Source organism: Corvus moneduloides, chromosome 1, assembly GCF_009650955.1.
Source record: "Corvus moneduloides isolate bCorMon1 chromosome 1, bCorMon1.pri, whole genome shotgun sequence".
Lineage (NCBI taxonomy): Eukaryota > Metazoa > Chordata > Aves > Passeriformes > Corvidae > Corvus > Corvus moneduloides.
Genome location: NC_045476.1, coordinates 164,846,904 through 164,904,121, shown reverse-complemented (window position 1 = coordinate 164,904,121; position 57,218 = coordinate 164,846,904). Strand labels below are relative to the sequence as shown.

General features: G+C 48.6%; 4 protein-coding genes across 5 annotated transcripts; all 4 read left to right on the top strand.

Moving 5' to 3' along the window:
- The first annotated feature begins 1,581 nt into the window (after nucleotides 1–1,581).
- Nucleotides 1,582–6,652, top strand: LOC116435363 (lymphocyte antigen 6E-like). The gene is made up of 3 exons (XM_032091671.1): nucleotides 1,582–1,875; nucleotides 5,254–5,373; nucleotides 6,044–6,652. Exons 1-3 carry the CDS (start codon nucleotides 1,824–1,826, stop codon nucleotides 6,250–6,252), a joined length of 381 nt encoding a protein of 126 aa, XP_031947562.1. The 5' UTR covers nucleotides 1,582–1,823; the 3' UTR covers nucleotides 6,253–6,652.
- Nucleotides 6,653–11,246: 4,594 nt separating this feature from the next.
- LOC116435352 (lymphocyte antigen 6E-like) lies at nucleotides 11,247–16,302 on the top strand. Of its 2 annotated transcripts, none has more exons than XM_032091649.1 (3): nucleotides 11,247–11,444; nucleotides 15,043–15,162; nucleotides 16,036–16,302. In XM_032091649.1, the coding sequence occupies exons 1-3, from the start codon at nucleotides 11,393–11,395 to the stop codon at nucleotides 16,245–16,247; spliced, it is 384 nt and encodes a 127-aa protein (XP_031947540.1). In that variant the 5' UTR covers nucleotides 11,247–11,392; the 3' UTR covers nucleotides 16,248–16,302. The 2 variants fall into 2 exon arrangements, with proteins under 2 accessions (XP_031947540.1, XP_031947549.1); XM_032091658.1 differs by lacking the exon at nucleotides 11,247–11,444 and adding an exon at nucleotides 12,159–12,333.
- Nucleotides 16,303–27,759: 11,457 nt separating this feature from the next.
- Nucleotides 27,760–36,958, top strand: LOC116435347 (lymphocyte antigen 6E). Its single transcript, XM_032091636.1, has 3 exons — nucleotides 27,760–27,887; nucleotides 32,359–32,478; nucleotides 33,519–36,958. The coding sequence occupies exons 1-3, from the start codon at nucleotides 27,836–27,838 to the stop codon at nucleotides 33,725–33,727; spliced, it is 381 nt and encodes a 126-aa protein (XP_031947527.1). The 5' UTR covers nucleotides 27,760–27,835; the 3' UTR covers nucleotides 33,728–36,958.
- Nucleotides 36,959–48,438: 11,480 nt separating this feature from the next.
- On the top strand, nucleotides 48,439–53,556 carry LOC116450775 (ly6/PLAUR domain-containing protein 2-like). The gene is made up of 3 exons (XM_032123555.1): nucleotides 48,439–48,646; nucleotides 52,124–52,243; nucleotides 52,835–53,556. Exons 1-3 carry the CDS (start codon nucleotides 48,595–48,597, stop codon nucleotides 53,044–53,046), a joined length of 384 nt encoding a protein of 127 aa, XP_031979446.1. The 5' UTR covers nucleotides 48,439–48,594; the 3' UTR covers nucleotides 53,047–53,556.
- Nucleotides 53,557–57,218: the final 3,662 nt, after the last annotated feature.

Below are 57,218 nucleotides of genomic sequence, written 5' to 3'. Positions count from 1 at the left end.
TCACGGAAAATCTGTCAGGAATCCTACAATAAAGCCTTTAAGAAATCCAGTCTTGCCTTCTCCAAATCTCAGCAGCTTGCAGGAGACAGGGGATATTTTAGGGTTTGGCATGGATGAGAGTTTGAGGGAAGGGGAAAAAAAAGCAGCGCCTGAGCTGCTATTTCTGAACCTGACAGAGGATGCTGTTGGAGATAAATCCCAACGTAGGCTGGCTCTGGAACAGAACAGCACCTCCTTGGGATTGGAGCCCTCCAGATAGGCCCCGACAAACATGGATTTACCACTAAAAACTCATTAAATCTATTCTGGCTTGGGGAAAATAAAACATTTCGCAATATTTTGCGCTGGCATGGAGGGAGCTTTGTTTTCCTCCTGGCGGGTGCCTTGAGGAGGCTGAGGGAGCCAAACCTCGCCCCTCCTCGGAGCTTTTTTGGGTAATTGCCACCTCTGTTCCAACTGAGTTTCGTGCTCTGCCTATTGGGAAAGCCAGAATTTCCTCACCTTACTCATGCAGGGCTCCAGAGGGACAATGTTTATAAGTCCAGTTTGGAGGTGTTGGAAAAACTGACTTCACGTCAGGAACCCGGCGTGCTTTCCTGGTGAGGTGATGGCTGGAGGTGGGTCATGTTGGAAGCCCAAAATATTCCATCGAGATGGGAATCTGAGCAAGTTGGAGATAAGGAAAAAGGGAATAAAGCAGATGGAGAGCAGCAAGGGGCAGAGGCGCTGGCAGAAGCTTTGGGGCATCCCCCACAGCTCCAAGGGTCACGCGAGAGGATCCAGCTGGACCTTTCCCGGGATTGTTGCCTCTGTTCCCGTGACTTGATGGCAGAAAGGCAACGGTGGGAGGGAAAAACAACAACGATCCCAAGAAGATGGGAAAGGTTCTGATTTTATACAGGGAGATTGGATGAAAGACGATCTAAAGGAAAAAAGAAGGAGGAATAAAGAGCACAATCTGGGAATCCGATGGAATACTCCTGTTTGGCATTTCACAAATTCTCTTTTTCTGAAGACTTAATGAGTTGAGATCGTTGCTCAGCCAACCCCTCCTTCTCCGTGCTTTAGTTGGTTTGTGTTTTCCTCCCTGACATTTATTTTTTCTGGTGAACTAGTAAAAAATTCCCAGCTTGTTCCATGCCATGGGAGTGGGTGTTATTTCTATTTTTTAACATAAATTGTCATTTTTATTCACTCTGTGGATTTTATTTTCTAATAAGATAACATTTTCTCCTCATAAAAAATATCCCAGAACCATTTCTGATTTTGAACTGCTGCCTTAAACAGGAGGCAGAAAATGATGCCTGGTCCCCTATGAAAAGCAGAGGAAGGATTCTGCTCTTCTGATCTCACTGTCTTGACAATCCTGGGAGACATTTGGGAGAAGTTTCCATCCCAAATTCAATTTTAAATTTAAATTCCATCATTTCCATATGTGAAAGGACACGATCTTGGGGGATGCAGCCTGCTCTGAGACCTGGAAAGGAAAATCTTATTTTCCAGGGAAATTGCTTTGTTTTTGTGTTTTGCTTTTCCCCTCACTTCTCCAGAATTAGAAACAGTTGCAGAGTTCACGTCAGCTGGAGCAGCTGCATTGTGAAACAACCATGAAAAGGAGAAGTTCTAGGGGAAAACACACTCCCCTCCAGCTCTCCAAAAAAACGCCCTTCTCCGTACAAGCCCGGACACGCTGCTCCCAATTATCCATCATCTGACACAGCAGCCTCTGGTTATTATCTCCGGATCAAAGCAAACACTGCAGAGGTATAAAACCTGCCCTGCCTGAGTCCTGCTTATTTTGGAGGCTGCCAGACCTCTAAAGGATGAAGCTTTTCCTCCTGGTCGTGCTCGGCGTCGCCCTGTGCATGGAAAGTGGTGAGTTCCGAAAGGATTGCTTTGCACTGAACCCTCCCAGAGCTGGGGCATGGCTTTGATATTCCAGGATTTTGCAGCGTAGAGGGTGAAGCTGAAGGGTCATGAAGGAGTTATTCCAGGATAAGGAGACAGGGGATTTATCCCAACCAGAAGATGAAGGGATGATGAAGGGGGGGGGGGGGGTGGTGAGATTCCTGCCTCAGATGATTCCTGCAGAGCCAGCCCAGCCCCTGGAATAGCTCAGCGGCAGCTGAGAGCCCTCAGGGCAGCTCCATGGGAATAGGGATATCCATGAGGGATATCCAGGGCAGGGATGGGGCAATATGTGCAGTAAAACTCCAGATTTGACACCACAGCCTGATTTATTTACTTTTTAACTCACTTTTTATTGGCTGCACCTCAAACCATCATTACCTGAATTAACAGAGATGGTTGAGCCACAAGAAGGTGCAGTTCTGGCTCCCAGCTTTTCCTTGTTGCTTCCAGGTGCAACTTTGCTGATCACAGATTCCCTAAGGTTGGAAAAGACCTCTAAGATCCTGGAGTCTGATCTATTAGGAAAAATTTCATCCCTGAAAGGGTGCTCAAGCATCCAGGCTGCTCAGGGAAGCGGTGGAATCACATCCATGGAAGTGTTCAGAAAACACGTGGATGTGGTGCTCAGAGCCAGGGTTTAGTGGTGAACCTGGACTCGATGATCTTGGAGGTCTTTTCCAGCCTTAATGATTCCATGATTCCCAGTTGATCCCAGGTTTGGGATGGACATGCAGAGTCCCATTCTCATTCTGATAATTACCTGGGGGATTTTTTGGGAGAGCACTGGGAACCTGCACCTCAATTTTTCTGGCTGGACTCTGCCAAGGACCACAGCTTGTGCTTTGTGTCAGGCAGGGAACAGAGGGTGCAGCCTGGACCATCCCTCTGTTTTAGGGGAATGGTTGATTCCCTCAGCCTGGGGGGCTTTTGCCTGTTTGCAAACAGAATTTTTCCCAGGATTTGACCTGCAAATTCCTGGCCATTCTGGCCCTGGTCTAACAGATCTCTTTGGCTCCCACTTAATTTGAGGATGGAAGTATTCCTATTGTTGGATTTCACAGGCTTGAAACTTGAAATTGTGCTCAAGTTGAGGATGTTAAGGCCAATAAAAGGATCTTTTCCTGCAGCTTTACTCCCATTTTTTAAAAAGATCATGGAGTGAGACAGCAAATTCCTTGAGGAATGTTTCTCTTCAGTTAGAGCAAAAATCTTGGTGACTGTGGCGACATTTGAAGGCAGCCTGGATTAACTCCGGGTTTGCATCTGGAAGAAATAAAATTCCCTACCCCTCTCAGCTCTCGTTGCAACAGATGCGCCAAGAAATTAAATAAAATTAAAGTGTTTTTCAATGGTTTGACCAAAATTGTCCTCCCTGACTTCAGGGTGTGCCAGTTTAAGAGCCAACCCCAGAGTCCTGCATTAAATGGTGAGTCAGAAACCTCTGGAGCATGGAGAGAGGTTGGAAAATTCCCCCTTGGATGGTGCTTCCCCCTTCTCCTGCCAAGAAGGCTCCCAGGGCAACTGGACTCTGAAATTAGGAGCTTTGGGTGGTTGGGATGAAACAGGAATTGGGCACATAACCAGCTCCACTGCTTCCTGCACTGATTCAGGAAGTTTTTCTGGGAATGGGCTTGGATTAAAGATGCTGCGTTTATTAAGGATTAAAGTGAGTTCTGTGTCTGGAAGATCCAGTTTGGAGGCTCAGTGTTTCTGTGAGGAAAGGGTGGTTCCTGCTGGGGTGGAGCTGAAATAATCCTGTGTAGAATTTGCACATGAAAAGAGAATGAATCCAAGCACTTTGGACAGGGGCAATCTAAAGGAATTAGACTTCAAAAATTAAATATGGGCCTGAAAGGTCAGGACAATATTGAAGGCAAGAGCCAGATAGGACAAATGAAGGTTCTGGAGATGGGAATGACCGTGACAGGAAGCAAATTGCAATAGTCTGGATATGAAGTCAAAGAGAGCTGGGTGCCAAGTCTGAGGCTTTTGGAATGACCACGGGAGATGGGATCCGTGCTGTCTGATGGCCTCTGCTCAATGCCAGTCAGTGAGGGACAGTAGAGGAAGAGAAGGGAATGTGAGGGCTGTGAACCACAAGAGGAAAGGCCATGGAAAAAGAAGGGCCTGGAGTGGGAAAAGAAGGCAGAGCTTCCACATAGGCAGAGGAAGAATAGAGAATTAAAAGCAAAACTGATCGTGCCATCATGGACTGAGCTGGAGCCTGATCTGGGCTGGCAGGAGACTTAAGGAGCCTGTTTGGGCCAGAAGGGCTTGTCCAAGGTCAAACAAGGGCAGTGGAGAGGTTGGGACATTGCTGACAAAGGAGCCTGGGCAAGGGAGAGGAGTGAGGAAGATGAAGAGCAAGGAAGGCAAAGCTAAAAGACAAAGCTGCTGCAAGAATTAGCTGAGCATTAACTGCCTGTAGCCAGGGATAGTCTGGAAATGAGGATGAGTTTAATCCCTGGAGGGTGACATTGCAGCCAGATAAACGGATGAGGAGGAAATTCCCCTTATCATGCAAAGAACCCTTCCCCAAGGATCTCTTTGCTCTCAATGATGCTTCAGCCTCGTCAAGTGCCAGCTGTTCTCATTCACTGATTTTAGCAAAGCACTTTGCAGATGCAGAGTGTTCCAGCTGTGCACGTTTTGTGGAGTGAGGAAGTTGTTACCCATGGATGGCTGGAAAAAGGAATCCGCTGCAGCCAAGGCAGGGATTTGCTGAGCCCGGCCTTCTACAGATCCAAGATTTTCCTCCTGACACAGGAGAGCTCTGAAAATCATCCCAAATCATAGAAAGGTTTGGGTTGGAAGGGATCTTAAAAACCAATTAGTTCCAATACCCCCACAGGCAGGGACACCTTCCACTGTCCCAGGTTACTCCAAGACTCAGCCAACCTGGCCTTGAACACTTCCAGGGATGGGCCAGCCACAGATTCCCTGGTCCAGTGTCTCCATACAACAACCAGTGGCCAGAAACTGAGGCTTGGAGGAGCCAGGTTGGAAAGAAAACCCAAGAGCTTCACACTACAAGTGGTGGGAGACTGGGCTGCTCTTCCCAAAAACACAGTAGAGATGCCAGATGTTTTAATGGATTCGCTGGACAGTCAACCAAATACCCATAAGGGAGATCCCTGAATGTTCCTTAATGAGCAAATCACAGCTCTGCCAGTGATTTGAGCTTAATCTGGCTCCTGGAGAGTCCTTGGGGCCAAGTTTAACCCATGCAGGAATTTTTGGCCTGTGGACACTGGGCTTGACAGATCCTCCATCCACCCCGTTTTGTGCTCCTAGGGATATTCCCAGAGGTGACTGATGGATGTTTTTGGGCTTCTTTTTCAGCGTTCTCCCTGACCTGCTTCTCGTGCAAAGATGCAACTTCCAACATCCATTGTCTCAGCACCACCAAATGCTCGGAGAATGAGAAGTATTGTCTGACAACCTATTCCACCACAGGAACCGGTGAGTGTGGAGCTTTCCCAAGGCTCTGAGGACAAGGTGGGGCTCAAGTGGGGCTGACAGCTGAGCCTCCTCCCACCAGGAGCTGCGGTGGAGGAATTAGTGAGGATTTTAGCATGCAAAGAACAAATCTTGGGAAGGTGGGAACTCGGCATAGCCTGGGTCTGTTGCAACATATTGTAAAAATACTGCTTAAACTCAATTAAAATTAAACACTGATGATTAAACACGCTCAGGACAGGGAGATTTTGGAATAAAAATAATTATTTTTATTATCCCTGCACAAACTCCTTGTCTCAACTCCAAGCTCAAGTTCATGCCCATGAGGTGGTGGAAATGGAAAGGGCCAGACGCTGTGGAAGGAGCGATCCCACGGCACGGTGCTGATGTTTTGCAATCTCGCATTGTACAAATAAGTCCCAAATTCTTGCCCTCAGCTGGCCCTGAAACTAGCAGAAGATTTGTAAGACCTGGAGGTGGTGTCCATAGGTCACACAGACACATATAATAATGGAATGTGATGAAACCCAAGGGAAAACCCAACGGCACCAAGTGCAGAATAACAAATTCCCCGCGGGATTGCACAGCCAGGCTATGACTGAAACCTGCAAAAAAAAAAATCCAAGATGAAAAACTGGACTTTTCCTGTTGTTTTCTCTCCCTCCCACTCCAGGCAACGACCGGAGCCAGCGAATCACCAAGAAATGTTCTGCATTTTGCCCAACCATTGACCTGAACATCGGCATAGCCGGAGTCGCGACCAGCTGCTGCGAGACCTCCTTGTGCAACATCAGTGGGGCCAGCAGCGTGAAAACCAGTTCCACCATCCTCACCCTGGGGGTCCTGGTCAGTCTCGCCTGCATCCTCAGGATGGGTTTTTGAGGGGTTTTTGCAGGGAAGGAGCTGCTTGGCTTTGCATGGCATGGTTCAAGCTGCGGTCCATAAGGTGGGAATGCTGCCCTGTGCCTCCTACCTGGAAGGTCACATCCCATCAAGAGGTATTTTTGCTTTTTCCGCGCTCTGGTGACAACTCCAAATGATGTTTGGGAGAGAAAGGGATAGAATGGAGCCCTGCACATGCAGAATGGCCCCATGTGGTCACCATCTCTCCTACTCTTGGCATTTATAACTCTGTGCATTTTTTGCCTTTCATTTTATCCCCGCCATTCTCTTGTGCCATTTTTTACCCATTTTCCACCCTGTATCATTTTGCTCTGAGAAAGCCTTTAATATTCCAGTTGTTAAACAGAAACTGGGCACAATAAAGTGTTATTTTATTCTATTGTGTGGCTGCGTGGTGTGGCACATTGGGCGTAGCTGCTGGATGTATCCATGTTATGGGACAAAAGCGGAGGCGTTCGCCTGCAAGTTGAATGGGAATAATGCTGAAATATATTAAAATTACTTTGCATTCACTTCAGGAAGCCTCTCCCCAGATTTTATTTTTCTGCACTGGCAGAAATGGCATTTTTGCAACTCCATTTCGGAATAGAATAAATTCTATTTGACTTCCTTTCAATTCCTCTCCTGGGGCAGCTGCCTGGAAGGAAATGGCTCTTGAGCTCTCCAGGAAACAGAGAGGGCAAGGCAGGGCCTGATGGGAAAGGATTTTGAGAATTTTCTTTAAACTGGTTTAAGATCTTCCAGTGGAAATTCCCTTAGAAGCATTAGGATTATTTAGAAAAGGGAGAAAAGTATTTTGCGTGGTGCTTAAAGAAAAATCATAGGAAAAGACAGATGGTTTCTGGAAAGAAACCTGGAATTTTTCAGACTCATCTATGAAGAAACATTAACACTGCAAATAAATCTTTTATGTTAGCTCATCGAGTTAAAATTGAAGGGACTCATTACCCTGCTCTGACCCTCCTTGTGGATAATCTTAGGAATGAGAGGTTTGCTCACTCCGACCCTTCCAGGGAGGCTGAACTCCTTTCTCCTGGGATGAAAGAGCTCTCCACAGGGATCATCCTGAGGAAGATCTCCCAGGGTAATGAGTTGGGTGCAGCTTACCCAGCTGGTTTTCCCTCTGTAGCCTCCTTGCAAAGCTCCATGTTCTGCTCATTCCGACGGGTATTTTCCAGGAGCAGAAGAAACACAACGCTCGGGAACAGCCACACCTTTATTCTTTACAACAGCTTTGCAGAGGAAACGTGGGCTCATGGCTCCAGCTCCTCCCATCTGCTCTTACCCCTTCCTGCCCACCTTCCTCCCATCCACATCCAACCCCAGCTCTGCATTCCCTGGCTTTTTTCTCTCCCAGACTTCCTCGTTGGCTTCTTCCTCCAGTCTTACTTTGGAGGAAGTCTTTTTCCATCCAAACTCTATTTCCTTGCCTCAGCTCATTGTTTCCTCCTCGATGTAAATGCAAGGTTGGCCAAGGATACTTCGATTTTGGCCATGAGTCCATTCTTCCCATGGATTTTATTGCCTATCCCAACTGAACTGGCTCCATCCATCTGCCCAATTTATTCTCCTCACCCTGTGTTCCTTCCTGCCAAATTTAGGGATATTCAAGTGACACAGATTCAAAAATCCCGAACAAACCAATTCTGTGACCTTGGCTGGCCATATTCTGCCCCACACCCTGATTGTAACAGGATAACAACTGAACTATTTGGAATAATCTTCATCCTGTGCTATCCACAGGTTTAGGATTCCTTAGGGACAATGGTTGGCACAGGGAAAGGTCAAGATGGGGCTGGTACGGCCTCAGGTCTTGTTCTGCTGAGCTTGGGAGTCCAGACCTGCCCTTGGCAGCCAGGTTTAAAATAAGGTCATGTCTTGAGCTGCCTGAACCTGGCAGGTGCCTCTGTTTTGGGATGGGAAGGATCCTGGCATGGCAAAGGGGATGGAAGCACGTGGGACACCCCTGGTTATGGCTGTTGCATGGAAAAGTTATAAACAGCTCTGGGAATCCAGAAGTGCCATCCCTAAGGGAGCAGCTCCATCCTGGCTACCTCCTTCTTGCCTGATTTTCCCCTGATCCCATAGGCTTTTCCCTAGTGCCCAACAAAACGCATCCATGTGCTCCAAAGCTGACCCACATCCCAAAGTCCTTATCTGGAGGTGGGAGCAGCAACTTTCCTGAGGCACAGGAGGTCCTAAAAACACGAGAGCTCCCACAGTGAACCCTCCCCTCGAAATGTTGTGTAAGAGGAGACTCTGCCAGCCTTCCCGAGAAATCCCGATTGACACCTCCCACGCAGGTGCTGCTCCCTAATTCCAAATCCTTCCATCACCTCGGGTTTCTGGTGCCTCCCATGGCTCCACACTCCTCACGTGGGAGCACTGAGCTGCCCCAGGAGCAGAAACATCTGCGATGCCTGGAGGGCTTTTGGGAAGGAGACGGGAGTCTCATTCCAATAGCTGGGATTGCTCCTGGGAGGTAACTGCCTCTCTCTCCCTGTGGATTATATAAAACTCATTTTTCAGAGCTCTGACTCACTGCACCAGAACCTGGGTCAGCCAAGAAGGCCTTTCCCTGCCTACATGAGGCATCTGCAGGAGGTGCTTTAACTTTGGCCCTTCTTTTCCCTCTCTCAGGGCTTTCCCACCATTGGTTTTGAAGGGTCTGTGCTGCCTTTAGTTCTCCTTGAATAATTCCCCTCCCTTTTCCTTCATGACATGAAATTTCTCTCCCTTTTCCCTGTTTATTTGCCCAGATCCAATACAGTGCCTCAATGTCAAAGCAAGAGACAGGCTGGATGCAAGAGACCAAAGCAAGGCCCCCACTGGGTCTAAAAATCTTCTGGAAGCCATGGAAAGGGACAAAAGCAACCCTTTTCCCAAAGCTGACTGCTCCATTTGTCATGGAGCCAAATCATGGCTCCAGTTTGAGTCCATTGCCAACTCATGGCTCCAATTTGAGATCCACTTTAATTTTCCTGAAAGGATAATGATAAGATTACTCCAGAGAGGTGACTCAGCTTCCTTGGGTTTTTTTTTCTTCCTGTCTTCCTCAATATTACTCCTCACTTGGTATCCCTGCTCCAGGCCCTCCTCCAAGCATGAATCCCGGGCACCAGGAGACACCCTCTCCATGCTGGATCCTTGAGTGATGCCTCTGAGTGCTTTTGAGTTTTGTAATCTGTCCTGTTGGGAAATAAATCTCTTTTACAGCTCTCCACGCACTGGGAAGAGGGAATGCTCCAGCATTCCAAGGTACCTTAGAACCACAGTACTAAAGAAGACATTCATGTCCTGGAGACAGCTCCCAGAAAACACAGAAAATCCCATTTCCAACCCAAATTTCTCTCCTTTGTACATATTTGTTGGATGTGCTGGGAATGTTTTAGCCTCACTGCTCCTTCCAAGTCAAAGTCAAAGTCAAAATCGACTTGTGCTGATCCTATTCCCAGAAGGTTCATGCGGGAATAAAATGGATGTCGGAAAAGTCAACAAAGCCAGGCTGGATGGGGCTTGGAGCAACCTGGGATAGTGGAAGGTGCCCCTGCCCATGGCAGGGGGTTGGGCCAAGGTGATTTTTAAGGTCCCTTCCAACCAACGCAGTGTATGATTCCTCAGAAATCAACATGAGCAGGGATATGAAAGGGGAAAGGAATAAACACAACAAGTCTATGGGATAAATAAGACTAAAAATAAGGGAAAAAATGATTCCTTCCTTTCACCCTCATTGCAAAATGCCAGCAAGGAGCCACACCCACTAATTAGGAAGAAAAACCTGTTTATAAAACACTTCAGCAGAAGACCAAGTTGTCCTGTGTGAAGCACAAGGCTCGATTTGATCATCACCACGTCCCCGCTGACCTCACCAGCCTCCAAAGCCAGGGAATGTCTATTTGGACACAGGGCTTGAACAACTCTGGAATTCACCACCTGATGACGTTATCCCAGGACAGATCAGGAGGGCCTGAAAAAAGTGTCAGACAATCACATGGATCAGGAAATCATCCAGTGTTGGAATGATTCATATTAGACAAAAATACCCTGCTGATGGCTACATCCAGGGAATTGCCTGCAAAGTTATTCCATAATTGCCAGAAAAAGCAGGGCTTGACAATATTTTCTTTCTGCTCTCCAGGACTAATCTTGTTTTAGAAGAAGCTCTGTGGACTTGGCAGCTCAAGCTCTTATAAGATGCATCTTGAACGAGGGTCTCTATCTCAGACTGCCAGAAACAGATTTTAAGGAATTCAGAGGAGAGGAGCAACATAGAGGAATAAAAGCAAAAGGATTGATTTAAGAGGAGAGATTGAAAAAATGACACTCGGAGGGATGGCTCTTTCCAGAGCAGAGCTGCAATTCCAGGGTGCCAATTTGTGGGCTTGGAAACAGAGGCCTGATTTCGAGAAACTGTGGGGCGTGGAGAAAAGCAGCTCCTCTAAAGAATCCCTGGATAGAAGCAAAACTTCATTAAATCAAAATTGTACAAGGTATTTGAGGATTACAAGCAGGAAAAGAGCAAGTAGAGGGATTAACCAGGGGAAAATTGATAAAGAAATGAAGGCTGACATGAAAATTTGAGGAAAATCTTCTGTTTAACCAACCATTAGCTAATTCAACTTGGTGTAAAACACACTGATTTTATTTGAGCTAAACCAGCTTAGGCCAGCTCAGAGGCTGAGGCTGGTGCTGTTGGATAATTAAAGCCAATGAACGGTACAAACCCTGGAACATCACGTGCTGTCTATGCAAAGGGATTAGAAAAATTCATTCCTAGGACTATCTCCCCATGCCTCCAGGCTCTGCTTTCGTCAGAGCAGCAGCTCTGGAAGGAAGGAAAGGGAGAAATTCAGAGGAGGAGAGAGCAGATCCCAACTTCCCATCACTCACACAACCGGAAGAGCAAGAAATGCGTGGCTGAATGGGCTTTTCCCCAAGGTGCCAGCCCGTTCCAAGGGCTCCAGCATGGAAAACTCCCACATGAACATTCCACACCCTTGGGTTGATTTCATGTCCACATGCGAGCCATGGGGAACCTGTAAAACTGCTGCTGTTGGGCTGGGGTATAAAACCTGCCCTCCAAACAGCTTCCCAGTCCTGCTGGGAGGATCTGCTGGAGATGAGGACTCCTCTTGTCACCTTGCTGGTTGCTGTCCTGTGTGTGGAACAAGGTGAGCCTCTCATGCTGCTCCTACTTAAGACAAGGATTAGAGGGAAGATGGTGACAATTTTCCACTTTAGAGGGCTGTCACCAACTTGGCAGTGTTGTGATGGTGTCACCAATGTCCTTTTGCACCTCAATCAGTGATTTGATGCAGAAATAAGAATCTGATGAATTAATTCTTCTTTCCAGTGGTAGAGCTCTGGTGGTGCTGGATGCCAGGTTAAATCCACACAGCAGTCTTTGGATCTTCCAAAAGGAGGCAAGTTGGAAGTGACAGAAAGCATAACAAAGTGGTTTTTTCCTTAAAAATTTCATGTTTGGGGTATTTTAGAGACTTTTATGCTTTGCTGCTTCCTCCCTTGTAGTGGTTTGCCACATGTCTTCCTAGGAAATGCAACAGTGGGAATTTTTGTAGATTAAATCTGCAACAGAGGCGAAAGAACTTTTCATGTTAAAGACGTCCCGCTCCCAAAGGGAAGGCTGAGTGTTGTCCTCCTTCTGGGAGTGAGACACACGTGTTGCTCCATCACTCCTGGCACGTGGGAATGACGACTGGAGTGCCGAAATTTTCCCCACACCTGATGGTTTCCCAGAAACCATGATACGAATCTGGTTGAGAAAGAGACATCTAATTAATCAATTATTGCTGATGTATCAACCCCCTACTCCTAAATCCTTTGGAATGGTTCTCCAGCGTGCCTGGAAAAGCAGGAGCTTTGCCCAGTTTTGGGGTGAGAAAAGGACTATTCAATCTTGGAAAAAAAATGGATTTTGTGCCCACCATTCCTGGTTGAAGCAACATAATAGGGACAGACGAGAATTTTCAACGGCAACGTTCTCAGTGTGACCCAGGATGAAGTGGAAAGCTCACAGAGATCCAGGAGCACAGGTTCATGGTGGGATTCCTTACTAGTGACACTTTATATCGGCATCAGATTCCCAATGGATTTAAGGACAGGCTTTTACACAGCACCTTTCTGTGGCCCAGCCTAGATCAAAAATAAGAGATTGCAGCTTTCTGGCCTAAAACTGGGACAAAGGAAAATGTGGAAACTGTCATTTGATCCTTCTTATGTATCCTGGGTCTCATCCAAGACCCTAATGACCAAATTTTGGTCAAAACTCTTGATCTCTCAGCCAACCAAAGAGGGTCTTTCGCCTTTTCCATCCATGTTCAACTGTTACAGATATTTTGTGTCCAGCAGAAATCCTAAAAGGTCTTGATCCTTTTCATAGAATCACAGACTCACTAAGAGTGGAAAAGACCTCTAAGGTCATGAAGTCCTTGCTGCAATGTTGGACGAAATCAGGCAAATGTTTGTTTAAGGTGTCCCTGAAAGTTTCCAACAAGGAAGATTCCACAGCCTGGAACTGCTCAGAAACTCTCATCCCTTTAGGAATTTAGTTTTAAGCCAGCCTTTAAGATCTCTCAGCATGTCTTTTTGTACTGTTCTCCCATATTCCCACCATGGGACACATAAAACATTTTATTACTTTCTTCTTTGCTGCCTATTTTTTCTTGCATGAAGAAGATTCCTGTGACTTTCCTCAGCATATTCTCATTTTCAACAAACAAACTAAACTCTTCCAACCTTTTCTACAAGATCACATTTCCAAGATCTGTGACCTTTTCTCCTCCCTCTCCTCTGGTCCCTCTCCGAACGCTCTGCATAGTTTTGGAAGTGCCACAGAGAGATTTGGGCACCGGGGTTCCAGCTGAGGCCTTGCCTGGGTGGAAAGGCCACTTTGCATATCTTGCACATGACATTTCTGCCCGTGTCCCCTTGGGTGACGTCTGTTTCCATGGCTGGAATGTGACACTGTTGACTCCTGCTGTTGTCACTGTGGTTCTGATCCCGTTGTTTGTCACCCTACATTTACGTGTCTCAGTTTTATCTAAAAGTCATTTATTTCTCTTTTTTATTTTTATTTATTTCTCTTTACTGATTGCACTCACTCTGTTTTCACTCTTTTATTGCATCCATCTATCAAAATCCTTTAAATTCAGAGAATCATGGAGTGGTTTGGAAGGGGTCTTAAAGATCAGCTCATTCCAGCCCCTGCCATGGGCAGGGACACCTTCCACTATCCCATCCAACCTGGCCTGGAACACTTCCAGGGATCCAGGGGCAGCCACAGCTTCTCTGGGCAACCTGTGCCAGGGCCTCACCACCCTCACAGGGAAGAATTTCTTCCATTGCTCCAGTTGGTTTGACCAATAATCATTGGGAATCGCCCTCTGAGGGTGTTTTCGTGTCTGGCTTTGCAACCATTCCCTGGCATTTTCACCAGCTCGTGTTTCCTGGGCTCGCTCGTGAATAACATCATTCAAGGTTGTGTCAAAAATTCCTTAAAACCTCACTGAATCTCCTCTACTCTGTACATGAAAATTCAACTTCTTTCAGAGGTGAATGAAGCAAGAAAGCCACACAGGATCAACAGTTGATGACTTTTTCCTTTCCTTCTATCAGAAACTTCTCGTTTCATGGTGTGACCTTCACTGTCCTTCCGCTCCCTCACTGCCAACTTCTTATCAGGCAAAGCTGTGCTCACAGGGACGTGTCCTTTAGTTGTTTTTGCCCTTTCCAAAGTGACAGACTGTCCCCAGACTCAGCAGGAAATCAGCCAGCATTTGGGATTGTTTCCCTCCAAAAATTAGCCGTGTATTTAAAGAAACTCAACCACAAAACCTCATACTTTGCTCTGGATGATTTCACGAACTCAGAACCCAACCACCATAAAACCTTTCAATCTGCCTGGGTGGAGAGTGCTCTGCACATATTTTGGGATGTTTTATCACCCAGGCTGTGGTTTTGCTCTTCTTCCTCTTTTTACTACTTCCAAGAGGCTTTCCAGAGGTCTTTCCTACCATGTTCTGGTTTTGAGGGCAGGAACAGAGATTTTTGACAGGAAACACAACTCATCACTGCGTGACCTTCCTGCCAGTCAACTGCCACTGTTGCAGATGTATGAATTATCTTACCAAATCTGTCTTTAGCACTTCAACCAAGCTTTTGGTTACGATTTTCCATTCATTCCCTATTTTATGCTAAAAACAGAAGTTTCACAGAGCATCTGAGGGCTCTCATCAGACTTCCTAGAACTGAGGTTAGTCCAGTTCAGAGACGTTCAAGCACAAAAAAAGAGATGTGACAGCAGTCTCTGAGCCAGACTAAAGAGAAGTAGGACACTGGGCATTGTCCACCTCCTCAAAATGCTCCAGGCATCTTTAAATTCTCCCTGCCAAGCCCTGCCCAGGAGAAACCCTGAGCAGTAATTGGTAATTCCCGTGGCCGAGCCCTCAGGACAGAGCCACTATGGCTCAGCAATAATCTCCATCACAAAAGCCCCCAAATCCTTGAATTCCACTCACATCTCCTGCTCCCAGGGATTGCAAGCAGATCGATAACACTTTGCAGCCTGAGCCAGAGGAGACAGAGAGGGATTTAGCGCTGCTGCCACGGGTCAGGGGATAAAGAAAGTCACTGGTCATTCCCACAAAAACATTCCTCAGACTGTATTGAGGAAAATGGAGATCTCTGCACTGGAGCTTTTGTGGTTTTTAAACCTTGTAATGTGCTTTTCCCCTTTTTTTCCCCCCCCAGTTTATCCATTCATGTGCTACACCTGCCAAGAACAGGAGTCCAACAAGGACTGTTTGACCATTTCCATGTGTGCCAAGGAGGAGAAACACTGTGTGACCATCCGGAAGGACGTCGGGACAAGTAGGTTTGGGAACAACACCTTGTTTGTTTTGTAGGAGAGCAGTCCCAGGAATGGGATTTCATCCCACTATGGGAACAACAGGCCTTGACGGCCAACTTTTAGGAGACATTGACCTTGTGGTTCCTTACTGCAGTGTCCAGAGACACTTGATATTCCTGCTGGGAATTGGGGAAATGCTGAGGACACACAGAGCAGCACCAGGGAGTGGATTCACACCTGGATCTATGCATGTTCCACTCCCAGAGTTGTTTTGAGAAGGGTTTTGGCCAAACCTCACCATGGCTGACTCCCTATGCCAAGCACAATCCTTCAGGTCTGTCCTGGGGGCTCTGTGCCCTCAAAGACCTCCACATGCTCTTATGCCAAATCTCAGGTCATGCAGAACATTCCCCTTGGGTTTATGTCGTAGGAAAAACCATCCTGGTGGGAATGACCCAGCCTGAGCATCACTCCAGGCAGCTGGAACTGAAAGCCACCCACAGGTGCTAATTCCACTTTAGGATTGACAAAACATGGAGCCCAGAGAAGTCCTGGTTGGACTTGATGATCTTAAAGGCCTTTCCAAACCTTACCAGTTCTAGGATTGTATGAAACTGTGGATGCCCCATCCCTGGAAGTGTCCAAGGCCAGGCTGGACGGAGCTCTGAGTAATCTGGTCTGGTGGGAGGTGTCCCTGCCCATGGATGAACTTGAAGCTCCCTTCCAACCCAAACCACTCCATGATTCTATGATTAATTCCATGAAATTTGCCTTGAGCATTAATGCCTGCCCTTCCTTTACTCACCAAAACAGATCTAGCCATAAAAATATTTAAACAATGCTTTTTCATCCTCCTTTTTCTTCTCCCCCCCCCCTTTTTTTTCCTGCACTAGAGCCCAACAAGCCTAAATACCTCATCTCCAAGATGTGTTCTGCAACGTGTCCAGCAACAGGTCAGCAACAAACCCAGAGCTCCCAGAATGTTTCCTGCTGTGAGAAACCCTTGTGCAATGTGAATGGAGTCAACAGCCGGCACAGCAGCCACGGAGTGATGTCGCTGGGTGTCCTGGCCAGCGTCACTTACATCTTTGCATACGGATTGTGATGGGTCTGGAAGAGCTCCCCATGATGGCTGAAATAAAAGTATTGTTCTGGGATAATTTCTGCTCTCAAAGATTCATGTTTTGTGGTTGAGCTTCCCCTGGGATCTTCGAGAGAGCCTGGATAAGGCAGGTGCTGAACTCCCATTGATTTCCTGAGCCTACTTGAATCCGAAGTGTCCCCAGACATCCAACTCACCTAAGAAAACACATAAAAAATGGCCTTTTTGACATGTTCAAGCTTCAATTCATTATTGCTCTGAAGAGATCCTTGAAGGCACAGTTTTGTCTCTTAACTTTCAAAGCTCTGGGAGGAATAATATCCCACCCTGCCTGAAACACAGGGAATGGCTCCACAGCTGTGTCAGCACAGGGGATGATCGGTGAATTTGTTCACAGTGAGTCTGGTTATCAAACATCTGCTTATAAACAAACAGGTGGAAGTAAAACTGATTTCTGGCAGTGTTGTGGACACTTCTCCAGCCTCGGTGGGGAGCAATTTCTGTCTCCTCACGCTCTTTGCTCTCTTGGTTCACATTTTGAAATGAGCTTCCCTTATTGGAGAAAAGGAGGAAAGGCAGAGAGGGAAAAACGTGGCCGAGAGAGGAAAGGCAGAGGGAAGGTGGGAGGGAGAAGGGAAGGAATGGGGGCAGCCTGCTGAGCTGGGAGTTGCCCTCACGCTGCCTCCTCATGGACCTCATCCAGCTGGAAAAAACACCCTCGTATCTATTCCCCTCTTTTTCTCCAGGGCCAAAACAACCTCACACAGCTGTTGCCAACCCCTGTCATTCAGAGATTGTGAGAGGCTCTCTACAGACCCACGTTCCTGGCAGAGAAACCATTGATTGTGTTGAGCTTTGTTCGGTTTTGCCCTCTGAGCGCTCTGCTCTGCTCCCTGTGGGAGCTGCAGCTGAGGGGAGACAGAAAAGCTCTGTAGGAAGCCTGGGGGTGTCACAGAGAAGAAGAAGGGGCAGCCAGCCAGGGACTCACACAAACAGCTCAGAGCTTCTTGGGTCACAGTCCCGGCTGCAAGCTCCCATTCCTGGAAAACACACAGAAAAAAAAAAAAGAGAAAAGAAAAAGCTGGCAGCATCCCGAGCTCAGCTGTGTCCTGGGAGAAACCAGAGCTGGTTCAAACAATTGAAGAGTGTTGGGTTTTTTTGTTGTGTTTGATGGTTAAACAAGATCTTTGCTTTTTCTGAAGCATTGCCCTGGAACTCTGCTGGGTTTTGGTTGCACATGTGGAAGGATGTGGATTTTTGAGGCATTTCATGGAGCCTGGATTTCAGAGCCACTGGTTTTCCAAGAGGATAAAAGATTCCACATCAACTTCATGTTTTGTGCTGTGAGCTCTGGGTCTGGTAACTGGTTTTTAACATTTTGTTTAATGGATGGAGGGGAAATGAAGGAAATGAAGGAAATGAAGGAGGTGACACCACATTGCTGGGCAGGGACAAGAGGACACTGACATCCCACTGAGTGGACTGGTGAGCTGTGCTGGGAGATGACAGATGTCAAAAGACCAAGTTAACAGCAGAACCTGCTGTTAATTTCCTCTCACCAATGACAGCCTCAATTTGGAAGGAAAATTAGGATGCTGTTACGATCCGGTTTAAACCCAGAAAAGCACGGAAAGCTAAGTCTCTGTGCATAAACCGGACAGAACTTAGAAGGTTCAAAATATTCCCAGAAACGAGATTAAAACCAAACGAGGTTAGATGTTGATGCCAAAAAATGGATGTGTTTTATTTAATAGTAGAGAGGCAAAGAGAAGGAAAGAGAAAAGAAAGAAAGAAATAGAAAAGAGTGCGTGGGGGGTGGGGGGACAGGGAGAGGTGACAGGGGTTAGGTGGAAGCAATCACCCATCCGAGGGTCCCAACAACGTCTTGTTGTTCCCCTCCATCTGCTCTTGTGGTGGGGACACGCCAAAGAGTGCAGAATCCCGTGGATGAATACACGCTTTGGGCCAGGTGGGAATGCCCACGTGCCTCTCTTGCAGGGGCTGGCTTGACACTGTCCCTTGCAACACTGAGGGTCTGCTGCATCATCTCTGGGGCAGGGTCTGGGGACCCCTTGAGGGGCCCTGTGATGGGCCATGTCACCCCCTCTGCTGTGGATAAGCTTCCTCCCCCGTGGTGAGGATCCCTCAGCTGGGCTCCTCTGCACAGTGGAGGATGGGCGGTCACTGCGCCTCTGACCAGAGGCTTTTCCAAGGTACCCAAAACCTCTCCTCCCTCCACCCTTTGGTGCAGGGGGTCTGTTCGAGCCTGGCAGCTGATAGCCCTGGGGCTGTGGTCTCCACCTTGGAGGTGTTAAGCCGGTGCTCAGTGAATGTCGCCAGACCTGAGGTGTTACTTTATCTTATCTTCATCAGCGAGCGGTGTCAGGCCTCAGTCAGGGCCCCATTCAGGGTGCAGAAGTCTTCTCTGCAGCTTTTGTAATGCAGTTTTAAAAGTCCTTCAAGAAAATATCTAAGTCATAAAATATAATATTTCAGTCTCTGACAGATGGAGAAGGGGAAGAATGAGTTTTTAAACCAAAAAGAAGGAAGAGATGTCCAGCTGCTCCGGGCAGGCACCGGCAGCACTGGTAGGGCTGTGGTGGCTGTGCTGCATCCCAATTCCAGGAGCAAGTCCTCCAAGAGCAAGCCCTCCATACCCTGCACAGTTTTTCCCTGCAGGACCTTGGGTGCTTTCAAAAAACTCCAGCAAAGTTGGGCTCTGGGCCAAAGCCGTTACTGTTTTACCACCTGCGATGCTGGCAGGAGAAAGAAGAAGTAGAAAGAGCAATTTATATCTTAACCAGTTTCACTGGACATGAGAAAGCAAAAACTTTGTGGGAGAGACCATCTGGAGGGGAAGGAACAAGTGGAGGGTTGAGATAAGTCCGGCGAGGATTTGGGGAACCAGGATGGGCAGAGTTAAGGAGGGAGAACAAAACTTACCCAGATCTTTTGCAGACCCTTATTCCCAGCTCTTTCCCCTACTTTTCACCACAGCAGTTTGAGTGCTGCCAGAAGATCAAATGACAGAAGGGTTTCCTAGAATTGTCTACAAATTTAGAGAAACCCTTTCTTTTCCTGAAATTTCTGGATGCCGAAGCAGCTGAATTAGCCAGGATTATCGTGACTGACTCTTTGGAGATGAAGGGATTGTGTTTAACAGGATTTACAGGTTGTCTTGTCCACCCACCTGGTTCCTGGACTGAAAGCTCCCAGCTGTGGGAGCTGAAGGTCATGGAAAAGTAAATCTGGAGATGGGAATTCCAAATGGATGTTGTCACTGCTGATCCTCTGAGTGGAAAATCGCTGGAACTCTTTCAAATAAAGAAGGAAGAAGGACAATTAAAGCTCTCCTTCTAGATTGGAGGTGAGGAATGGGCTGATTATGAGGTCACAGCTCCTTTTCCACACCGGTTCCTCCCTTCCCTGGGCTGGAGGAAGGTGCAGGTAGAAGATCGAGGCTTCTGTGGCTCAGCTTTAGGCAAAGCCTAAATCTCCTTTTCCCACATGGATTGAATCAGTCCCATTTCCCTTTTCCAGTGTGAGGTTTGGTGCTCTCCAGGCTGAGCTGTCTGGGAGAAGAAATCCAGGTGATTCTTGGAGCTACCACTTCAGAGTAGGATTTGTTTTCCAATCCCACAACTTTGAGCCGCGCTTGCAGCGTCAGAAGATGAGTTTGTGCTTCCACATGTGGAGCGAGAGGGAAAACAGGTGTGGAGACACAACCACATCAAACACAAGAGCAAGAGCCATTTTGCTGCCACAGATATTAATGAGATGAACTAATTAACACATCAAAAGTGAATAAAATTAGTGTTTTCAACATGAATATGCAAATCAGTGAGAGCTGTCAGGCAAAGTGGTGTCCAGGAAAATCGGGAAAAGAAATGCATCACAGCTACTAAACCCAGCCTGTTTCTCCTGCTCCTGTTTCTTTGCAACAGGGAAATCTGGGTGTTTTGAAGACTGGATATCAACAAATCACAGACTCATTTAGGTTGGAAAAGACCTCCAAGATCATTGAGCCCAACCTGTGACCCATTCCCACCTTGTCAAACAACCCAGAGCACTGAGTGCCACGTCCAGAGCCTTTCCAATAAGAAATGTGGAAATAATACATCATTAAAGGGCATAGGAGACACTCTGGGGACACACACAGTGTTGGAAAAAACCAGTCCAGAGTTGGAAAAAAGCTCTGAAATAGATCATCAAACAATGGTGTAGGGGCTATCAAGGAGGCAGGGATGAGCAGCAAGAATGTTGTGACAGGTGGGTGATACCCCCACCTGTGACAGGACAACAAAATCTGTGAGGGTAAAAGTGGTACCTGTCACACAGCTCAGCCTTAATAAAGCTTCTGGCAGCGTGCCACGTGATGGGCTCAGAAGCAAAACCAAGAAAACCCAGTCGGGCTGAAATCACGAGCAAATCACAGCCAACAATTTGCTGTCAGGCTGCAACGATCCATTAAAAGGCTCCTCTTGGCTCTGGGATGACGCAAAGTTTTAATTGCTGGTTTGGATGACGGATTAGACAATAAATTCACTGAGCTCACGGGTGACAAGCAGAGAGAATCTGCAAACAGGAGGATTCTGGGTGATTCCAGTAAATTTAAGTGGTAGGCTGGGAAAAGAGGGTGTAATTTAGGAAGGCCAAGCACAAAGCTCCCCAGTTAATGTGGCACAAATATGGGGTGAGGGAATCTCCCTCGCAGCAATCTGGCAGGAAAAGAAGTTGTGCTGGATCACAAGTTTAACACGTGTCAAACTTTGGGAAAAAAAACGTGAAACGAAGCCTTGTCGGAACTCTGCACTCCATGGAAAAATCTTACACATTGCACTGGGAAGTGCAAACTGGTGTGTGATGGGATGAGCACCTTCCAGATCCTCCAAACGGAAGGCTCGGGCTGCTTCACTCTTCCCACACTTTATGTTGGGGTTCAAATAGCAGCAAACAGGATTTTAGATGGATCAGAAGGGATTGATGGCATTTAAAGTAGGGTGAAGAGCTGGGAAACGGCCTCCAGAAACGGCAGCTTTAGCACCATAATCAGGATGCATCAAACCATGGAAAAACTATGGCCTCAGCCTCTCCCTGGGGATGGGAGAATGAACTGATTCCTGGTCATTCCCATTCCTGCTTCTCTCTGTCCCCTTTCTGTCATTCCCACATGGAGCTGGTTCCCTTCACCAGAGCAGAATTGTGGTGTTCAGGGTTGTCTTTGCTTTATCACAGAATCATGGAATGTTTTGGGTTGGAAGGGACCTAAAAGATCTCGTTCCAAACACTCTGGCAATAAGCAGGGACACCTTCCACGAGATCAGGCTGCTCCAAGACAAAGACAGAACAGCAAAAGCGACCCAAAGCTCTTCCGGTGATGTGGAAATAACTCCCATGTAGGAACTTTCACTCCAAAGGATGTTCAGCTCCAGGGTTCCCAGGTTTCAGTCAACCTTAAAGAAGTGCTAAGGCAGAAAGTGGAGAGAGCTCTGCATAGGAATGATGGTTTTCCCATTTTCCAGCTGATTCCTTACTCAGGCAAGTCTTTAAGTTCCATGCAAAGCATTGGGGGTGCCAAGGGTACAATTTTCCTTGGTCCAGGAGAGGCAGGAGCAGGTCCTGGCTCTGTGCCCAGGGCTCGCAACAGCTCACCTCGGACCTGCCTGCAGCTCCAGGATGCAGAATTGGATGTTAATCAGCAATTAGATAATGAGCAGACCCCACTCCTGGGAATGAGAAACTCCCTTCTGCAGTCACAGGAAATTGGAGGAATAAAACTCCCTGAGAGATCTTTGGGGAGAAGAGAGCGATTTGATAGCACAAAAATTATGGGGAAAGTGGATTTTGCCTTTCACGCTCTTGTCAGAGACTGAAAATAGTTCATGCCTCAAACATTGATATAAAGTTTTGCTCATTATAAAGAAGCCACAACCGAAGAAGCTTCCCTGAAGAGTGGGACTTTGAACTGAAGGTCAAACTGTTGATTAGATAAAGGGAAACACATTGTTCAGTCATCCCAGGCTGAGGGAAAGGTGCGCATCCACAAAAGGCCAAAGCCACCAGCTGCAACTATCCCCGGCTGAGTTTGGGGTGCGGGAAGAGCACAGCTCACAGACGCCAGGTTTACACAGACTGCCCCCACCCGAGCGGGAAGGAGGAGATTTTGGGTGCGTGGTGCAACCTCTGGTGAGAGGCAATAAACACCCATCCTCCGATTACACAAACTGGCCCCGCTGTGGAACCCCCAACCCCACAGGCCACATCCACGGGACTTTCCCGTGAGAGGCTTGGCCCCACAGGACTGCACATGGTGCAACAGATCCAGAGTCTGCTGTGAGAGACTCACCCCCCCGCCAGGGGGACATGCCCAGATGTGGTCACCCGGCCTGAGCATATACACCCATGGGACTCTGTGCCTTCTGGGGGGACCTTCACCACCAAGAGACCAGCTGGAGAGGATCACTGAACATCGTTGGGATCCATGGAGTGGTGATATTTTCCTTATCCTGTCCCTGTCACTCTTTCTGTCCCCCTCACCTATCTTCTACTTCTTTCTTCCTTTCTTTCTCTCTCTCTCTCTCTCTCTCATATTTACCATCAAATAAAACCCTTACTATTGTCACTGGCATATGGTCTCGTTTGCACCTTAATTCCAGCAGAGGCATTTCTAAGAACCTTAAAATTGGATCATAACAACTCTTCCTTATGGATTTAATTGGATCACAAGCACCAACGTGGGCGTGCCCAGATCATCTGGCCCATGTCACTTCTGTGCCACCAGCAGCCAAAAGATGAAAGCCCCGCAGCTCTCCTCGGGCCTTTAAGGTTGAGCACAAGGTGAAGGTAAAAGGTGAAAGGCAGAGCACAAAACAAAACAATCTTGGACTTGTTTTTGACAGTTTTTAGAGAGAGGATGTTCTCTTTGCTTGATTTCTCTTTTGTTTTTCCCCTTTTAGATGAAATTCCTGAATATTCCAGCCCTTTTGTTTACCTTATCTGGGTGTTTTATGGCTCCCACCCTCCTCTTAGTCCTCTACAGTTTCTTATCCAAGGTCAGCTTGTTCTTCCTCTACTTCTGAAAGATCACAGGCACCGTGCTCCATGGCAATCAACAAATGCCTTTCCTTTTAACTCTTACTCTGCTGGTTCTTCTGGTTTTTCCACACCCTGGAAACATTCCCATTCCTATTTTTTTTACACCAAGTTTAACATTTCCACTATAAAGCTCCAGCACCTTGCCTACAGCTTCAGCACATTTTGTGCCCCCTCCATGGAGTCTGGTGAATTCGTTTTTCATAGAGGTGTATTTTTTGGTGGAAGGGGTGGGGAAAGGACTGAAAAGCCTCCTCCTACCCCCAAAAAACCCAGAGATGAAGCCCCTGTTGCAAGAGAGGAGATGCCCTCAGGCACAGCAACCTTTGCAGGTGGTCCAGAACCTCTGATGGCACAAAAAAGGCCAGGACTCAGAAAAAAGCTACAAAACAAGTCCAGAGTTCAGCCAGGAGACAGAATTAGGCCTGGAGACAGGGATAGACACTATATAGTTAAGGATCATCCAGCAGGCAGTGTTGGAGAAGAGAATAATGGAATATCCTGGGTTAGGGACAAAAAGGATCAGCAATTCCAACCCTAAAAGTCACAACCAGAAGTCATAAACAGATAGGAGATAAAATCACAGCACACGGCCAAGGTCCATCCAGGACATGGCTGGAGACAGGGCCACTTACATCAGGGCCTAAAGGGTTAGGCTTGAGCTTAAAGGGGGTTCCTGGAGCCATGGGCACAGTCTGAGCAGGGCCCTGCTGAGACTGTTCAGGGAAATTAAGGTTTTTGCCTGAGTAAGGAGCTCTTCTTAAATCACCACAGTTGTTTTCCTGTCAAAAGCCTAAAACAAGCACGGCTGAGGGTGAGTCATGCAGACTTTGGAAGGAGGAAGAGTGAGAATTCCAACACCAGCCAGCAATCCACTTTCACTTCAGGCTCAGGGAGAGAAGGGAAAAGGAAATGTGGATGGCAGCCAGAAGTGAAAGTTCATCCATGCAGCAGTCAGATCCTGTCAGATGACAGTCAGATCCTGACCCCAGGTTGTGGTTGGAGGGAGCAGATGAAGGTTTTATTCTTTTATCTATAAAAAATATAATAAATGGCACAGCCCAAAGATGCATCTGGTTGGGCACCTTTTTTTTCAGGAATTTTCAGGAATCTCAGCAGCTTCTTGAGAGCAATCCCAGGTCTTTCCCCATGGGATGCAGCAGAGGTGGTGGAGGACAGTGACCTGTTTGGCACCAAAGCAAAGAATAACTTGCAGCTTGGTTTGCCCATGGAAAATCTACATCTGGAGCATCCTTGGATGCTCCAAATATGATCCTGAGGGTCTTCTGGGCAACTCTGATCCAGAATAACCGAAGGGACTTTAGGAGAAGGAACATCCAGGGTGGGATGATGAGGAAGGGCTGGGATATGGAGTCAGGCCTCTCGTTCAGCCAGGTGGAGCAGGGTGGCGTGCGCAGGAATTCCGGGAATGGTGCATCCCAGCTCCAGCATTCCATGGAGTGTCGGGGCCTGTGCCAGCACCTGGGCAAGGAGGACCTTCATGCCAAGACTGTGTTGCAGCAAAGTGCTCCAGACAAAGAGAATTTTGGGGGTGAGAGGAAGCAGCAAGGATGGAGATCCTGGATTCCTGCTCTTTCATGGCCTCCCAGTCCTCTGCCAAACTGATTCTCCACATTTTGCCAGGTGGGGCAGAAACCTCCCACAGAGCAGTTCCAACCCTCTCCGGGAAAAATCTGAACAATTCCCAGCCCCACAGGAGTAATTGCATAATTACTGAAAAAAAAAGGATTTTGTCCCCTTCCTGTATCATTGGAGCAAAGCAGTTTGAGAAGTTCTGCTCCACTAACCCGGGGACACGTCTCATTTGCAAATTCCTCTGGCGTTTAGGTGCCTCACGTGCACAGCCAGACCCAGGAAGTCTCACACAAACCCTGAAACAGAAGCGTGATGGGGAAGGAACCTCTCTGTGTCCCACCTGGCTCCACAGAAGCTGAGCAAGCTTTTACTGACCCTGAATTTCAAGCTTGAACTCCCCAAGTGCCTGTTCAACACCAAAGCCTTGCAGGCCTAGTTAGTCTAGGTTTAATTTCTGCGCCATCTCTGCTGCCCTGAGCCATGAAAGGACCTGTCACACTCATCATTTCCTGATTTTAATCGTCCCCATTCCTCCCCAGTGTGCCACAGCCAAGAAATATTTACCCTAGCACCAGTTTGCCCTCTGATCCAGCCACTTCCTTATCTCCTTTTCCTCTGAGTGTGCTTTTGTAGCTGTCTCCACCTTTCTCCAGCACAAGCCACATTCCTGGTGCTGGACTCTACCCCTGTTGCCTCTCTTGCTTTACCCTTCTTTTCGTGAAGAAATGTGTTTTGGCCTTGCACTCACAATATGAAGCCAATGGTTCAACAAAGTCCTCCAGTGACCTCCAAACTTGCAAGAAGAGGTTGGAGCACTCAGGGCAGTGTTTTGTGGGCTGGTCTAGAACAGAGATCTCTGCCAGCAGAGCTGCTGTGTTGAGCTCTGCAGTCTGTCCCACACAGCAGCCTTGGGGAGGAGGTGGGAGATGAGCTTAGGCCGTAGAATATAAAATATCCTGAGTTGGAAGGGACCCAAAAGGATCACCGAGTCCTCAGAAGGAGGACTTTGCCTTTCTTTCCTTCCTTACCTGGTGTAATTTCCACCACAGAAAACTGGTCCCTGCTGGATCTGGCCACCTCTTCCTTTTGCAGCATCCTGTCATTAATGCTGTTCCCACCCAACCATTCCAGTAGGACCGGGATGACTCCAGATCCCACGCTGGGTTGTGACCTTTGTGACTCTTAGGTCCTATCTCTTCCTTCTTATCAGCAGACAGGCCCTCTCCAGGAAAAAAAAGGGGCTGATAATGTTAAATTTAAGTGTGGGAGAAAACCAGGAAGCTGTAGATCCTTGTACTCTTCACCTGGGAATGAGGAGAGTGTGTCACAGAATCCCAAGTTTGGATTGGAAAGATCATCTTGTTCCACCCCCTGCCATGGGCAGGGACACCTTCCACTATCCCACGTTGCTCCAAGCCCCATCCAACCTGGCCTTGGACACTTCCAGGGATGGGGCAGCCCCAGCTTCTCTGGGAAACCTGTGCCAGGGCCTCAGCACCCTCACAGGGAAGAATTTCTTCCCAATATCCAACCAAAATCTACTTCCTTGGTCTGTATGAGACAGGGGTTTTGCAAATGTGTCTGAATTACAATTCCTCGAGTTACCACAAAGCTGAAACTTCCCATTTTTTTAGTATTTGGTTTGTCCCAGCAGCCTGTTTCAGTGGAAGATACGAGCCCACAGAAACTGCTCGGAAGTCAGTTCCAGCTAGAATACCTGGCAGTGACAAATAAAAGTGAGTCATAGGTAAGAAACGGGAAGCAGGGATTTGCAGGCATGGGTTTGCTTCCCAAGCAGATTGCTCTGAATGCCTCCGACAAGACAGGAGCCGGAATTTCTTCTGACAGATGCGTTTGCCAAGAAATGCTGACTCTGCAGAATTAAACCCATCTGTGGCACAGAGTTTGTCAAGCCTGCTTGTTTCCTGCTGGCTCACCAGCCATCTCCTCCATTCCCAGGCTTTCCTGACAGCCAGCTTCGCAGGGGCCCTCCCCCACTGCCCCTCCTGCAGCCCGTTTCCTAGAGGATTTAGTTATTTCCGTGGGACCTACTGAATTTGGGACACTCCAACATCAGGGGACTTATTTACACTCTGAAGACTCATCTTGCCAAGCAGCCCAGGCTGTCCCATGCCATCCCAGCTGCTGGGCTCTTCAAGCTTTCCAATCCTGTATGCCTAATCCAATTTAGGCTCTGGTAAACAGATGGGGGAGTTGGTTCTTTATGTGCTTGGCTCTTCAGTGGGGGCTGTGCGTGCTGATGGGTCAGACACGAAGAGGGGGTGTTGCATGCAGGGACGGGTTCTGTATTCGAGGGAATCTCGCCTGCAGGAGATCCATGCAGGAATATGGGGAATGTGTGTATACAGGGTGGTTGCGAATGTGTGGAGGAGGATGTGCGTGTGCTCAGGGGATCCGTGAGAGGAGATGCATGGAGGAAGAGGGTGAGGCAGGGAATCAGCAGGTCATGTGGGTAGAGGAAGTCAGAGAATCCCAGAATCCCAGAATAAGCTGAGTTTGAAGGATTGCGCTTGGATGAGTGGGGTCCGGCATACAGGCAGGCCCCCTGCTCCGGTCTCTTCCTTCAGGGAAACAGAGGGGACCCGAAAGGGGGCTGGAAAAAGCCTTTTGCGGCACGGCTAGGGGAAAGCTGGCTCTGTTCCCCGTCGGCCAGCCGCTGCCATGCCGACACATTCGGCGCCCTATCCCGGCCCCGGTTCTCCCGAGCGGGGAAAAGAAACTAGGCGTGGCCAGGGAGGTGGAGGGGGGGAGGCGGCGCGGGGGCCAGGCCCAGCCCGCGGGGCGGAGCCGTCGCCCTTTCTCCACCCCCGGCGCCCGGCCCTGCCGCCAGCCTGCGCTCCTCCGCCCGCCCTGCGCGTCTCTCTGGCCGTATCGTCCGCACCATGAAGGCGCTCCTGCTCGCTGTGCTGGCCGCGGTGCTGTGCGTGGAGAGAGGTAAGGGAAGGGGATGCCCCCGCCACCATCGCCTCCCCTCCAGGTCCCCCGGTCCCGCGCCAGCCCTGCGTTTGAGAGCAGATTGGGGGGGTGGGGGAGTGATGCGTGTGGCAGGGTGGGCTGTGGAAGTTGGAGGATTGTAGGGGATATAAGGGTTGAAGAGGGGTTGGGGGCACGGCGCTGAGCCGCGGTATGGTTCGGAGCGGGATGCGGGGGTGTCTTTCCAAGACCTGCCTCGCAGCAGTGTCCCTCCTGAAGCAGGAACTTCGGAGCTTCCCCGCCTGTATGAATGAATATGTGAGCATCTCCGGCTGTGCGGGTGGATATCCTGGAGCTTTTCCCAGTTGTAGCTCGAACAAAGAGCAGGGCCGGCTCCGCTCCCCATTTTCGGCGCAGCGAGCCGGGATAACGGCGCTGGGATGGACTGAGATGCAGCCGAGGGGAAGGAAGGTGGAGGGGAGAGGCAGCCCAGCCCTGGCAATGGCTGATGGAGCAAAGTCAGGGCAGAGCCGCTCGTGATTCTGGCTCCTGCTGCCCCCTCCGAGCATCCTTGGGCCGGCTGCGGTGGCCGGTGCGTGGCGCGATGACCCCTAAGGGACAAATGCCCTGTGGGGCGCATCCTGGGGCTGCCACCGAGCCTGGGGAGAACGTGGTTCGTGTTGTATGTGACTGCCAAGTTGCTCAAGTCGCAGGGCCTGCCATCCCCACCTTCCCCATCGACTCCATCCCTGACTATCCAAACTCCATGGGGCCGTGCAAAACCACGTATTGTTCCCACACATGTCGTTGCTTGGAGAAGCCAAACAAAGAGCAAACGGGAGAGTTCTGAGCTCTCCCAGCCCCTGCTCTGCAAACAGCGTCCCTTCTTGTTTTCTGAGGGCACCGCTGAGAAGAAACTGGCTGTTTGCTTTCCTTCCCATTCCCCCTTCCCAGTGGGATCCGGGAAGCGACTGGCAATTGAAGCGTGGAGTCTCGGGCAGAGCCCAGCTGGCTTGTGCTCAGTTCCAGCTGGGAGGATGGGCTGGCCAGGCCAAAGCAGTGAAGGGTTTCATTCCCCATCACCCCCCCCAAAAAAAAAACCCCTACAACCCTTTCAGCTTTAAAAGTAAGTTTTTATCGAGGCAAAAGGGGTTGTTGCAGGTGATTTTATCCCCAAACACTTCCAGCATATCCAGGGGGGATCTTACAGAAGAGCTTTACCCCCTGCTCAAAGATCTTGCACATGGATCTTGATAAGGATTTTGCCTTAAGAGAATGGAAAAGCAGCATCGGGGCTAAGTGGAAAAGCTGCTGAAGCAACAGCATTTTCCTGCTGCTACCAAGCTCCAGAGTGGGCTTTTAAAGGCATTTTTTTTCCCTGTCTTTGTAAGAATGGTTCAACCCCTTATCTGAAGGAATTCCCCCCAAATACCCTGCTCTGTTTTGGGAGCTCTTTGTTCCTCTGAGAAGCTGAGCAGCAAACAAATAAACTCAATTTCTTTCACTGGTGAAAACAAGGCTTCTCTTTTGCATTGTTCAGTCTTGGGATTTTTTTTTTCCTTTTTTTTTTTTCTTTTCTTGTAACCTTGAGCTGCAACTCTTTGCTCCGTCTCCAGCTGCATGAAATTAATTCTGCCACCCTTCTTGTGCCTTTTGTCTAAACCACTCAGCGTGTTTGTGCTCTCCTAACTCTGCAGTGGGTGTTTTTTGGGGGGGGCAGAAAGTGACCGAATATTTCTGTTCTTAAACTCTGCCTCTTCTGGAAGGATTTTTTTTCTGTTAAGACAAGGGCTAATGGGTAGGTGTGACAAAGAAAAACATGGGGACAGGTAGGAGGTGCTGTGGCAGGAGCATGGATTGAGTCACGTGGCAGAGAATTTCATGCCCAACAGCACTTTTGTGTCATGTCCAAAGATTTCTGGTGTGTTTGTTCCTGGAACCTTTAATGAACAGCATTGCACCACTCGTGCCTTCAGTGCAGCGAGCAAATACATATGGAGACGTCTGTCCTGCCAGAGTGCCCACAGGAAGCCTGTAATCCACTTCATTCCTGATTGCAGAAGATTCCTGAGATGAGTCAATTTGCCTCCTCGAGGTGGTTGTGAGGTGAGGGGTTTGGGACAGGTCACCTGAGACTTGGGAGCAGAGCTGGGCTTCACTCCGAGGTCCCACATGGAGCTGTGGCCACCCCATGGATGGGCTCGGCAATGACTCAGTGGCTGGTCCCATCCTCCTCCCCCTCTCCCAAATCCAGAAATCCACTGAGGAATCTCTCCCGGAGGTTTTGACTCAGCTGGTGGCCCTGTAATCCCAGTGCTGTCAGTTGTGGTGGTTGTGTTGGTGTGCTCAGGTAACCCGGGTTTGTTGTAGGGATTGTTGCCAGAGTGAGGATCCTTGGAGGATGTGTGAGCCAGGCCAGGAAATTCCTGCTTGGGGGGTTGTGGTGTTGGCTTCCACTCCAAAGCAGAGGTTTGGCTGCTCTGATGTGACATTCAGGATCTCCCACTAACCCACTTTAATCTGTTTCTCTGAGATTATATTTTGTTTTCTTTCCCCTCCTTGGCTGTGGCTGCTCAAAAGTCATTCCTCTGAGAGCAATTGCTATTTTTTTTCTCATTTTTCTTGTAGAAACCTTTTATTTTCCTGAGAGAAACAGGAATGAGAAGAAGCTTGAGATGTCATGCCGTCCCATGGCAGAGTGGGACAGATGCTAAGCAATATTTATCCAAATAATTCTTCAAAATATCCATGGCAGGAACTGCTGAGCCTCAAGAAGCCCATCCCAGGGCTTTCCCCGCTTCACTTCCTTAGGAAAATATTCCAAGGGGGGTCTACAAGAAAGCTGGAGAGGGATTTATTTTACAGGGATAGGGCAAGCAGGAATGGCTTCAAACTGAAAGAGAGCAGGTTTAGGTTGCATATTGGGGAGGAATTCTTCCCTGTGAGGGTGATGGGGTCCTGGCACAGGTTTCCCAGAGAAGCTGTGCCTGCCCCATCCCTGGAAATGTTCCAGGCCAGGTTGGACGGGGCTTGGAACAACCTGGGCTAGTGGAAGGTGTCCTTGCCCGTGGCAGGAGGTTGGAACTGGACGATCCTGAAGGTTCCTTCCATCCCAAACCACTCCATGATTCTTTGATAATCCATTTGTGGCAGGGCTGAAGGAGGTGGGAGCAGCGATGGCACCGCCTTGCACTTCCCACCCTGAATCAGCCCCCGCTCTGTTTTTCATCCCATCAGCACAGAAGGGGGAAAGGTGGTGCCTTGTGGAAGGGCTGCCTGGGAGCTCCAAAATCCCAAATCCATGGAACATTGGGAACAGACCTGATCTGTCTGCGTATGTAGGTCAACAACTGCAGCGTGGATGTGATGCTCTTGTATGTAAAATACAGAGATCAAAGTGCCCGTGGCCCTGCTGAGTCACTGGTCCAGGCTGTCCCCACAACCAATTTCCACCCCAAATGCTGTTTTCCAATCATTCCTCTTTGTGAGGGATGAGGGATGGGAGCCAGCTGGTCCATCCTGCTGGTGTAGGATAAGCCATAAATGGCCTCAAGTTGCTCCATGGGAGGTTTAGTTTGGAAACGAGGAAAAATTTCTTCACTGAAGAGGGTGGTCAAATATTGGAACAGTGGTGGAATCACCATCCCTGGAAGTGTTCAAGAAATGTGCAGCTGTGTTACTTAAAGACTTGGTTTAGTGGTGAATTTGGCAGTGCTGGATTAATGGTTGGAGTCAATGACCTCAGAACTCTTTTCCAACTGAAATGATTCCATGATTCTATAATTTTAGGGGACCTGCCGTGGAGGAGAACATGCAAATTAATGCTCCTGCTCCAAATTAAAAAGATTGGATGAATAAGCTGCCTTTATAGTGCTGTGACTCCGCGGAGTGGGACAGTGCAAGTCCTTGCAGGTCTTGAGCTTTCTGCTGAGAAATCATTTCCACCAGGTGCTCCAGCTCAAGCATGGCCTGATCTGGGTGCCCAAAGACAGGTCATGGGAAATTTGAACCCGTGGTCACACCTGGAGCATTTCCCATCAGGGTCACAGAATCATAAAATCAGAACGGTTTCGCTTGGAAGGCACCTAAAGATCATCCAGTTCCAACCCCCCTGGCCCAGGCAGGGACACTGTGTCCGTGGTGGTTGAGCTGAATGAGCCAAAACCTCAAAAATTTGCCTCTGGAGTTTGGTTTCCAGTTGGCAGCTGCAGCTGGAACACGTTCTTGGTGCAAACAGGGGTGACAGAAAGTGCCAGGCTGTGGTTGTACCAGCTTTAGCTGATAAGAGCTCGGAATGCATTCCCTAGGCTTGAACCATTCACTTGGCCAATTTTTTTGGGGAAAAAACCCCCCCACATTGCAGGTTGACAAAACTGAAACAGAAAGCGTGGCTGTGGCCGGATGCGGGACATCCCGTGTGACAGAGATGGGGACCTCCAAATGAGGAGGTCTCCCCAGCAGCCCCTAAGCGAGGTTTGCCTTTCTCTTGCAGCCCACACGCTCATCTGCTTTTCCTGCTCGGATGCCTCCTCCAACTGGGCCTGCCTGAAGCCTGTCAAGTGTGGCGAGAATGAAAACCACTGCGTGACGACGTACGTCGGCGTGGGACTCGGTGAGTGCGGGCAGCACCTCCTCCTGCCCCTCCTGGCTGCTCTCCTGGGTCACCTGCTGAGCTGCAGCGAGGCTTTGCTTTCCTCTGGCTGGGAGGAAAAAAGGGAAAGTTCTGCTTAGCAACTGAGTGTCGGACCATCCCACGGGAATTCATACGAGGGACGCGCTGCCAGGAGGAGTCACGTTAAAGCCCACGTGCCTGCACTGATGCCCGCGAGTCCGGGGGGAATTTCAGGCTGGGGGCGGGGAGTTTGCTGATGAATAAGTGAAAGCGTGGAGGATGCTGCAGGCTCCCTGCGTGGGAAGCTCCAGGGTTGCTATTCTTGCTGATTTTTTTGCCTCCTGTTTGGGTTCTTCGTCCCTGAGTCCCACCTTTGCTTCACTTTCCGTGGACAAGGTGGGAAGGGAGGGTTGTGGCTTTCCTTCCTGAGTGCCTGGGAAGATTTGGGGGGTTCTGTGCTTCCCAGCTGCTGCTCTGAGGGAGGCAGAATGCTCTAGCAGATCTCCTGGTGCCTTCGCAGGAACCAGAGCCCATTCTGGCTCTCCCTGGCAGAAGGAGGGGGAGTTTCATGCCTGAGTCTTCAGCGTGGGTGGGTCAGAGGTGCACAAACAGAGACTGGGAGCTTTTATAAACTTCCTTTCTTAGCCCAGTGCTAATGGTTTCCTCTTTCCTGCCTCTTAATGTGGGCTGTGCTTCTCTGGAAAAGCAGACTTGGCTCCCAAGTGTCTCCCCAGTGCTCCCTGTCTCCCTTGAGTAGGCCCAGAGTAAAGCTCAAGAGGGATTTTTGGGATTCCTCACCAGAGCTGTTGTGGCTGAACATTGGCTGATCCAAAGGGGTGTCCCTGGGGTGTTGTGTGGTCTCTGGGGTGTTTGTGGGAGCTTATCACAGGTGATAAGATGGGCTGGGCTCCTGTCTCCCGAGAACCACTTCATCCTCTCCATGCCGCCTGCGCCACTTTGGTGATCAGGTGATCAGAAACCCAAAAAACCATCCTAAATCTGTCTTTTTTTCTTCCTCTCCACCCCAACCTTATATCCAGGCGGCAAATCCGGCCAGTCCATCTCGAAGGGATGCTCTCCCATCTGCCCCAGTGCCGGGATCAACCTGGGAATAGCAGCCGCCTCCGTTTACTGCTGCGACTCCTTCCTCTGCAACATCAGCGGTTCCAGCAGCGTCCGAGCCAGTTACACGATCCTGGCCTTGGGAATTCTCGTCAGCTTCATCTACGTCCTCCGGGCTCGCGAGTGATGGGGCTGCCTGAGGAAGAGCCACCTCCCACGGGTCTCGTTAGCCAATATCTTCTCTGTTGCTGTCTGCAAGGAGATCCTCTACTTCTCAGCAGGCTTCCAAGGTGATTGTTTCCCAGACTTTTTGCTCTTCCAAGCATTGGAGACCTGGGCGGTTTGGCCGAGCTGTTCTCCTCCTCCTGTGGACGTCTCCCGCTGCACTCTCACTCCTCCTCGGCCAAGGTGGATAATTTTGGAAGGGTTTCTGCTTTTTCTACCTATTAATAACCCCCCCTCACCCCCCATTTCTAAGGTTGGTTAAAACCAGGCTAGGACTCGCTGAGAACAGACTCACCCCAGGCACCACCAGGTCTGCTCCAGCACATGGGTGGCACGGGCAGCGGGAATGCGGGATCCAAAGGGAGACACATTCCCGGCCCTCGCAGCTGCAGTCTCTTTTTATAAAATAATTTCATTTCTTCTGATCCTGGGCTGACTTTTCTGGAAAACCAATGCCGTGTACCTTGTCCTTCCAAGTTCTGTAAGTGCCAGACCTGAATAAACTTGCTCCTGTTGTTACCTGAGATGGGACGTGTGTGTGTTTCCTTGCTCCAGGGATTAAGAACTGTTTTCTGGAAAATCCCAATATTGTACCCAGCATGAGGGTCCCTCACCCTCTCGAGCAGCTTTTGGGTGCTTCATCTCCACATCCTTTCCAGCTGTGAGCAGCAAATCCATCTTCTCCCTGTTGCCGTCATTCCTGATAAACACCTCTGGGCCAGCTTGTCCCACCACCCTTGGGAATGACTTTTTCCAGGTGCATTTTAGGGATAAAAGCCAGGTTTTGTGGTCTGAGTCAACCCTAATGGAGCAATCACCTTGTGAGCAGGACTTCTAAAAGTGAATCTGCATTTTACAAAGACTTGGTGCCTCAGTTTCCCCACTTTGGACTTGTCATGGTGACCACAACAATGGCGATACCTGAATGACCAAGGACAACAGGTCTGAAAAATTTGGTGAGGTCAGAGGAGATGTCAATACCCACATCTTTAGGTCCAGCCTTCAATGCCTGATGGTGCCCATGAACTGCTGAAGGTGACTTCACCACCCAGCCTTCCACATCTGCTGTCCCTCAGCTCCCAGGATCTTCCCAGGTGTTTTGGCAAGGTTTTTCCTAGAAGTTCTCAGCTGTCCCATGGGAGTTGTGTCCTCCTGCCCTCTCTGTGTCATCTGTGCTGCCTACTCTGCTTGCCTGTGGACCTGCTTGACACAAACCAAGCCAAAATTCAGCCTTAAACCACCAAGTTCAAGCTTTTTGTCACTTCCACTGATGGATCAGAGGTGCCCTGGGCTTTTTTTCCTATTTCTAGCAGCAAAACCCAGGTGTTGGCACATTTTAGCCATGCCTTGTACCCGCTTCTCCTATTCTGTGTCAAAACCCAAACAAAAGCTCCACAAACCTTCAGTTCCACCTCTGTCCCCTCTTCAAGGAGTGATAAATGAAAGGTGGTTGCAGTTGTACAGAAATATTTGTAACAAAAGTGGTTTCATGGGCTTCGCTACCCCCCCTCCCTTCTCCCCCTCTTTTAATTAAAGCAACACAGATGTTAATGACAGCTTTTCCAGCAGGAGGGATGGGTCAGTGGGATGTGACCTGCAATTTAGTGGTTAATGTGGGAAGAATGCATCAATTGTGTTGGTCCTTGGATGTGCCTTGCTTTGGATAATGCATCCTCCTGGGACCTCGGGGCCCGAGGTGCCCCACAAACCTCTGCTATGCATGTGGAGCACAGGGAAAATTGGGAAAAAACTTCCTAAACTGAGGTGAATATTCCCCAGCTTCCCTGTGCCTCAGCCTTCTTCCCAAGAGGGTTCAAAACCTCTGTTTTTGGGTTCATTTGTCCCTCAGCACTTGCCGTGACACTGAGGTGGCACCCAGAGTGCTCTACCTTGGATTTAGGGGGCTCTGTCTTTTCTGGCTGCCTTGAAAAAGGTTTTGGGGTTGGCTTGGGCCTCAATTGCCTTTAGCAAAGAGCTGAACTTCAAAGCCATCAGCTGTGTCCTGATGTCCATCCATGCCTTTATGAGGATCCTGAGGATGCCATAGTGGACAACCCCCTGGGCTGAAGACCTGGTTGTCTCCTCCAAGGGCCCTGGTTGTCTCCTCCAAGGGCCATCTCCTTCCTATCTCAGTATTCCTCAGCTGGTGCCAGGGATTTGGTTGCGCCAGGGAGCAAAGGCCGGTGGGAGCAGCATCCAGAGGCGGTTTATCCCGATAAATAACAAATTATGTTCATGGAATTGCCAGGGGACTGAGCTGAGGGTTGGTTGGATAAATTTCACATGGCGATTTGTTTTTCCTCCTCGCTCTCTTTTTGTCTCTTCCTTCCCATGTGCTCCAATCTAGAGCATGGAAAAAAGGGATATTTTCAGTTTTTCCTTTCCTGGCAAAGATCTCTTGGATAGATCCATGTGTGTTTGAGAGAGGGAGGGAGTGACAGCTTGTCACAGTTGAATCCCAAGCACTTTCTCATCAATTGTGCCAACTCTCGCTGTTCCTGGTCCTACTCTAGGTTTATTTTTGCCCCTAAATCCTAAGAATGACAAACCTGGTGAGAACCTCGTCCGTTGTAAAACCCGGGCCTAAAAAGGGGCAGGTGAAGTGATTCAAACCATTAATAATAAGACAATAAGTAGGAAAACACAGGATTCGTTAAGTGTTCACACTGGTGGGTTGCTAAACCAAATGCTAGATTTGGAATTTGAGGGCTGTGGTGGGACAGCCCTGAAGTGCTTTGGATGTGTTTCTGTGGACTGTGGAATTCAGAGATCAAAATCTGAGCAGAAAACTCAGGTATTCACCTGTTCTGACAAGACAAGAGGTTATGAGGGGAGGAGGTTTGGCTCCCTAGAAGCATAAAATATCCTGGAAGTGTTTCTAGTGGAAATTTAAGAGTTAAGTGAAATACCTGCCCACTTCGGAGCGTGTTCCCGAGAAAATGGTTTCAGTGCTTCCATCCTGGGAATGGCTGTAATTCACCAGCAACTGCTGCCATCTCCCACTACCCACGAAGGGCTTGAATTTTTGTGGATTGTCTAAAAATGCTCAAAATCCTTCCCACCCAGGATCTGGGGGTTTGCAGTTTGCCAAAATGAGCATGGTTCTTCCAGCTGGTTTTGAGAATTGTTTTTTTTTAAGGGCAAAATTTCTTTTTGGAAACCGCAAATGTGACGTGACTCCCTTGCTCCAACAGAACAAATGATTGGTTGCTTAATTATTACTCCAAGGATCCACTTTGCTACTCCAAGGATGTCCTGGATTGGTGTTGATTTACTCAAGTTGGGGTTTTTTGAAGGGATTTGTCTCCCAGGGGCTTTATTTGCCACCACCCCGGAGGGAAGCGCTGGTGGTGTGCATGTGTGTCCATGGGATGGGTCATAGGATCCGGGCCCTCTGGAAAAAGCAGATGTGGTGCACGCCTGGATGCCTGGAGGTTTAGGGCCCTATCCCAAGTCTCTTGCTCCTGTGGGTCTCTGTTTGGGATGAAGGTGGCTCTGGATCCTTGATCCTGAAGGAGTTATTTCACCCCTGTCTGAGGCTGTGGAACGGGAATGGGAACAGAAACGCCCAATTTTGTATTTTGGGAATGCCCATGGTGCCCAGGGAGGAGAAGCCCTGGGTTGGTCCTGCCACCTACTGGCTTTTGCCGGACTTGGTGGAGGAACTTTGAAGCCCAGATCTCCAAAATCAAGGAGGACGAGCTGCCTCAAACCAAATAATTGCACCCAAAGCAGAGAATCATCATCAGCAGAGACAGATTGAAGGTTTTAATTCGTCCAGCTTTGCTCTCTGAGAGTGGAAATTGAGAAATAAAAGGCTTAAGAGCCTTCCCAGCTCCAACATTTTCCATGGGAACACTTCTTCCCAGCCCTAATCCTCCTGGTTCATCAAATGAAAATATATGAAGCCAATAAAATGTTGCAGGGGAAAAAAAAAAAGTTGGCACGTTTTATTTCAGCTTTGTTGGATGATCCGAGGTGGTTTCCCTGAAATGCTGATTTTACTAATCCCTATCTGTGAGATTTGTAACTGTGTATTATCTTTATTGTAACAGGGTAAATGGGATAAAGAAGCATCCATCCCTTTAAATATATTAACCTAAGTATAAGTGAAGTGTATGTTCCATCTTGTTTCTTATACTCTAATAAAAAAATATATGGAATTAATAAAAAAAAAACCCACTTGGAAGGATGTTTTTGGGTGGTTCTGCAGATATTACAGATATTAAATCTTGTTTTGTGTGGAAGAAAAGTGCCTGGATTGGATTCCAAGCTCAGGGCTGTGGGTTGTGGGCTGGATAAAAAAAGTAGGCTGAATTTAGGGACTAAAGGAGGGTTAAATTCTGACATTTCATCTCAAGGCCATTGGAATCTCTTCCTGGGGATGGATAAAGAACAGGGATTGTCTTTGCCTTCAATAGCTCATAAATATCCTTGGCTTGCCCGTGACCCTGCCGGGAATGGAGATGGGATTTGGCCTTGGAGCCTGCACTCTTCCTTGTGGGAGAGGGTGTCTATTTTGGGCACAGAAAGGGCCCTGTGTGGGTGTCCCTGGGCAGCTGCTCCTCTTCCTGCACTCCCAGGGACCCGAGCCCGCTCCTGCCTCCGGACAGATGCACACACGGACACAGGGCTGGGTGCTCTGGAGACTCCGTTCTGCTCTCCCAACATTCAGCTCTGCCAAATTGTGTAATCCTAATTTTTGTTTAAAGATTTTCTGGGGATCCCAGTTGGATCCCATGGGAGAAGGGGATTATATTCCCTGGAGAATGTAAAACAAATGCAGAATAACAGTGATGGGCTTGGGAGTTTCTTTGAAACACACAGAAATATCTTTCCTTTTCTCTGGAAAATCCCAGCCTGGATTATCTCCTTCCTGGGAAGGGATTATTTTCACTGCCCTCCCTCCTTGCAACCCATATTTTTCAGCGTGACTTGCAAGTGATTTTTGGGATTGGGACTATTTTGGGGGCTGGGGGACATTGCACAGCCGGGAGAAACCTGCACCTCGCTCCTGCCTGGCATTCCCATCATTTCTCCTCACACTGTCGCCCATGTCCCAGCTCCTGCTACTCCCTAAGGATCTGCCTGTCTCTGCACAGGCCCAGGATGGACTTTTCTGTATTTCAGTTGTTTGGAAAGTTGAGGGAAATGGTGCCACATCTCCTGTTTGCTCTGCAGATGTTCCTCACTGGCATCCCAAGGTTGTCCTGATCATTCCAGGGTGGGAGACACCAAACGGGTCTGAAGTGGGAAAATTCTGGCCTCCACATCATAGGATCCTGGAATGGTTTGTGTTGGAAGGGACCTTCAAGATCATCTCATTCCAACCCCCTGCCATGGGCAGGGACACCTTCCACTATCCCAGGCTGCCCCAGACCCCATCCAACCTGGCCTTGAAGGGATGGGGCAGCCACAGCGTCTCTAGAAATTCCATTCCAGGGCCTCACCACCCGCCCAGGGAATAATTCCTTCCCAATATCCCATCGAACCCTGTCCTCTGGCAGTGGGAAGCCATTCCCTTTGTCCTGTCCCTCCATCCTTTGTCCTAAGTCCCTCTCCAGCTCTCCTGGATCCCCTTTAGGCACTGGAAGGATCTCTGAGGTCTCCCTGGATCTTTCTCTTCTCCAGGCTGGACATTCCCAGCTCTCCCAGCCTGGCTCCAGAGCAGAGGGGCTCCAGCCCTTGCAGCATCTCTGTGGCTTCCTCTGGACCTGCTCCAGAAGGTTCCTGTCATCCATGTGCTTATGACTCCAGAGCTGGATGCAGTATTCCTGGTGGGATCTCATGAGGGCAGAGTAGGGGGGTTATATCCTACCCTTTGCTGTTCCTCTGGACAGGCCTCCTCTCTATCCAGGGCAAATACAGGTTTCGGAGGAGGAGAAAGCTCTGGAGCTGAAGAGGAGTCTCCAGAAAGCTGATTCATTTGGGTGTTTTGACGTGGAGGAGTCAAGAAAGGTGTGTAGGGAGAGAGTTTGGAATTTAGAACTGGAGCGGTGCTAAAGGAAGGCAAAAAAAAAGCAGCTGAATCAAGAGCTCCACCTTCCTGCCAGTGCTGACCCTCTCCACCTCCTTTCCTCCTGCTTCATTTCTCTCCATCCCATGGATTTTGAGAGATCATGGGGGCAAAGGGGGAATGGCACCCCCAGGCGCCAGGAGGCTGGAAAGGTGGGAGGAGGCTGGAAAGATGGGAGGGGGGCTGGAAAGATGGGAGGAGGCTGGAAAGATGGGAGGGGGGCTGGAAAGATGGGAGGAGGCTGGAAAGATGGGAGGGGGGCTGGAAAGATGGGAGGTGCTTTACGTGGCTGTGGGAACATGTTCCAACATTCCTGCTTATCACCTCCCCAGAAGAAGAGATTTAAGGCATTGCACAACGTCTCCATGATCTGACCTTTCCTGGGATACTCAGCCACCCGAGCTGACATTAATAACTTGTTCTTTGCATAGGAGTTAAAGCTGCATGGAAATGTAACACAAACAGCACCAAACTCCTGGGGAGAGAGGTGTGAGTAGCCCCAAACTGCTGGGGGGAGAGGTGTGAGTAGCTCCGTGCTCTCTGCTCCACGCCAATTAACACCAACAGCTGGGTGGGTTGAATGTCACACGGATTCTTGTCACACTTTGTCACCCAGAGCTAAATCAGGTGTTTTCCACAGGTGCCAAGTGCTCCCGGCTCAGATTCCATCTCTCATTGCACAGATTGTGGGGATTCACTCACCCGTTGTCGCTCCAGAGGCTGAGTTTTGCACCTGAGCTCAGACCAGTTAAACCTGCTGGTTCCAGCAGCAGCAGCACCCATTTAGCACCAAACTATGGAAGGAAAGATGCCAAAAAAAATTCAGGTTCAATTCAGTCAGTAGATAAACGATGGTGGCACCTTGCATCTGACCACTCAGGTTCTTTATAATGACAAGGTGGAGCTACTCCTGTTGGAATTCAGCTGCTGGTTTGTTCAAGGTGATTTAAATAAACTGAATTTTTCTCCTTATTTTATTTTCGCCTGGAGGTTTCTCATCCTCAAGCTGGTTGGAACCACGTGACTGCAAACCATGAATTTTGGGAACAGTGAGAATTTAAAAATACCGAAAACGATCCTGAAAATTCCTTTCTTCCTTAGGAAATGGGCCGGGAGGACGGATTTGCATTTTTCTCTCTTGTCAGGAGGTGGCAGCGGCAGGTCCCAGTTCTGCCAGTGCTTCCCTTGGGATGTACTGGGATGGGAGTGTTGCCATTCCAGGACCACAAGCCCCTTCTCCTAAGGGACATGATGGAGAAAGGAGTTCATTTGGAACTTGTGGATGAGGAATAAATCCAGCCCAGACCTCTCTTTGACCCTTTTCCATGGCAGATGCTGTGGGGCCCCCTGAGCCCTCCCTTCCCGGCCTGTTTTCCAGGCTGAACAAATCCATCTGTCTCATAACTCCTCGTGTTGCCTGGGGTTAAATCCATGTTCCAAACCACACAAAATGTTGGGAATCGCAGGGACATGGTGGGATAGCTCAGAGAATTGAGTTCTGCCATGGCTGGGCTCTGGCTGGGCAGGGAGAGGGGGCAGATCAGGACAGGTAGTGGTGTTGTGGGTGTCTGATAACAGCCTGATCAGATGGAAGTAGATAAGGCCTTTTCCAGACAGCTGGAACAAGCTTCACATTCCCAGCAACCTTTTTTTATTGTGAAGCCATTGACTCTTGTCCTGCCACTCCAGGCCCTTATCCAAAGTCGCTCTCCAGCTCTCTTGGAGCCCCTTTAGGCACCAGAAGGGGCCTCTCTGAGGTGTCCCCAGAGCCTTCTCTTCTCCCGGCAGAACAATCCTAATTCAGCCTTTCCTCATAGGAGAAGTGTTGTTTTCCTCACCTTTCCCAGGGAGAAATGCTCTGGGAGCCACAAGCTTTGGGATCAGAAACATCTTCCTGAAATCTTCAAGCATCTGGAGACCAAACCTTTTGGTGCAGGATACACCGAGCCTCTCACTTGGGCAGTGGAATCTTCATTTAAGTTTTCTACTGGTTCGGGCAGCTCCCAGCAGCCAAAACCGTGGATATTTCCAGCTCCAATGCCAAGCTCTGCAGGATTAGAGGGAGATGAAGAGGGCCTGGAGGCAAAGCTGGTACTTTTCAGTCGGGTTATTTAGTGTTTTACACGTGTTGTCCTTGTTCTTCCCTTCTGGGTCAACGAGAGAAGTGACTCAAGTAGGAAAGTATCTCCTCTTCCTTGGATTAAGCCTGGAACGAAGGCAGGGGATAATTAAGGTGGGTGACAGCTACACCGAGTGAGTGATTTACATTCCTGCATCATTAACAATGCCTTGGAAAGGCTGGATGGAGCAAATCATCTCCAAATAAGTGATTGCTGCCTTGGTCAGAGTTGACAGGAAAGGAGAATTTCTCAGCTTGGAAGCAAAAAGAGCAAAAGGGAGCTAGAAAAAAATTGATAGGGAAGGAATTAAAATTCCCACTAGTTATAAATACATGATCGATCCTTCCTATGTACATCATAAATACACTTTAGGAATTATTAACTCCTCCAGGATTCCCCCATGGAATCACTGTATCCATGTGCTGGCCACTGGCCAGGGAAGCGATGGACGTGAAGGTCTCACCTGGAAAGAGTTAAGAGCTACACAGAGGTTAATCTAAATAATAACCTGGAGATAAGAGGTACCTGCATGGAATTCAGAGAGGGAGAAAAACAGGTTAGGAAAAAAAATAAAAAGGCGGGTGAATGATTACCTGGAGAGAACAGGACTCCTTATAGAAATAAATCATCTTGTTCCTGCCTTCTTGTCCTGGGGAACATCCAAAGCATCTGAGCCTCAGGTGCAGCTCACAGCACATGGCTGGGGCAGAGACAGGGATACTGTGAGGTCTGGTGGGAATCTGGGATGAGGAGCAGAGTTTAGGAACCCTTTGTGGGGTGGTCTGGCCTGTCTGCCCCGAGTCTGGCTTTAATCACATTCCCTCAGGTCTCTGTTGGAGCCAGGAGACAACAGAACCCTGGGATGCATCAAAGGGAGTGTGACCAGCACGTCCAGGGATGGGATTCCCTCCCTCTGCTCCACTCCCTGTAGATCCCACCTGAGTTCTGTGTCCAGCTCCGAGGGCCTCAGCACAAGGACGTGGAGCTCCTGGAGCGAGCCCAGAGGAGGCCATGGAGATGCTCCAAGGGCTGGAGCCCCTCTGCTCTGGAGCCAGGCTGGGAGAGCTGGGAATGTCCAGCCTGGAGAAGAGAAGGTTCCGGGAAGACCTCAGAGACCCTTCCAGCGCCTGAAGGTGTTGCTGCCTGCCCCTGAGGTGCGGCCAGGCCCAAGACTGGTCAGAGAAGCCAGGACCTGTCCCTGCCATGTGCTCTGAACCCCCTCTGTTCTAAGCGCGGGTAAAACTGAAAGTAACTCGGATTCCACCTGTTATAAATAAAGTACGTAATTCGTGCTATTATGTATAAAACTGGAATGTAATCAGACCCTACAGAGACCGAGTTTCAAAATCCCTTCACCAGCCTGGCTGAGAGAAAAATTTCACAACACTAAAAGTATTTCTTTCACAATAAGTGAGGATTCCACCTAGGTGGGGTTGGATCTTATCACCGGGACATTTGCACCATGACGACTTGATGACCACACTCTGATATCTACATCGCATCTGATAAGGAATCGGACATTCTGGGAACTAAAAATAACTGTTCCCGGAACCAGAGATGGCCCATGCATCAGCAGAAATGGCCCACTCATCACCCAGGATGGACAATTCATCAGACCCAGGAAAGGCTTTGTGCAGCCCAACTCCAGGACAAGAAAACTTCACGAATACGAGAAGAATAGAATTAATTCGGACTCTACCCAAAAACTGTATAAGAAGGGACCAGCCAAAGCAGCAGTCGTGAACTTGGGAGGTCTGGTGCGATAGAGATCAGATCTATGCGTGTTCACCCAGCTCCGACCCTGGGCTCGGTGCTGCTTTTCTCGATCGTGGCTTTTGAAACCGATATTTCGGTCGCATAATAAATGTTATTTCTTTATAAATTTTGATTGGGCATTTCTGTTTATCTTACACCGAAGCAGAGTCTGATTCGCTGGATACCCTGGGTCCACCCCTAGATCTCCCCTTTCCCTTCCCCTGAATAAAAGACGAGCCGAGGGGGCTCCGCCCTCTCTTGCTCTGGCTACCCTTCTGCTAGCAGCTTGTGTGTGTTTCTGTCTCGGACCTAGCACAATGTACCAGCAGGATTAAAGCATAGAGCGAGGGCTGCATTTCTACCTCTTTGCTCCTGCTCGTGGTATTAGCGTTGTGGCTACCACTTGCCGCTTTTGGAGCTACTAAAGTGCTGGATCGCCTGTGCAGTGTCTCTAGGCAGCTCAGGGCTTTCTGAGGCACTGAACTGAGAGCCTAGCCGGCTAAGTGTGCTGTGAGTATTTCCACATAAAGGGGATCCAGGAGAGCTGGAGAGGGACTTGGGACAAGGGATGGAGGGACAGGACACAGGGAATGGCTTCCCACTGCCAGAGGGCAGAGTTAGATGGGATATTGGGAAGGAATTCTTCCCTGGGCGGGTGGTGAGGCCCTGGAATGAAATTCCTAGAGAAGCTGTGGCTGCCCCATCCCTTCAAGTCCAGGTTGGATGGGGTCTGGAGCAGACTGGGATAGTGAGAGGTGTCCCTGCCCATGGCAGGGATTTGGAACGAGATAATCTTGAAGGTCCCTTCCAACACAAACCATTCCATGATTCCTTGACCCATTTCAGTGCTGAGGGGGAAACCAGCGTGGAGAGAGCAGCCAAACTTCTTGCATCCATCTGCAGCTCCAATCTGTGTCAGACCCACCTGCTCCCAGGTGTGAAAGCCACAACTCTCTGCTCTCTGAGCCTGTGGCTTGTCCCACCGAGAGGACACATGTCCTATCCCTGAGGGCACCTCCCAGAAGTTCAGTTATGGGAATCACCCGACCTTCACATGCTCCAGAGGCTTGGGAGAGGTATGAGTTTTCTCCAAAGCTGTGTCAATGTAATAGTTTTTGAGCCAGGCAGAGACATGTTGGATCCTGGCCATACATTGTAGGGAATTATAGTAAAATCAATTAGGAGGAATAAGGCTGCTGTGACTAATGAGCTAATGAGGGGTGCCTTAGTGAAAATGGCTCTAAAAGAGCTACAGGGTTGGATTCCTGACTTCTTATTCACAGGGGTAGGCCAGAGTCAGGCTTGGCATTCTTTATTTTTTACTTTGCTTTTCCAGCTTTCTCTTTAACTTTTAAAGATGTTCCTCATCAATGGAGGAGATGGAGAAGGGAAGGGATACCGATTTAATTCCTCTCTTTCTGGTGCAAGAATCTCATCTCCAGAGAATTTTGGTTTCTGTGAGAGACAGGTGGGGACTGTGATGTCCCAGAGGTGAAATTCATGGTGACTTAATCCCTGGCATCTGCCCAGCAGCAGTTCAGTGCTCAGAGTAACCCATCCTTGCAGCTTCTGTGAGTGCCTTTCATCATCCCTGACCCGTGGAGCTGCTGGAGCGAGTCCAGAGGAGGCCACGGAGCTGCTGCAAGGGCTGGAGCCCCTCTGCTCTGGAGCCAGGCTGGGAGAGCTGGGAATGTCCAGCCTGGAGAAGAGATGGCTCTGGGGAGACCTCAGAGCCCCTTCCAGTGCCTAAAGGGGCTCCAGGAGAGCTGGAGAGGGACTTGGGACAAAGGATGGAGGGACAGGACCCAGGGAATGGCTTCCCACTGCCAGAGGGCAGGGATAGATGGGATATTGGGATGAAATCCTTCCTTGTGAGGGTGGTGAGGCCCTGGAATGCAGTTCCCAGAGAAGCTGTGGCTGCCCCATCCCTGGAACTGTCCCAGGCCAGGTTGGATGGGGTCTGGAGCAACCTGGGATAGTGGAAGGTGTCTCCGCCCATGGCAGGGTAGGGAATGGGATGATCTTTAAGTCCTCTTCCCACAAAAACTTAGCACTAGGAGATGACAGTGTCATGTCAGCACCCCTCCACCCTTAAATCCAGTCCCATCTTTTGCTCCTGCGTCTGCCTGCTCTGGAAATTTGGGATTCATAGGAGATACATCAAGAGCTGATTAGAATAATGAATGAGAGTTCAAAATAATTAAGTCAAGAAGGCTCTCAGTGCCTGCAGCCCTTAGTTCCTGAAACTCTGCCCTGGAGGTGGATGAGGAATTTTAGGACTTGGAATAGGACCTGGGAGGTTGTGGGATTTGGAGATTTCCAGGCTGGATGCAACTGAGGCAGGTCTGGTGAAGATGCCTCCATCCTGAGACTGCCTCAGCTGGCGAGGTAGGACAGGAAAAGGGTTTGGCACAGGATTCCCAGGATGGGAAGTAAACATTTGGCTGAACTTTTCCTTTTATTTATGACAACAAACTCATCTGATATGTGGAGAATTGTTGTATTAATTTCCCTTTAAGCAGATACTCTCAAAATTGTCTATTATTTTTTAAAGGCATCTTGTGATGAGGCAGATTTATGCAGATTGTGTCTTTTTAATTTTTTTTTCTGTAATTGGTGGGACCCCCCCCACCAGAACAGGTTGTGGTTTGCTACAAAATAATAAAAGGAATTCAACAAAACAATATTTGAAGGTTCTCATTATTTCTTGTTATTTTTTTTTGGTGAGTCGCCAGTCCTGCAAAGCAGCAGCACAGCATGTGCATAAAAGACAAAACATTTCAGGACTCAGATAAAGATCAACTGAAACCATAAACAAGGTGTGTTGACACCCCCTGAAAACCACCCTCCGGAGCAAAGGAGGGAACAGGATTTAGAGCAGGGTGGTGGCGGAGATTCTTCCATCCAAGATTTTGTGAGGCGAGGGCGATCACATTTCAGCTGTGCAGGTGAAACCAGTCATTTAACACAAATTGTTTGAGGCCACTTAATACCAGGAACCAGAAGCCACACCCCATCCATGTTTTTTCTTTTCTTTTTTTTTTTTCCTACGAACAAGGCAAGCACACTCAGAGGATTTCACCCTTTTAATAGGATTATAACATTTTCTGCTGAACAGGAGGAATGCCAGACCTGGAATATACCTAAATGCCTTTCCCTAGGTAATTTTTTGGGGCTGGAAATAACTGCTTAGCTCTCATAATCCACATAATTACAATATTAGAGAGGCAGCTGTGAAAACAATCCGTAGGAATTCCTGAGGATGGAGGTCACCCAGAAGTGGTGTTTGGCAAAGCAGCAGGGATTGCTGAAATGCCGAGACCACCTTTGGACTGGATATTAGGGAAAAATTTCTTCCCTGTGAGGGTGGGGAAGCCCTGGAATGGAATTCCCAGAGAAGCTGTGGCTTCCTCTGTTCCCCATCCCCAGAACTGTCTAAGGCCGGGTTGGATGGGGTTTGAAACAACCTGGGATAGTGGGAGGTGTCCCTGCCCATGGCAGGGGGTTGGGACTGGATGATCTTCAAGACCCCTTCCAACCCAAGCCATTCCATGATTCTGGAGCTTTAGATTTGGAGAGATTGGGATTTTTATCCAGCATTCCTAGAAAAACTTTTAGCATTCCAAGGCAAGACAAGACAAATGGGCCTCAAGTTGTACCAGGGAATGTTTAGATTGGATATTAGGAAAAATTGCTTCACAGAAAGGGTTGTCAGGCATTGGAACAGGCTCCAGGGTAGTGATGGAGTCACATCCCTGGAAGTGCTCAAAACCCCATGGATGTGGCACTTGAGGACAGGGTTTAGTGGTGCTGGTTTGACTTTGAATGGGATGATCCTGGCATCTTTCCCAACCTTAATGATTCCAAGAGTTCAAGTGAACAACCCCGTATAAAGTTCCTTCAATGATGGAATGACAAAGGTGGTGGGAATATCTCCAAAACCATCTTGGATTCAGCTTCTCCCCATTCCTTAGTAAAAGTCTCTGTTGGGAGGGCACCCGGCATAGCCACCAAAAGGCTCTTCCTTCCCAGTCTTTGCAGTTCCACACTCAGACTTGCTCATCCCAGGTTGGAGGAGGATTTCCTACCACTGAGCTGGTCTGAGGTGCAGGAGAATCCAGCAGATGCCTGAGGCAGCAGGGTTGGGAATGGGAAAAGTGTTTGGGAAGCAAAAAAGTCATGAGCTTGCAACCACACTTGGAGAGGGTTGGCTCAGAGCAGAGGGGCTTCTCCATTCCATCCTTCCTCAGGATAATGAGCCTGAGAGGTTCCCTTGGCCCAAACTTTCAGATCCTGGTCCTGTTTTTTTCCCAGTGTTCCATGCTTTTTCCAGTGAGTGAGGAATTGAAAGTCAGATTTCCACTTCTAGACCAGGCTGGATGAGCCTTGGAGCAACCTGGCCTAATGGAAGGTCTTTCTGCCCATGGAAAGGGTTTGGAATGAGATGATCCCTTCCAATCCAAACCATTCCACGATTCTCGTCCTCCTGATAAACTCTGGACCCCACTGAAGGTAAAAACACAGAGGAGAAAAATCCATGAGGTTCAATTCCTTGACATTCACGCAACCAACGCTCTTTTCCCCGGGATTTCTTGAGACCACTCCAAAAGGGAGAGGAAATATCCCCAAGCTGCAAGACAAGACCTTCCAAGGCCTTCTGCATCCTGCTTGGACACAAAACACCTGGATTAATCCCAGCCATTGTCCACCCTGATAAGCCAAATTTTCTTCTCCAAGGAACATGAAAAGAGATGACGGAGTGGCGAGAGGTGGGGCCTGCTTTGGAGCTCCTTCAATTCATTTATAGCTCAGTGAGACTCGTTTTTCCAGTAGATTTGGATCTGGGGACGGATCTTGGTGTATGCCAAGCCACCAGGACGTGTGACATTGGTGAAGAGTGCCGACAACCCAGTGACCAGACAAGAAGAGCTGTGCAAGATGAAGGTGTTTCTGTTTCTTCTGTTGGCTGCTGTCACTTGCATAGATTTGGGTGAGTTCCCACTTGGTTTTATCCAGACTCCTTCAGTAGATACAGCGTGATGGGATAGGATGTGCCCTGTTCCCTCTGAAAGCCACATCTCCCACTTTAGGCAGTTTTCCGAAAAAAAGTCTGTCTTTGGAATACTTTCATATATTCGGGATGGTGATGTTGTCATTGGGATTGTCAGGTCAGGCTCTTTAGGAAGTGTCACAAGGCAGAGTGTGATTAAACCATGTCGTTCCTTCAATGCAAATTCCCACTCTCACTTTTTCCATGTTCCTGCTCAATCTCACTGTCTTTTTTCTTTTAATGTTGTTTTTAACTTTCTGTACCTTTTTTGATACTTAGCCCCGGAAGTCAGTTCCATGCAGCATGTGTGGGATCTCTCCAAAAATGTTACATGTGTGATTTATCCAGTTTTAGCCATTAGAAGTGGGAAAGAGGGGTTGGGACATTGCTGGTGGCCCAGGTACTGCAGGGTTGATGTTTATCACGGAATCATGGAATGGTTTGGGTTGGAAGGGACCTTAAAGATCATCCAAAGTGAGGCACTGGAACAGGTTATCCCAAAAAGTTGTGGATGCCCATCCCTGGAAGTGTCCAAGGCCAGGCTGGACAGGGCTTGGAGCAACTTGGTCCAGTGAAAGCTGTTGCTGCCCATGACAGGGGGTGGAATTCTGTGATCATGAAGGTCCCTTTCAAACCGTTCTGTGATTCCATTCCATGATTCCATGATCTTTCCTCCATCCTTTCTGTCCCTTGTTTCTACCACACCAATTTCTTGGACAAAAAGTGATGATCCCAAGTTTTGGTGGTGTTCTCCTGGATGTCCAAGGTAATTCCTGGGCAGGATCAGTCCAGGACCTGTGACTGTTCATTGGGATATTTGCAGATCCAGACTGTGCCTGTCTATGGAATTATGTTATGATTTTTTAATTCCTCTTTCTTTCCTTCTTATGCAAGGACATTTTCCTTCCTCCCTCCTTGCCGAGCAGATTCTGCAGGGGAGGAAGAGGTGGTGGCTTGTTTGGTTTTCTTCTCATAGAGGATCACAAATCCTGTGGGTTGAATTTGTCCAGCATCATGAAATGTGAGACTAAAAACGATGCTTCCTCCTAAAGGTGAATTTCATAACAGTCAGATGTGGGATTAATGCAAACAAAGCATCAGGTCACAATGCGCAAGCAAGATAATAAAGTTTACTTTGAATAAAAGCAGGAAAATTGCTGTGTTTGTTTAAAAAAGGGCTTTTTTTGGCTCATTAATTAGGATGGTGTCTATTTTCATAGGGTGACTTGTTTGCCTGAGCCTGTTGACATCCCGTTGGAGCTTTGCTGGGAGGAGCTGAATCATTTCTCCCTTTCAGTGGGGTTTAAAGGAATTTCAGCTGGAATGTCACACAGACAGGGTGACAAGGGCTTCCCAGACCAAAGAGGGGCTGCTGGGGTGTGATGACACCAAAATACATCGCTGTGTTTATAACACACACTTTGAGGGGTCTGCTGGGGGTGGGAGAGGGGACCCAGAGTAGAGGACCCAGATCAAGTGTTGGGTTCCTCAGAAAAACCTTCAGAGAGCAAAACGCCCAGAAAAACTTGTTGAAAAATGGCTTTTTTTTGGTGATAGGAAGCACCGGATACTGTTTTGATTTGATAGCTTGGAGTGCTCTGTGTCACAACAATCTGGGCTCTTCAGTGGTTTTCTCCAAAGTTTCTCCATCTCAGAAGACTTTAGGCACTGAAAGATTTGGGCTGTGGTTATTCTGTGGTTGTAGGAGCTGAGAGGCACCTGCAGCTCTCGAGGGCTTTACAGCTTAACAGGGATGAGGGACATCTCTGAACTGGTGAGGGACAAGGCAGGAGGAGCTGGATCAGGATGGATTTGGAGTCTTGAGTATCAAATTTTGTTTCTGTGGTCTCTGCCTAGAGCAGAACATGTCCCCATGCAATCCATTCATGGTGCTGCTGTCAAGTTTAATTCTCTTTGAGGGTGGGGAGGCCCTGGCACAGGTTTCCCAGAGAAGCTGTGGCTGCCCCATCCTTGGAAGTGTCCAAGGCCAGGTTCAACAGGGTTTGGAGCAACCTGGTCTAAGTGGAAGGTGTCCCTGCCCATGGCAGGGAGTGGAACTAGAAGATTTTAATGTCCCTTCCAACCCAAACCATTCCATGATTTAAAATAACCCCTCACACATTCTTCTCACAAACCCAGAATCTCAGCACGAGGGGAAGGGTTGTGCTCAGTTTGTTCTCGTGGCTCAGTGAATTTGATGGAGACAAATTCCTTCTGTCTGGGACACCCTCCCAGCCTTTGGGAAGAGCTGGCAGAGTGGACAGCACCAGAGGAAATTCTCCCTGCTGCAACTCACATCCGAGTCTGACTTTTGTGTGTGTATCCAGATCCTTCACCAAGGGGACAAACCTGACCAAGCTGACAAATTTCTATGATAAAGTGACTGACCTGCTAGACAAGGGATGAGCTGTGGATATCTTCTACCTGGACTTCAGGAAGGACTTTGATGGTCTCTCCTATAAGATCATGGAATCAGGGAACGATTTGGGTTGGAAGGGACATACAAATCATCCAGTTCCACCCCCTGCCATGGGCAGGGACACCTTCCACAACCTTCCAGGTTGCTCCAAGCCTCATCCAACCTGGCCTTGGACACTTTCAGGGATGGGGGCGGGTCCAGAACCTCTTTGGGAAACCTGTTCCAAGATCCTCATGGACAAGCAGTTGAGGGATGGGCTGGATGGAAAAGCTGGGACTGCTCAGGCTGGAGAAGTGAAGGCTCAAATTAGTAATCTTATAAATTCCTGAAGGGAGAGAGCAAAGAGGACGGAGCCAGGCTCCTTTCAGTGATTCCCAGTGCCAGGACCAGGCAAAAGACACAAACTGAAACACTGGAAACATCGGGAAACACTTTATGACTGTGAGGTTGACTGAGCACTGGCAGAGGCTTCCCAGGGAAGTTGCGGAATCTCCATTCTTGGAGATATTAAAACCCCATCTGGAGACAGTCCTGGACAAGAGGCTTTAGCTGGTCCTTCTTGAGAGGAGGGATTGGACTGGTGGAGCTCCAGACGCCCCTTCCAACCTTCCAACCTCCTCCATTCTGTGATTCTGGGAGTTTGGGAGTCTGGGATCTCTTTCTGATGCTCTACTGAAGTTAAGGAAAGATGTAGATCCAGAAAACAGAGATATAGATCAGCCCAAGATCTTTCCTGTGTCACGGGGTCTCCTATGTGTGTGGCTCTGTCTTGTTTGACTCATCACAAGGGGTCTGAACCCGACCTGAAGCTGTGCTTTGACCACCAGACCTTTGTGTTTCTCATTCCCATCGGTCCAAACACATTCTATTATTCCATTCCCGTTCTCAGCATGACTATTTTGGAAAATTCCTCCCGAGAGATACCTGGAGGGGCACAGACAGAATCCACACTGAGGCCATCCTCATGTTTTCCATCCTCCTGTTTTCCCTCTTCACAGGACACTTCTTGCGGTGTTACACCTGCAGGGATTTGACCCCAGTTGACAAATGCCAGACAATTGAGAACTGCACAGAGGGTGAGCTCATGTGCAAGACTACGATGTATTCCCTGGAGGATGGTAAGGACAATTCCTTCTTTATCCATACTTTTGACAGGAATCAGTGTTTCGACAGTGCTGGTGTGGAGACCAGTTCCTCTTTCCACTTAAAAAAGAGATCTCCCATGGGATCTCCAGCTCTCCTGCTGTTGTGGAAAGCAGTGTTTGTGTGAAGGAATATTTGGTGAATGCAAGCTCCTGGCTAATGCTGAGAAATAAGATTTAAATTTTTTACAAGGTCTTGTGGTGATAGGAAAACAAGGAATGGCTTTAAACCTAATGAGGGTAAGTTTAGATTGGATATTAGGAAGAAATTCCTCCCTGCCAGGAGGGTGAGGCCCTGGCACAGGTTGCCCAGGGAAGCTGTGGCTGTTACATCCCTGGAAGTGTCCAAGGCCAGGTTGAACAGGGTTTGGAGCAATCTGGGATAGTGGAAGGTGTCCCTGCCCATGGCAGGGGGTTGGAATGGGATGATCTTGAAGGTGCTTTCCAACCCAAACAATTTATGATTCTATGACACCAACTCCTGGTCATCAGAAGACAAAAGAGAATGGTGATGCTCTCCTCTGTTTTTCCCAGTCCTAACTGTTCCTGCTTTTTTCTTTGCTGTAGTTTATCCCGTCACAGAAGTCTCAACTGTCACCAAGATGTGCTCCTCCACCTGCATCCCCTCCGACGTGGATGGCATCGGGATGACACATCCTGTCAGCTGCTGTTACTCTGACCTGTGCAACTTCGATGGTGCAGAAAATTTGGGGATCAGAGCTGAGCCATCTTGGATCCTCGCAAGTTCCCTCTGTGCCTTTTTCTGGACTAGACTGTGAGGGGGCGATTCTGAAAATTCCATGAAGAAAATAACCCCCCACCAGCCCAGCTTTCCATGTGGATGCCTCAAAAAAACCCCTCAACAGCTCCCAAAAATTGAGGTTTTTTTTAGTATCCACACTTTTCCCACAACCAAGAGAGAAGCAAAACTCAGGAAGGCCCGACTCAAATTTTTCAATTGATTTTTCAACAACTCCCACAAAATTAATTGTGGAGTTTCTTTGCTGTGCTGGTCTGGTTGGGTTTGAAGTAAAAAATTCAAATGTGTGAAGTATATTTAAGGCAAAAAACCTTGAGAAGAGTCTTCCCTACCTCCTTAGAGCAGGTCCTCTCCACCCCATCATTTTCTGCTGTTCTTCCTAGACCTCCTTCTCTGTACCCAAAAAATTAAGGAGACATTTCTGTGCCTAAAATATGAGGCAGGAGACTGAACTTCCCATGCCAATGATCTGATCCAAGGAGCTCAAAATCTTGTGTTCTCTGTACCCTTTTGAGCAGAATAAAAAGAATCTTGCGTTAAAACAGTTGTAATCACATTTAGTTTTCCTTTTGTTATTCCCAAACTCCATCTTTCAGTATTGTTTATACAGAGTTGGGTTTTGGGGTGAGTCTCACACAGATGGATGAGACATTTCCCATTGTCCCTCACTGGAAGTGACCTTCCATCAGCATTTCTTCCATCAGCTCCCCTTGTACAAATCTATCTTTACTGGGAATACTGAGTAATGGCTGTTCCCTGAATTTGGAGATCAGTGAAATGACTTTTCCCCTTTCTTTAATCCTCCAGAGCATCATCTGCAATTCCTTGTGTGTTGCTCTGGGCTCCTACATTTTGGTCCATCCTGCTCTGGTGCCGCATTTTCCTGTAATCCCCTTTCCAAGGTCCAGCAAGAATATCCTCCTCCAATTACCACCCTGCTCCTGATATTTGGAATAATCAATCCAAATGTGATATAAAGTCTTCCCATGTGGCACATGTGGTTTCCAAGAGAGGTGGTACAATTCCCATCCTTGGGAAGCTTTCATGGCCTAGATGGATGAAGTCCTGAGAAACCTTGGGCTGACCTCAAAATTGGGAGCTTGGATCAGGAGCTTGGATTAGGAACATTCTGAGGTTGCTTTTCCAACCTGAGCTCCCTGTAAATCATGATGCAGCCACTGGGATCTTTGGAACACAAACACCCTTATTTCCAGGCATTCTACAAGGAACATATGCTAGGAAAAAATTCTTCCCTGGGAGGGTGATGAAGCTCTGGCACAGGTTTCCCAGGGAAGCTGTGGCTGCCCCATCCCTGGAAGTGTCCAAGGCCAGGTAGGATGGGGTTTGGAGCAATCTGGGATAGTGGAAGGAGTCCCTGCCCATGACAGGGTAGGGAACTGGAAAATCTTGAAGGTCCCTTTCAACCCAAACCATTCCATGGTTCCATGAAACTCTGAAAGCTCCTTGTTGGGGATTTCTCCAGCTCTGCCAAAGTCACAGATCCTGGAGTCAAGTGGGCTGACCCAAGAGGTGCCATCTGGGAGAAAACCAGGAAGTCCAAATACTGTCCCATGATTTCTTTCAGAGTAAGCAGGTAAATTGTTCACTGTGCCCTTCAACCCTCCCATTTATGACTCTCTTGAACCAAGGGTGTTTTTTGAGGTCCACACCCTCCAAAAATCATCAGGCACAGCTGATTGCAGCCACCTCTCCGTGAACTGGAGCGGCTCCGTAGCTGTCATCGCTTTGAGGAGCCGCGTGCGGAGGAGCTGTTTCTCCCCTCCCTTCATTGGCCACGGATGCCTCACCCCTTTGATCTCTGGCCAGTTTGGCAGCGTGTTTCCCGCATTCTGGCTGTTCCCTACAGGGATCACAGCTCTGGGGAGAGATCTGGTCTGAAAGGCAGAAAATCTGTGTGGGTGAGGCTTTGGAGATGCTCCCTGGTGTGAAGCCAAGCTCTCCAAGCACAGGGTGGTTAAACATCAACCTGAACCTCTCTGCGGTTTGTATCTTTTCTGATATAAAAATTAATATATTAATTAATATATTAGCTCTGTTCCACCTGGTGTGAAGCTGTCCTCAACTTCCTGCTTCTGGAAATGTCTCTTGACTATTTTTTCCCCCCCAATAGCCACAGAAGGACTTTTTTGGTTCATTTTTGCTGAAATTTAATTCCCTCCTCATGAAGTTGACTTCCAGGTCCATCTGTTTTTTCTGATCCTACTCACTCCTGGGGTCTGTTTGAGGCTCTCCCTGAAGGTTTCCCTGCATTTGTTTAGGAATGAGCCTTTTTCTCCCTTTTTTTCCTCCCAAGCTCTCCCAACCCCTTGGGTTTGCCTCTTGTCCTGTCACGGTGAATCTTTGGAACAGTTTGGCTCAGTCGTTTCTAGATCCTCTTTGAAACACTGGGAGATGACAACGGTTCATGTTTGAGACAAAAGGCAAGGAGAACTTCAGGGAGAGATGGATAACTTGTCCAAAAGCTGTCTGAGGAAGTCAGGAGGGACTTTGCTTGGTCAGTGGAGACTGGCTTTGGAGCAGACACTCATCCCACCCCTTCCTGATACTTGTATGGAGGTGGGATGAGTTGCCATTTTTTGTCAATGTGAATTAATAAAATGGTCTGGGTTTTCCTCCTAGCTCAGCTCAGACATGAATTTTTGTAGAACAACCTGGCTCTGGTTTGTTGCTTCAGCTCCCAGTCTGGGAGCCTTTCCCATGGGCCTGGAGCTGTCTAAACAGATTCCCTTGGGAGCAGTAGGAATCAGGCAGGACTCTGGATAAACACAACCTCCCTGTGAACAGAGCTAAGCTCCCTACAATATTTCTCTGAATATATTTTGTTTTCTCCCTGTCTCCAGAGGCAAAGGCAGGTGAATTCCCTCTTGAAATCCCTCCAGGTAAAATCCAGCTTGGTGACTGCAGGATATAGCACAGGAATCTGGGAATCAGCAAACAGCCCTGCCAGAACGTTTCCCTGATGCTTCTGAAAAATAGGGATCTGTGTTGTGCTTCCAATCCTTGCAGAGTAGAATCAGTCCATTGTGTTTGCTAATTCTTCCTTGGAGGAAGTGTTCCAAGAGGCCAAGGCAGTTGTGATTTCCTGCTGGGATTGGCAGGTTTTCTTTTATGTCCCTGCATAAAAAAGCCCTTTGCTGCTGCTGCTGATGAAAATGTGAAGTCTGAATTTCACCAGCGCTTGCGTTGTTTCCTCTGGAAGTGCATCCCTCTAATTCCCTGGGGCTGGGACATCTTCCACTAGACCAAGTTGTTCCTGCCCTGTCCAACCTGGCCTTGGACACTTCCAGGGATGGAGCAGCCACAGCTTCTCTGGGAAACCTGTGCCACCCACACAGGGAAGAAATCCTTCCCAATATCCCATCTCAACCTTCCCTCTGGCAGTGGGAAGCCATTCCCTGTGTCTTGGCACTCCATCCTTTGTCCAAAATCCCTCTCCAGCTCTCTTGAAGCCCCGTTAGGCACTGGAAGGAGCTCTAAGCTCTCCCTGGAGCCTTCTAGGTGAACACCTCCAGCTCTCCCAGCCTGTCCATGCAGTGCCACCTTACTTTCCTGGAAAAAAACCAAACCCTGGATAGTTGTACCCAGAGTGAGCATCCCAGTTTGCAAGCAGAGCTGTGCGTGTGCCTAGACCAGGAAGCAGAAACGTGCACTCATAAAACCCAGGAAGTTCTTTTAGTTCTTTTCAAAACTGTTTTTAAAAACCAATCTGGATGACTTCCTTCACTCCAAGGAGAATTCCCATGGTTATATAAGGAGATTATCTTTGACTTCAAGGCTGTGTCAATGTGACAGGCCCTCAAGGGCAGGGCTGTGTCACCAGGCCGTGGTAATGGATTTACAAATCCCTGCTCCCTGTGGCAACCCCACCATCCCCTTTGCAAACAAACTGGGAAGGACTTGGACGCAGCACAGGTGTCCAAGAGAGAATGGAAACTCTGGCTCATGTTTGGAAAGATCTCTAGCTGGATGTGACAGCAACTGAGGCCTAATGAGAGGTGTTTTGGGTAAAGCAGAAATAAAAGGAGTGGCCTCCCACTATGGATCCAGATCGGGAATTACACATGAGATTGGAAGGCAGCTCTGGAGTCTGTGGTCCAACCCCGTGGGCTGGTTTGGGAGACGATTCAGCTGTTCTTCCCAATGTGTGGATGGAAGTGCTGTTCCAAAGCC

Coding starts and splice junctions, on each gene's coding strand:
- LOC116435363 (XM_032091671.1), top strand. CDS start 1,824: ATGAAGCTTTTCCTCCTGGTCGTGCTCGGCGTCGCCCTGTGCATGGAA. Junction 1,876..5,253: donor CGCCCTGTGCATGGAAAGTG/GTGAGTTCCGAA, acceptor CTTCTTTTTCAG/CGTTCTCCCTGACCTGCTTC. Junction 5,374..6,043: donor CTATTCCACCACAGGAACCG/GTGAGTGTGGAG, acceptor CTCCCACTCCAG/GCAACGACCGGAGCCAGCGA.
- LOC116435352 (XM_032091649.1), top strand. CDS start 11,393: ATGAGGACTCCTCTTGTCACCTTGCTGGTTGCTGTCCTGTGTGTGGAA. Junction 11,445..15,042: donor TGTCCTGTGTGTGGAACAAG/GTGAGCCTCTCA, acceptor TTCCCCCCCCAG/TTTATCCATTCATGTGCTAC. Junction 15,163..16,035: donor CCGGAAGGACGTCGGGACAA/GTAGGTTTGGGA, acceptor TTCCTGCACTAG/AGCCCAACAAGCCTAAATAC.
- LOC116435347 (XM_032091636.1), top strand. CDS start 27,836: ATGAAGGCGCTCCTGCTCGCTGTGCTGGCCGCGGTGCTGTGCGTGGAG. Junction 27,888..32,358: donor GGTGCTGTGCGTGGAGAGAG/GTAAGGGAAGGG, acceptor TTTCTCTTGCAG/CCCACACGCTCATCTGCTTT. Junction 32,479..33,518: donor GTACGTCGGCGTGGGACTCG/GTGAGTGCGGGC, acceptor CCTTATATCCAG/GCGGCAAATCCGGCCAGTCC.
- LOC116450775 (XM_032123555.1), top strand. CDS start 48,595: ATGAAGGTGTTTCTGTTTCTTCTGTTGGCTGCTGTCACTTGCATAGAT. Junction 48,647..52,123: donor TGTCACTTGCATAGATTTGG/GTGAGTTCCCAC, acceptor CCCTCTTCACAG/GACACTTCTTGCGGTGTTAC. Junction 52,244..52,834: donor GATGTATTCCCTGGAGGATG/GTAAGGACAATT, acceptor TCTTTGCTGTAG/TTTATCCCGTCACAGAAGTC.